At 44.0% G+C, this 71,586-nt stretch overlaps 2 protein-coding genes across 11 annotated transcripts in view; one reads left to right on the top strand and one right to left on the bottom strand.

Annotated features, from left to right (window-relative positions):
• Positions 1-15,976: 15,976 nt before the first annotated feature.
• TMLHE (trimethyllysine hydroxylase, epsilon) lies at positions 15,977-50,139 on the top strand. 2 transcript variants are annotated; one of them, XM_083596057.1, is made up of 8 exons: positions 15,977-16,318; positions 31,981-32,162; positions 32,759-32,935; positions 35,915-36,194; positions 38,041-38,160; positions 41,849-42,085; positions 43,406-43,544; positions 45,967-50,139. In XM_083596057.1, exons 2-8 carry the CDS (start codon positions 31,982-31,984, stop codon positions 46,096-46,098), a joined length of 1,266 nt encoding a protein of 421 aa, XP_083452183.1. In that variant the 5' UTR covers positions 15,977-16,318; position 31,981; the 3' UTR covers positions 46,099-50,139. The 2 variants fall into 2 exon arrangements, with proteins under 2 accessions (XP_083452183.1, XP_083452184.1); XM_083596058.1 differs by lacking the exon at positions 15,977-16,318 and adding an exon at positions 27,022-27,278.
• An 11,834-nt stretch (positions 50,140-61,973) lies between these two features.
• The window catches only part of LOC310754289 (putative G-protein coupled receptor 34), a 439,102-nt gene continuing 429,489 nt past the window's right edge, over positions 61,974-71,586 (bottom strand). For 5 of the 9 annotated variants that reach the window (XM_083596092.1, XM_083596094.1, XM_083596095.1 and 2 more), the window contains 2 exons: positions 65,329-65,444; positions 61,974-63,028 (listed from right to left, as the gene is read on the bottom strand). In XM_083596092.1, the coding sequence (XP_083452218.1) occupies positions 62,023-63,024 (1,002 nt within the window). In that variant the 5' untranslated portion in view covers positions 63,025-63,028; positions 65,329-65,444 and the 3' untranslated portion in view covers positions 61,974-62,022. Of the gene's footprint in view, positions 63,029-65,328; positions 66,461-71,586 lie in introns of those variants that run through there. The other 4 variants (XM_083596099.1, XM_083596100.1, XM_083596093.1 and 1 more) reach the window with 2 other exon arrangements.

Raw genomic sequence — 71,586 nt, 5'->3', positions numbered from 1 at the left:
ATGGATAGGTTTGATCTTCTTGCAGTCCATGGGGCTCTTAAGAGTCTCCTCCAGCACCATAATTCAAAAGCATCAATTCTTCGGCGATCAGTCTTCTTTATGGTCCAGCTCTCACTTCCATACATCACTACTGGGAAAACCGTAGCTTGAACTATACGGACCTTTGTTGGCAAGGTGATGTCTCTGCTTTTTAAGATGCTGTCTAGGTTTGTCATCGCTTTTCTCCCAAAAAGGAGGCGTCTTTTAATTTCGTGACTGCTGTCACCATCTGTAGTAATCATGGAGCCCGAGAAAGTAAAATCTTTCACTGCCTCCATTTCTTCCCCTTCTAGGTGATGGGACCAGTGGCCATGATCTTCATTTAAAAAAAAAAAAAAGCTTCAGACCATATTTTGTGCTCTCCTCTTTCACCCTCATTAAGAGGTTCTTTAATTCCTCCTCACTTTCTGCCATCAAAGTTGTATCATCTGTATATCTGAGGTTGTTGATATTTCTTCCGGCAATCTTAATTCCGATTTGGGATTCCTCCAGTCCAGCCTTTCGCATGATGAATTCTGCATATAAGTTAAATAATATACAGCCTTGCCGTACTCCTTTCCCAATTTTGAATCAATCAGTTGTTCCATATCCAGTTCTAACTGCAGCTTCTTGTCCCACATAGAGATTTCTCAGGAGACAGATAAGGTGTTCAGGCACTCCCATTTCTTTAAGAACTTGCCAGTTTGCTGTAGTTCCATGCAAATAGGAGGAAATATTGGAACTGTTCTCATTCTTTGACTTAGGAGGACCTCTAGTGGGCAGGAATAGGCTAAGCCAGGGTTGCCACTTGGATGGATGCATTCTATTTTCCATAACTGGAAATAAGGGAAATAAGTGGCCATGTGTCTTACTGCAGTGCTAGGAGGACAGTCCTCCATGTAAATGACAGCTGGAAGACAATACTTTCTTTGAAGGATTGCTGTGTTTGAAGGGCTGTCTGCTCCAAGTGCAGTTGAAACATAACCCTAAGAATGGGGGATGGGTTTTTATGTCGCTTGTTCACAATAGACACTTGGACTGCAGACTGAGCAGGCACACAGACCACCCGGCCACTGCCTTCCTAGCTAGTATGTGGACAGCATGATGCCTTCCAGTTGTTGTGAAGGTCCAACTCCCATCCAGCTCACCAACATGAGCACAAAGATTCAGGCGGGCCGCAGCTCAGAATGAACTCAGGCTTGCATGCAAAGTTAAAAATAAGACAAAGGGTTGTTTGGCTATGTTCAAAGCAGGAGGAAGAACAAGCTAGTAGGTCCTCTGCATGGAGAAGATGGGAGAAATGCTGTTGGGTGACAGAAAGAAGGCAGAACTGCTCAACACCTACTTTGCCACTATCTTCACCCTAAAGAAAAGCAGTGCCCAACCTGGTGGTTACCAAAATAAATGATGCAAGGAGGGAGCTGCAGCCCAAGATAGGAAAAGAGGTGGTAAGGGAACACCTAGCTACTTTAAATGAATTCAAAACTCCAGAGTCTAATAAGCTGCACCCAAGGGTACTAAAGGAGCTTGTGGGTGTAATCTCAGAGCCTCTGCCAATAATCTTGAGAATTATTGGAGAACAGGGGAGGTCCCTTCAGACTGAAAGCAGGCAAATGTTGTCCCCATCTTCAAAAGGAAATAAGAAGACCCAGGTAATTGCTGACTAGTGAGCTTGACATTGATACCAGAAAAGGTCCTAAACAGATTATTAAACAATTGGGCTGTGTGCGTAGATTCAGTGATTACTAAGAGGCAGTGTGGGTTTCTCAAAAACAAGTTATGACCAATACTTTTTTTAATCTAGTGGCTAAAATATCTGCATATATTTTATAATCATTATTAAGTAGGGAGATCGGTCTGTAATTGTTTATAAGTTCTCTATTTCTACCCTGTTTTAGTATCAATGCTATATGTGCTTGCTGCCATGTTTTTGGTATTTTCTCTTCCTCCAAAATTTTGTTTATCAATAGTTTCATGGGTAGCACTAGGGAGTCCTCTATTTTTTTATAATGCACTGTAGTGAGACTGTCTGGTCCTGGGGACTTTCCTATTTTAGATTTTGCTATCTCTTGTTGTATTTCCATTATAGATACCGGAGAGTTTCGATATTCAGTCTTGTCAGTTAATACCTTATGTATGTCTTTCCATTGTAAATATTTTGTTATTTCTTCTTCTGTTTCACTACCAGCCTTGTAGACACTTTTAAAGTGTCTAATAAAGCTTTCCTTCATTTCTTCTGGTTTATCTAACACCTTCCCTTTTACATTTATTTTGTCAATCATTCTGTCTTTTTGCTTATTTTTTAGTTGCCATGCTAACATTTTCCCTGGCTTATTTGCAAATTAAAATGTTATTTGCTTCATCCATTTTATATTGCTTTCTATTTCATGACTCAGCATTGATGAAATTTGGATTTGTAATACCTTTATTTTTTGTATAGCTTCCTCATTTTTTGGTTTTTTAGATAGTCATACCTCATGTTACGTTTGCTTCATGTTACGTTCTTTCAGGTTGCGTCCCGCGGCAACCCGGAAGTACCGGAAATAGTTACTTTCAGGTTTTGCCACTCATGCATGCGCAGAAGAGCTAAATCACGCTTCACATATGCACACAAGCTCCAAATCGCGACCTGCGCACCTGCGCAGATACGGCACTTCAGGTTGCAGGCTTTTCAGGTTGCGAACGGGCCTCCGGAATGGATCCCGTTCGCAACCAGAGGTACCACTGTAATAATTTTTCATTTAATGAAATTTATTTTCTTATTTGCTCTGATTTACCTTCTCATAATCTTTTCTGTCTTGCATTCTGCTGTTTGTAAAATCCCCTCATAAAAGCTTTATTTGCGTCCCATATTGTCCTAATATCAGTATCTTGTGTTTTATTTATTTCAAAGAATTCCTTCAGTGCCTTTTGTGCTCTATTTACTATGTCTTCATCATTTAATAACCTATCGTTCAATTTGCATCTTCTATGCTCTCTCCCTTTATCCCTTAGTTCTAACACTATTGCATTGTGCTCTGTTAGTGTTTTTGGTTGAATCTCAACTTTATGTACTTTTATTATTAAGTTATTTGTTGTCCAAATTCCGTCTATCATGCCAGCTAATTATTTAGCTTCTGAGTAATGTGTGTACTATTTGACATTCGGATTTTTGTATCTACATGTGTCCCTCAGATTTAAATTTTCCACCATTTGGAAAAATGATTGCAGCAATCTCCCTTTCCTAGATTTCTTAACTCTTTCTGTTCTATCTAATTCTAAAGAAGTGACCCCATTGAGGTGACTCATTAGAATAATCTCCTTGTTTATATGTTCTAGTAGCTTTTCTTCTACTTCTTTAAAATATTTTGATTTATCACCGTTCGGTGCATAGATCCCTCCGGCTACTATTTGTTCCCCTCCTCTTAAGATCTGTATCCCCAGTATTCTTCCTTCCTCGTCTTTAAAAATTTGTTCTGCCTCTAATTTATGGTTTACATATATAACAATCCCTCTTTTTTTCTTCCTAACAGAAGAAATAAATTCTTGGCCTAGTCTCTTATTTTTTAACACTATTCTCTGTCTTCTTGCTACATATGATAAAATGTACCATCTTTCTCTTTACATCTCCAACAAGTTTTTGATCCCGTCTTATACATTTTAGCAACTTTCTCTGGTGTAATGTACCATCTATACATCATTTTCATATACAGTGGTACCTCAGGTTAAGTACTTAATTCGTTCTGGAGGTCCGTTCTTAACCTGAAACTGTTCTTAACCTGAAGCACCACTTAATAATAAAAATAATAATAAATTTTATTTATATCCCGCCCTCCCCAGCCGAAGCTGGGCTCAGGGCGGCTAACAACAATCAAAATAATCCAACATTCTAAAAACATTCATTATAAAATTAATTAAAATCAAATTAAAATCAAATTGATGGCAACCATTAAGCAAAATTCTGTGCAGATTGCCAGAGGAGGGGGTCAGGCTGCACCCTGACCAAAGGCCTGGTGGAACAGCTCTGTCTTGCAGGCCCTGCGGAAAGATGTCAGGTCCCGCAGGGCCCTAGTCTCTTGTGACAGAGCGTTCCACCAGATTGGAGCCACGGCCGAGAAAGCCCTGGCTCTAGTTGAGGCCAGCCTAACCTCTCTGTGGCCTGGGACCTTCAGGATGTTTTTATTTGCAGACCGTAAATTTACACTTTAGCTAATGGGGCCTCCTGCTGCTGCTGCGCCACTGCTGTGTGATTTCTGTTCTCATCCTGAAGCAAAGTTCTTAACCTGAAGCACTATTTCTGGGTTAGCGTATGTAACCTGAAGCGTATGTAATCTGGGGTACCACTGTAATTCTCTTTCAATAAAATATAGTCTGTAATTTTAAATTCGCCCTTCACATCCTTTTCCAATCCTCAAATTGTATATACTGTAATGACCTAAATCTTGAGCCCACTTTATTTGTGCTGACTTTACCATCTCATCCAACATTTCCCCATATAGCTGGAGATTATACATCTTTTAAAGTAATTTTGTATCACTCTCGATAATTTCTTTTTGAAAATTTGAAAATATGTAACCAAAACCTTTCTTATTATCCTCTTTGAACTGTTCATTCAACTGTCTGTGATGTAGCCAACTTTGCAAAAAGACTTTCAATTCTTCACACTCTTTTAGTTTCAACCCTCCCCCCCCCCATTCAATAATTTTCTACATGTCGGCCAGCTGCCTCTCCTGTTGAGTGGTTTTAATGCAATGCCTCCACTGGTGAAAGCCACCATGGGGTTTTGGGTTCTAAAAAATATTTATATCTGTTCCAGACTCTTATAAGCATTTTTCTTATTATATGGTTATGAAAGTCTTTGCGTTTTTTTATCCTTCCCATACCATAAATATGAATGCCAACCAAATCTATTATCGTGTCCTTCCAAGTCCAGTATTTCATCTTTCTTTAATTTAATACAGTCCCGAATCCACATAATGCATGCTGCTTCATAGTAGAGTTTAAAGTCTGGGAGGGAAAAGCCTCCTCTGTCTTTTATATCTATAAGTATTTTATATTTTATTCTAGGCTTTTCCCCGTTCCAGACAAACTTAGAAATATCTTTTTGCCAGTTTCTGAAGCAGACAAGATTACTTATTATTGGTATTGACTGAAATATAAAAAAAAATCTTTGGTAGTGCATTCATCTTTATTGCTGCTATCCTTCCCATCAGGGAAGGTTCATTCTGTTCCAAGTGTCCAAATCTTTCTTGATCTCATTCCAAGCTTTCTCACAGTTGTCTTTATACAAATTCAAGTTTTTATTGATAAGCCAGATTCCTAGGTATTTAACTTTTTATGGATTTCTATCTTTGTGATCTTCTGCAACTCCTTTTTCTCCATTTTGGTCACATTTTTTGTTAATGCTTTTGTCTTTCCTTTGTTTCCATAACATCCTTCTTGACCGTCTTGAGGGGCTGGGAGCTGGGGGCACTGTTATACAGTGGTTCCGCTCCTTCCTCCTGGGCCGTGTCCAGAAAGTGGTGGTGGGGGATGAGTGTTCAGACCCCTGGGCTCTCACTTGTGGGGTGCCTCAGGGTTCCGTCCTCTCCCCCATGCTTTTTAATATCTATATGAAGCTGTGGGGAGAGCTCATCAGAGGGTTTGGGCTGGGTGTTCATCAGTATGCAGATGACACCCAGATCTACCTCTCCTTTAAATCAGAACCAATGAAGGCGGTGAAGGTCCTGTGTGAGTGCCTGGAGGTGGTTGAAGGATAGATGATGGCTAATAGATTGAGGTTGAACCCTGACAAGACAGAAATACTGTTTTTGGGGGACAGGGGGCAGGCGGGTATGGGGGACTCCCTGGTCCTGAATGGGGTAACTTTGCCCTTAAGGACCAGGTGCGCAGCCTGGGAGTCATTTTGGACTCACAGCTGTCCATGGAGGCACAGGTCAAATCTGTGTCCAGGGCAGCTGTTTACCAGCTCCATCTGGTACACAGGCTGAGACCCTACCTGCCTGCAGACTGTCTTGCCAGAGTGGTGCATGCTCTAGTCATCTCCCACTTGGACTACTGCAATGCGCTCTACGTGGGGCTACCTTTGAAGGTGACCCGGAAACTGCAATTAATCCACAATGCGGCAGCTAGACTGGTGACTGGGAGTGGCTGCCGGGACCACATAACACTGGTCCTGAGAGATCTGCATTGGCTCCCAGTACGTTTCCAAGCACAATTTAAAGTGTTGGTGCTGACCTTTAAAGCCCTAAACAGCCTCGGTCCTGTATACCTGAAGGAGCGTCTCCATCCCCATCATTCAGCCCAGACACTGAGATCCAGCGCCAAGGGCCTTCTGGCAGTTCCCTCATTGTGAGAAGTGAGGTTACAGAGAACCAGACAGAGGGCCTTCTCAGTAGTTGCGCCTGCCCTGTGGAACGCCCTCCCTTCAGATATGAAGGAAATAAGCAACTATCTTCTCTTTAAAAGACATCTGAAGGCAGCCCTGTTTAGGGAAGTTTTTAATATTTAATGCTGTATTGTTTTTAATACTCAATTGGAAGCCGCCCAGAGTGGCTGGGGAAACACAGATGGGCGGGGTATAAATAATATATTATTATTATTATTATTATTATTATTATTATTATTATTATTATTTGTTTAATTTAAACCCTGCCACTTGCCCAAACTCTTGTATTTTTCCTAAGATTTTAGGGAGACAATTTTTTGGCTCTTCTACTGTAATTACCAAGTCATCTGCGAATGCTTTCAACTTAAATTCATTTTTCCCTGCTCTTATTCCCATAATCTGTTTATCTTTTCTTATATTTCTATTCAGAACTTCCAGGACCAAAATGAATAATAAAGGTGATAGCGGACATCCTTGCCTCGTTCCTTTTTCTATTTTGAATGGGGTCATTATCACCTTATTAATAATCAATTTTGCAATACTCTGAATGTCCAAGTATCCAATAATTCCCAGTTGTAATCCTTTTAAGGTTTTGATTGACTTCCAAATATCCAAGCTTGAAACAATCTGTAACTCCAAAAAAGTCCAGTTAGTCCACCAGTGTCCATGTAGCTGTAATATATTTCCAGGCAGTAGGTCAACTTTCTAAAGATTTAAACTTTGAAGTACTTGTTCTGGTCTTTCAAAAACACAATGGATGTAATTTATTCCACTCCAGCAGTCAAGGTGCTCCACCTTCTTAGGGGTCTCCCCACCTCAGTCGGCTGAGCAGAACCCCTGCCAGGCTTTGGTAGTTGTTCGGAAAGATCCAGCATTTCATCAAAATTTTATCAGGTTGAATTTCTTCAAAATAAGTTACAATATGCAGCTCTAAATAAGATCCAATCAACACCTCTCAATCCAATAAAGGTTCTAACAATCCAATAAGTTAATTTCTGTCCATTGAGAAGGGAAGGCTCTCCAGTCTCTAAAGCTGTTATTATTCATCAAAGGCTACAAAAAAATAAAGAAAACCTCTCTCATTCACAAAGAGATCCTCGCAGCTCCAGGCCACAAAAGAGGAAGTATGACTTCCTGTTTAATACTCCACTCTTTCTCCTCTAATTTTAGCCCAATTAAGTTCTGATTTCAATTCTTCAGAGAAAGTTTATTTTTAATTACCTTATTTTGGTATATCTGTTGCTTCTGGAGGCGACCAGTGACTTTGGTCGGTGAGCATGCGTTGGAGCCTTGAATCCCCCTCAACTGCCCCCCCCTCGCTTACTGCTGAAGCAGTTGCAAGAGCCGGGTCGCGGCAGGAGGAAAAAATGGATTCTGCTGTAATTCAGTTAATGTTCTTTGAAAAATTGGGGGGGGGGAACAGTTGGGTTTTGTGACCAATATATATCTACTAATGGAGCTTTACCTGGTGCCTCAGGTTAAGTACTTAATTGGTTCTGGAAGTCCGTTCTTAACCTGAAGCGTTCGTAACCTGAAGCGGACTTTCCCATTGAAAGTAATGGAAAGTGGATTGATCCATTCCAGACGATGAAAAACACCCCCTAAAACAACAATTTAACATGAATTTCACTGTCTAACGAGACCATTGATCCATAAAATTAAGGCAATAATCAATGTACTGTAAAGGGACCCCTGACCATTAGATCCAGTCGTGGCCGACTCTGGGGTTGCGGCGCTCATCTCGCTTTGTTGGCCGAGGGAGCCGGCGTACAGCTTCCGGGTCATGTGGCCAGCATGACTAAGCCGCTTCTGGCGAACCAGAGCAGCACACGGAAATGCCGTTTACCTTCCCGTCGAAGTGGTACCTATTTATCTACTTGCACTTTGACATGCTTTCGAACTGCTAGGTTGGCAGGAGCAGGGGCCGAGCAACGGGAGCTCACCCCGTCATTGCAGGGATTTGAACTGCCGATCTTCTGATCGGCAAGTCCTAGGCTCTGTGGTTTAACCCACAGCACCACCCGCGTCCCTTAATCAATGTACTGTACTATAAAATAAATAAGACAGTATTTTAGATGAAAAAAATTAACATTTTCTTTTCTTACGTGCACTGATGATAGTCAATTTGGATGGGGGGCTTTTATCCATTTCTGAAGTCACACAATCAACCAGTAGCTGAACTGGGTTCCACACAGTCACAAAAACAAGTCACAAAAATGAAGTCACAAGCCACAGTCACAAAAGCCAAAATATGATCTCCGCAGTCTCCACTGTTCTATACAATTTCTGACTGTTTTGGAGCCTTGGTGTACTTTAAGTGTTAATTCAAAACTAATTCAAAATTATTATTATATTTTTCTTTCCCACCAGTAGGTGGCACTGTGTTCTCTCTTTTTTTGCCCTAGTCTCGCACTTGGTGTTTTATCTTAATGACCTTCTCAGACAGTTCTTTGATTGCAAATCCGGTGACCTATTTCTGTTTCTTTGGTGAAGACAAAGACGCTGACTCAGTCTTTCAATGCTACCATTTTCCTGCTTAGCCTACACTCCACTGTGCCTTCTGCTCCCCTTCTTGTTCGTTCACTGTCTTTCTTCAACTTTCTTCACCTCCTTTTCCTCCTTGCAGCATCCACATATAATATATGCATGGTTATGCAAAAGTTCATAAACAAGAAATAGTAAGCATAATAAATTGCTGTCAGGGAACACCGCGGCGAAGGCAGGATGCCTTTCAATAGTCAACGTCCAGCAATATTGTAGTGGTAGGTGCTCCAACGTAGGGAGAATATATTCAAACCACTGCTATTTCTGTTTTCATAACTGAATGTAATGTATCCAATTTTATTATCAGCTGATGAAGAATCATCCTTGAAACAGTTGACTTATCCCGGAAACACTGTTCTGTTCCTGTTTTGTTTGCTGTTTATTGCTGCATTCTACAGTGGTTTGAATATATTAGTGGTAGCAATATTCTGAGATTATTCTCTTTGTTTTACCTGGCATTCTTAATATGTAATTACCGTAATTTTCGCTCCATAAGACACACTTTTTTCTTCCTAAAAAGTAAGGGGAAATGTCTGTGTGTCTTATGGAGTGCATGTGTGGTCCCTGGAGCCGAATTGCCCAGGGGCAAAAAGCAGATCATGCTTCCCCCCCCCTTTTTTTTGAAAGAGTGAAGTGTGTGTTGAAACAAAGCCGCTGATCGGCAAGCGATCCGTAGGGAGATAAGGGAGGCTAGCAATAAAGGAGGCTGTCTGGGAGTGGGGAGGTAAAGACAGTGAACTTGCAAGGAGAGGAGACAGGAAGACTAAAGCAATGAGGAGAGAAATTAGAAGAAAAGGAGGAGAAAAAAACTGCTCCATCTAAGGAAAAGACACTAAGGCAAACAAGAGGGAAAGGAGTGTTGAAAGAAAGCAGCTGATCGGTAAGGGATCAGGAGGGAGATAAGGGACACTAGTGATAAAGGAGGCTGCCTGGGAGGGGGGAGGTAAAAGCCCATGGATCCTCAGGATTTTTACATTGGGTCACCCCAAATTCACCATCAGATCACATAGCATATCTATGGCTACAGCCTGCACCAAAAAAATGCACCCACTGTTGCGTGGGGCCACAATGGCGCAAAAACGTGGTTACAAAGAACAGATCCACATGGATCCTCAGGATTTTTGCACTGGGTCACCCCAGATTCACCATCAGAGCACATAGCATGTCCATGGCTACAGCCTGCACCAATTTTTTTTTTTAAAAATGCACCCACTGTTTCATGGGGCCACAATGGCGCAAAAACATGGTTACAAAGCACAGATCCACATGGATGCTCAGGATTTTTGCATTGGGCAACCCCAAACTCACCATCAAATCACATGACTGTGGCCACAGCATGAACCACAAAAATCATACATCCACTGTTTCATTCAAAGTACTTCTCTGTCCATTTACTTGGGAGTAAGCCCCATGGAATTCACAAGGACTTAGTTCTGAGTAGACATCATTAAGTTTATACTGTTAGTCACTTTTTTGCATTAAATAATTTATAGCAGGTGAGACAGTTAAATCAAAAGCCCATCCTCTGTTGATATGAATCCACAATTCTATACCCACTTATTTGGGAGTAACCCCCACTAAAGTCAACAGGGCTTACTTCTGAGTAGACATGCATAGGATTGTGCTGTAAATTAGCCACACTTTCATAAATCAATGGGACTTAGCTAGCTGTGACTGATTTCAACAGAACCAAAGTGTGGCTTTTAGCATATACCAATACACGGTTCCATGTGCATTCACAGAATCATAGAATTGTAGAGTTAGAAAGGACCTAAGGGTCATCTAGTTCAACCCCTAAGGCACATTCTTTCCTTAAAGAATTTTGGGCACTGCAGTTCGTTAAGTGTTGCTGGGACTGAGGAGTAAACTACAGTGCCCAGAATTCTTTGGGGGAAAGAATGTACTTTAAAGGTGTAGCATGCACATGCAAAGCCCACTGAAGTGAAGAGCATGGCACGAAAGGGGGGTTAACTCAGAAGTAAGGCCCCTTGTATGACTTGCTTTTGTTTTTATATGCTTTCCCTACCAGGACAGTCCAAACTGTAAGGTGAAGTTCACGACAGCATGCACTGCACACTGAAAAGCTGTTTCTCAGAAGGTTGCCTTACCATGAGTGCTGTATCTCAGAGCATGCTGCAGTTGGGCCAATGTGCTCTCTTGCACCCCCAAGAAAGAGACATGCTCACTGGGGAAATGGCGAGGTTCGTTCCATGGTGGAGCTCTGCCCAGCGTTGGTAGAGAGTGATGGCAAACTCTGTGCTCAGATTCTGTGGTTCATGGTGTCAGTATAGTCATACCTCGGGTTACAGGCGCTTCGGGTTGTGCGATTTTGGGTTGCGCACCGCACCAAACCCGGAAGTACCAGAACTGGTAACTTCCGGGTTTCGGCACTTGTGCATGCACAGAAGCGCCAAATTGCAACCCACGTGTGCGCAGACGTGGCGCTGCAGGTTGAGGATGCTGCGGGTTGTGGATGTGCTTCCCACACGGATCACGTTCGCAACCCGAGCATCCACTGTATAAAAGCTTTCCTGCCTTGCTCTCCCTCCAGATCTTCAAATATTATGTCATCTAATGGAAAAGAAGATAAGGCTAACAATTATAACTGTTTTAGGGACTTTCCTATATACAGTACCCTAAACATATCCTTGGACCACAGGTATGAAGTTTACGGCATGTAATGCCTTAAGAGAGAATCTAATGAAAATGATCTACAGGTGGTACATGACACCAGTCAAGCTTGCAAAAATATATCATTTGCCTGATAATAAATGCTGGAAATATAAAGAGACTGAAGGTACATTCTTTCACCTTTGGTGGACGTGCCCAAGGATTAAGGCTTTCTGGGAGATGATCTATAATGAAATGAAAAAGGTATTTAAATATACATTTTTGAAGAAACCAGAGGCTTTTCTCCTGGGCATGGTCGGCTAATCGCTGTTAAAGAAGGATAGAATTTTTTTTATGTATGCTACAGCGGCAGCAAGAATACTTATTGCAAAGTATTGGAAGACACAAGATCTACCCACCCGGGAAGAATGGCAGATGAAGGTGATGGATTACATGGAACTAGCGGAAATGACTGGCAGAATCCGAGACCAGGGAGAAGAGCCGGTAGAAGAAGGTTGGAAGAAATTTAAAGAATATCTACAGAAATATTGTAAAATTAAGGAATGTTAGAAGGATGCTGGAATGAAGTTATGTGGTTTTAGCAGTAATGTTACAAAGGAGTATGTAAAAATGGATCGTTAACAGGTGAGAATGTAAAGTTACAATATACTAAGATAAATTATTAAGATAAAAACAAAGATGGAAAGGATTTGCTTAATTAACTAATTGAACTAGAACACAAAAAAGGGAGGTGTGAGGAGGTCAAGGAAACAAGCAAATGAAAGATAAGATATGGAAAAATTGACTTGTTTTTAATTGTTTTTATTTTTCTGTATTTTTCTGTATTTTGTATTTTTGTTTTATTTTCCTTTATTTTTGTAATTCTTTGAAATTTTAATAAATATTATTTTTTTGAAAAAACATATCCTTGGAAATCGACATTACCTTCAAGTTTTCCTTGGTGTTTTTTCCTCCTGCCATCTCCCTCCAGTCTCTTCCTGCTCTTCCTCGAGGTCTTCTACAATTACCGGTAGATCTTCTGAAAGGAAAATCAGAGAAGGCTGCCAGTTAGAGAAACTTTCTTATATACAGTGGTACCTCGGGTTAAGTACTTAATTCGTTCCGGAGGTCCGTTCTTAACCTGAAACTGTTCTTAACCTGAAGCACCACTTTAGCTAATTACCGTTTTACCGTTAAATAGTCATTATTTCTTACATCAGCACAGCACATTATTTCTTACGTAGCACATCACAGTCCCAGTAAAAAGAAAGAAAAGCATTTTATTTCATTTTTGCATTTTAAAGGTAAAGGTAAAGGGACCCCTGACCATTAGGTCCAGTTGTGACTGACTTGCCAGCGCTGTATTTAAAACGCCACTGTATTGTATACAATAGCCAGAAGAAGAAGAAAAAGTTGCCACAAAATAGAGATATTCGCAGCACGTTACAGCTCCATGTAGCTGCCCATCCAGTAGCAGACCGCAGGGACAATTACAGGCGCAATGCAATGATGCCACAGATAATTCTACGATAATTTGCAGCATATTTAAATCCTTTTTCCTTCAGCAAGTTTACGCGTCAACTTCCTGCAAAGTAATGTTAATAGCACGCCAAGTATAAGAACAGAAACACCCACCCATGTTGTAATTCAGTGCACGCTTGGAAGACCATATAAATAGGCAGAGGGTTTGAACGGATGGATTTTATTTCTATGACACTTTTAATTCAAAAGATCCCAAAGCGGCTTACAAACAATAAATAACAGTAACATGGTAGAACATCTATCTTACAGTGCATTAAAATGCCCATACAAATAATGTCTGTGACATTACGTGAATTAGGAACTACCTGAGTGCACAACACTCTTAGTACTTTTTTTTTTTTTGCATTACAGCCTGACAAACAAAATCGAATATGCAGAGAGTTAGGATGTATTTAAACATCATTGCATTTTTACAAGATAGCAAACTGCAAAAACAATAATCAATAATTGCAGCAAAAGCAGGGGTGGAGGATGTCCTTAGCACTTGTGCATATAGGGCTCCTGATCTGCCCAGAGGTTTGCAGTTCTTACAGCAGAACCAGACTACCATTCAACCAACATCAGTTGCTGAAAAGGATAATTTACTATGAACGCCCCCACCCCCCGCAAAATGGGGTCCCCTCCAAACCTGTGCTAGCCTTGCTGAAAGGCAGGAAAGCTCCTTAACCCTCCCATCACCCAGGCCCGGGGGAAGGTGTTGGCTGCCAGTCCTCCCTGCAACTCTCCCTCCCTGCTGCCCCCACAACTGCCATCCCTGCTGGTGGGACAGCGGCCAAGGGTGGGAAACGGGCAAATGGGGGGGGGGCCAGCAGCCAATGCTGCTGCTGCTCCCTCCTAGTGGTGCAACTGAGTCATTTTTTACTCTGTGGCTTTTTTTCACGGATGTCCACAGGGGGGCAGTCAGCTGTGCTGTGCTTGGAGCCCCGTTTTCTCCCCTGGAGACCCCTCCCCCCCCAAAAAACCAGATGTCCCTGGAGGCCCTATTCGCCCCTGTCTCTCTCCTGCTGCTGGTCAGCAGAGCCAAGGCAGAGCCTTGAACGGGGGGGGGGGGGGGGGGATGGGGATGGCAGGCAGTCACAAAAGTTGGGGTTGTCAAAGGTGTTGCTTGGCTTTCCCAGATTAAAACATATCCCACCTTCATCTCCAAAGAGCTCAAGAGCTTCCACTGAAATGAGGCTGCATTTTAAGTTGTACTTTAATCCTGCTTTTAAGTTGTATTTTAATTAATTGTTTTTGTACTTGATGTTAGCCGCCCTGAGCCTGGTCTTGGCCAGGGAAGCGGGGTATAAATAAAACTAACTAAATAAATAAATGAAGTAAATAAGGTGGCTCCATGATCCTCTCCTCATTCAGCCCTGTGAGGTAGGCATAGGCTGAGAGGCAGCTCCCGGCCCAAGGTTACCCCTGTGAGTTTTTTTGGCCCAGAGGGGATTTGAACCCTCTCATGTCCTGGACCCACACTCTAACCACTACACCACACTGTTGCGTCTTCCCCTGGCTTGTTCAATGGTCTGGGCCCAAACCTCACCTAGAGGCAGGAGGTGATAGAGCCTCCTCCTTTCACACACCCTGGGGCAGTTGCTGCTGCCCTTCCTCCTCCCTTTTGCCGCTGGCGCAGATGCCCACAAGGAGGCAGAGGACAGTGGCACTGAGCAGAAGGGGAACAGACGGCTGACCAGCAGTAGGCGGGGAACAGGAAACAAGTGTATGGAGTGCCAGTTTTTCTGTAAGGACTGGTCAACTTCTGCCAGCTCATTGTCTCACATGGAAGTGCTCCTGTAGATGCTGAGGTTGTTCACAGAGCCTCTTTGCTGCTGTAACCACTGCTATGTAACCACCACCTTGCCCATTCCCACAGGGCTCCATCTGCACCCCTGCTCAGCTCACCCAGGATTTTGCTTGTTTGAGAGAATGAAAGTGAACAGGCAGCAACCAGGAGGAGAAGGAGGAAGAGGAGGACCTGCTCTGTGCAGGAGAATGGCAGCCTGATGATGGCATTGGCCTATGACCAGGGCAAGCCCAAGACATTTCGGCACATGAGGTGAACCACAAAATAGAGCTTCCCCTCCTTGCCAGGGAGTTTCTATGCAACACACACGTGACAGGCTGTATGTAACTATATAAATTCTTTTTTAAAATTCTTTTTCATTCTTTTAAAAATACAGTTCAACATATCATATCATTGACCAGGAGATACAATTCTTATATCAATCTTTTAAGAATTCTGGTGTTCCTTGTATGTAAGTTTCAGACAAAAGTTCTAAGTCTTTCGTCTTACACCTGCATACAAGGAATGCCAGAATTCTTAAAAGCATCTTCACATGGAACATTGCAAGATTGATATAAGAATTCCACATCGTGGATATTGCTAACGTAAGAACTAAATAGATTGTATCTCCTGGTCAATCTGCTGGACTCTAATTTCTTATAATATGTTTTTGATACGTCGGTCTACAGAACCACGTATTTTGATATATGTTGAATCGTATTTTAAAAAGAATTAAAAAGAATTTTTAAAAAGAAGTTATATAGTTACATACAGCCTGTCACGTTGTGTGTGTTGTTTAGTTTTGCATTTACGTGACAAAGTGTTTGGTAGTGTTTTGAAGGGAGTTTCTATGGCCTATGTTATTGACAACCAGTCTGGGATTGCTTTTCGGCAAAAACAGAATGCAAACACTGAAGCAAACACGAAACGAAAAAATGTCCCGGGAACACTGGAGCAACAACAACAAAAAAGTGCCTCCGATTACGACGGCTTCGCCAGATCCTTACATTTTAACGTTAACTCCTATGCCTTTCCCGCAGCTCCTGCCCCGCACATGGATGAGCCTAACAGCTGCTGTCAAGAACCGGAAACCGATACGCAGAGACTGCAGCCCCTTGAGCCGAGCGACCAACTAACTCCAAAGAGCCCTACAATCATCGATCTACATAGGGGGCGGGATTACAGCCAGGCGTTCCTTCTCCCGTGGGATGACCGCCATGTGCGGGGCACGGACAGAAATGCCACACGGTGGAACGCCCCCCACCCTCGTTCTGTCTCTGAGCCTTGGTCGCACGAACGGTTAAAATAGCAACCGGACGTGACTTAACAGTTTTATTATGACTTTCCTCTTTGCTTCTACCAAAAGAGTTATTTTCCTGAGACCACTCTGCTCCGCGCACTCTATGGTCGCTGGGTTCCTCCTCCTGCAGGGGCGGGTCGGTCTTCTAGAGGTGCGGATACCTTTGAAGGTAAGGGATGCTGAGCTGAAAGCTGGGGGGGGGGGGTGCGCGCAGCAGTAGCAGTGAAGGGGAAAGGGAAGCTGGGGTGGGGAGGAGGGTGCAGAACTTCGGAAGCATTCGTGGGGGTGCCTTTTATTGCGCTTAATTGAGACCGCTCGCCGGTAGGACATGTGAGCCCCCAGGAGAAAGTGCCCCTGAACACGCCCAGAGTGCATTTCCCACGCCGAAAAAAAGTCACAACTCATAAGGGATTGGGGGGGGGGGGAGAGACAGAAAAGGGCAGCTGGTGTAGAGAGCGCCGTGCGTGTTTTTTCAGTTTCCTCAGAAGTAAGTCCTATTGTCAGTCATTGAGGGTTACTACTGAGTAAGTGGCAGGATTGCATCCCGTAGGCAGACCTGAGCGCTCTACGCCACCCCTCCCCCCGCCACTTTTTGTTTAGATATGAAATAGTGGTATCTGTTGATGGGTTTTACAGGGGGTGGAGATTTAATTAATGTAAATTCAAAAGTACAAAGAAGAAAACATAATCATAGGAGCAGTTCAGAGATAGTATTTTCCAAATAAATAGATAGCAGATAATGAGGGGAAATAAAGGCAGAAAAACACATCATGAAAGCCAAATTTCATAACTTGGTGGCATGTTTGTATAGCTGAATCTGGCACAAAAAAATTAAATCCTACCAAACCTGTTGCTTGATTCTCGAAATGAATGCTGAGATGTCGATCCTGGGGCATATCTAGATGGAAGGGTTTGCCTGGAGAAGCTCTCCCTTGCAAATCTAATGGATGTACTCATGTTTTTATTAGCATCAAATACGTTCCCCACAATGAATCTGCTTGGGGTGAATCATGCTCCCTCTGTTCCTCCTCTGCTGCTGTCTCCAATGCAAATCAGAACTGAGAAAGGAGGGTTTTTTTTGTCATTTGTTCAGGTTGTGGGCTATATGTTTACGGTATATTGTCAGGGGCCACACAAAGAGATTGGCTGAGGTGCCTGTGCACTCATGTATGCTAACGACTTGTGTAGTCCATATTTGTTTAACGGAGTAGCCATGCTCCCCTCCTGGCTATTTTCAATGGAAATAAATATGTATAACTCTTTCTGCTATGTGCCTTGGCTCTAACAAAATGTCATTTCTACCAGCATTTTACTAGGACATTTTGTGCAAGTGGAATACAGTGGTACCTCAGGTTACAGACGCTTCAGTTTACAGACTCCGCTAACCCAGAAATAGTACCTCGGGTTAAGAGCTTTGCTTCAGGATGAGAACAGAAATCGCGTGGCCGCGGCGGGAGGCCCCATTGGCTAAAGTGGTGCCTCAGGTTAAGAACAGTTTCAGGTTAAGAACAGACCTCCAGAACAAATTAAGTTCTTAACCCGAGGTACCACTGTACTCATTTTGACTACTGCAAAAACCTGTTTGCTTCAGCCTAGCATTCCACAAGCAGCTCTTATGTCTTCCTCTCTAATACATTTGACACTATTCTTTCCCTTCCACTCTTTTCCATCTGCATATAAGGAACTGCTGGGTGCTAAGAACCACAACCTGCTAGCTTTCTACTGCGTTAAGGCAAATGGCGCAACTCTGATGAGGAGAAGAACATGACAGATGTTGGGTTATGGCTCTTTAAGATTTGAACAAAGGTCTTTCGTGGGCTTCCTTCCTAGCACCTTTTAATCTGGTAACTCAGGAATTGGACTAGAATCATTTGCGTGCAGCATGCATCTCCCATCACTGAAGTAGCCTTTGCCACATCTGAATGATGTATTCCTTGTTTTCCCTGATTTCCAAGCCATTATCCCACTCTTCATACCAGGGATAGGGTATTGGCAAAACCTATTGGTGTTTCTCAACTTTCTGACTAGTTGCAGGACCTTAGCCAGACCTAGCAGAGCACACGCAGAATCCACGGAAGCAATTGGCAACTTGCCTGCAGATAGGATAGATGAAGCAGGAACCAGGAACTTATAGTTAGGTGTTTATTATATACAGTGGACTATTTACAGGAGCAGAACACGGATCTTTAGCTAGCTCTCTCATACACGACTCACAACTCCTACACTGACTGACACACTGAACTACTGAACTCCAAAACTCTCAACTACCAGTTAGTAGGCCATTAATTATCACTCCCTTGAGAGAGCTTGACCAATCAGGGAGCGGTCTCAATGCCTCTGTTATCTCCAGGCAGACTTACTCCTTCAGATTGCCTTCTGGCTGGCTGCCAAACCTTAATTGACTCTATGTGAGTAGCTGCACGTACACAGTTTCCCAACATAGGGAACTTCCAGATCAGGGGTGGACAACCTGAGACCCTCCAGATGTTGGACTACACCTCTCATCATCCCTGATCACTGGCTACGCTGGCTGGGGCTGATGGGAGTTGTAGTCCAGAAACATCTGGAATACCACAGGTTGTGCACCCCTGATCCAGATGAGTAACTGTTGAAATAAAAATATCTGGCTTCTAGCAAGAAGGCAACTTAATGTCCTATGAACAGGAAAGGACATTAAGTTGCCTTCTTGGTAGAAGTACCCAACGTGGTGCCCTCCAGGTGTTGTTGGACTACAACTCCCATCATCCCTGATTAATGGTAATACTTGGTAGGACTGATGGGAATTGGAGTTCAACAACTTCTGAAGGGTACCATGTTGGCTACCCCAATTGGCTTTGCGGTTTTTTTTACAATTAAGCGGTATATACAGTGTTTAAAAATAAATTACAGGCAGCAACCATTTCAGGCATGCCCAATTGATGCACACTGTGCACGCAAGCATCATGCTGGCTTACACTTGCTCTGCCAATGCCTGTGGGGGTCAGGAAAGGAACCCCCGTGCAAAATGGTGGTTGCCTGTAAGCAATTGGAAAGTGTGTTTGAAGTTGCCTTTTGGCTTTCAGGCCTCCACCAGAGAAGGGATGTCAGGCAGGAACAAAGACTTGCCTGGCTTTTTTTATGTTTGTCTGGCACATAATTTTTTTGAACTGCTGAAGCACCTGGAAGTAAATCTGAGCTCTGCTGAATGTTACATGGCTTTTAGTGTCACTGTGAGTCAGTCCAGACTTACTGGCCTAATCCTAATGTAGCTTCTCTGTGCTCTGCAGGTGCCTTGCCATCTGCTAAGTTATCAATGTACCCGTCTATCATCTTAGCTGTGGCTTGCTTTAATTGCAGAGCAGAACAGAGTGTACACAGCCCTCCCCAACCCTGGAGCCATCCAAATGTCCTAGAATCCAACTCCCATTGGTCCCAGCAAACATGGTCCATTCCATGGTCAGGAATGGTGAGAGGTGTAGTCCAAAACACCTGGAAGGTCCCAGGTTGTGAAAGCTTGTGGCCGAACCACCTCATCATAGTTTACCTGCCCCTCCATTGCTATAAGAGGACTCCCCATCCTGATTACACTTTGACGATCCTTGATCATACATCCACAAGTTAGGCAGAAGGTCCCAGGTTCAAACCCTGGCATTTCCAGGTGAGTTTGGGAGCCCTTTCTGTCTGAAACCCTCTTCCAGTCAGTGTAGAGAATATTGAGCTAGATGGACAAATGGTCTGAGTATAAGACAGTTTCCTATATTCCTAAATCCTCTAGGCATTGCTAGATAACTTCTGTGTTCCATGAGGTATTTAACACACTGCTGGTACTAAATAAACTTCTTGTAATACATGATGACATGTTTATCTTCTTGGCAAGGTTTTCTTTTGCCATCAGTCCATAGCTGGGTTTTTAAATTTTGTATACGTGTAATCAGAAGTGAAGAATCTCTAGTCTTGCTGATGTTATTGGACTTCCAACTCACATCAACCTGAACCATCATGGCAAGTCAGTGATTTGAGGCAGGAAAATTCCAGTGCTTCCCTCCCCCCCTGCCGAAAATTGTGTTTCATAAGTTTATTAGTAACAATGGATAATATTAGGCAAACTTGGCAGCTCCAGAGCTGTAATTAATGTTTTTCAGGTGATTATCCCTAGCAAATTTGCGAGTCAGCACATCACACACAGTTCTTTGGGTTGCTAAAGCTTATTAGTGTGTCAACTGCTTTCAGTACTTTAGTAGTTTTTAAACAATGTAAAGGAAACCCTTGCTATTGTCATTTCATTTTCACAAACGTTCCAGTAAAACATTCTGCAAAATGTAATATTTAAACCGCATTAAGTAAGCTTTCAGTTTACCCTTCAGATATTTGAGGTCAAATGCTTTTGGTGCATCCCGACAAAAGACTGGCGCAGAGTAGTTTTTGAAATCTTTCCTTACTAAATACAATTAAAATAAACATGGTGAATTTGACTGCTTGTTGATGGCATCGGAGAATTTTCTGATACGAACCAAAAAAATATGTAAATCACTCAAATCAGTCCATGCAAATTAGCCTGATTTACATAGGTGGTTCCCCTGGCAGTTTTCCAATTGATTTTTTTTTGGGGGGGGGGGCAAAGCCACATCACTAGTTGTGTGCTGTCAGCCATCCAAACATCTGAACCCTTCATGATGGAACAGCAATTCAGCAGTAACTGGATGGTGTCACCTATGCTTGCAAACGTAATAAGAGTTTGGCTCTTCAGTTCTCTAGTAAAAGCACCCATAGGTTTTACTTGTTTATTCATTTTGATACCTATGCCTAACTTAACAACTTAAAAAACAGTTTGAAGACTCTAATAAACACAGAAAGGCAGCCAGTAAATGCTGAAAAACGAGAGAGAGAGAGAGAGCGCGCCACCAAAATAATTTAACCATAGCAGTGAAAACCACTTTGGAAAATGAGCGACCACTTATGGCTCAAAAGCTGCACTAAAAAGGAAAGTTGTGGCCTCCAGGATCTGTGAAATGTTGAGGATCAGTTTAAAGATTACATTAAAGATTACGTACTGAAGGGACAGGATACCCAAATCCTGTCTGAAATCACCCCAGGCTTCAATAATCACACCAGGCCTCAAAACTGTCCAGAATTCCTTTTGTCTTCTAAAAATCCAAAACAGCTTTTCTCTGCTCTATCACAAGATGCTGTGGCAAAAGGCAAAATGTTACTTTTAAAGGCTAATGAATAGGCTCTGTTCATAGCAGGCCTGAGACTGAATCTTATCTCATTCTAGTTGCAACTTCTTGGACATGCTTGGACATGCTGAACCACTCTCATTCCCCTGTCCTGGGAAGAGTCCCAAGATAGCTTTCTGTTCATGCTTAGAGGAACTCATGGGGCAGGACTCTGGAGAAAGGGGGAGGGAACTAGAAAGGGGTATATATGCTTGTGCACATGATTGTGAACTCGTGCATGCTTTTTGTGACTTATCACACTTGCTCCTTCTACCAGTTCATGGATGGTAGAAATAAAAGCCTTTTCTCCGAAACTATTCCTTGAGTGTTTGTTGACTCCCACTTCCCTTTCCCAGGCGCAATATTTTTCCCATACGAGGGCAAAGCCTCATAAGGCTACATTTCTTGGTGTGTTGGGCTGGGAAAAACAGATTCCCCGAGGATAAGGGATGTGGGTTCAAGGCGTCCCTGTGGTGAACAGCTCGGTTCGTGTCAGCAGTTCCAGTGCACATCCTGCCAAGTTTGTGGGAGAAATTGCCACCCGTTCCTGAGTGGACACACTGCAAGGACCGAAGAAAAAGCAACGGCCGTGCAGAAAGAAGGTACCTCGAGGAAAAAGGTAAGCTCCACATGGTTAGGTGGGAGCAAAGAGAGTTTGATCAGCTCCGCCAGCAGGGTAGAAGAAGTGCCACTGGTTTTGGTGTCGCCCAGAAAAAGCAGTAAAGGGTGCTGCTGGGCCCCGGTCGAAGTCTAAGCGCTGCCGGTTGTGGTTGGTTGTTGGTTTTGTGCCCAGAAGAAGCAGTAAAGGGTGCTGCTGGGCCCCGGTCGAAGTTGTGAAGCGCTGCCGGTTGTGGTTTTGGTTTTTGGTAAAAAAGGGGATTGGGGGAGGTGCATGGGTTTTTCTGAATGTGCGTGTGGGGACACTCCAGTGAATGTTTTGAGTGTATGAGATGTTGAAAGCAATGTCTGGTCTGTGACTGAGTGAGAGAAATGACGTTAGGAGGACGGGGTGTCCCAGTGTTCCAGGGTCCCAGGGTCATGGAGAAAAAGCAGTAAAACAACTCCCACGACCCCCCTGCGATGTTTCCTGAACAAACTGGAAAGATGCCACAAGGGGAGAAGATTGGGGATTTTAAAAACCTGAAGAAAAATAGACTCCAAACACTTATGTGAAGTTCCTGACCGTCCCCCATGGCTTAGGAAAAATAGAACTGTGATTAGCCCAAGCCAAAAACTGTGCCCAGTATGGCAGCAAGTACAAGTTAGAAAAAACAGCAGTCTTGCCAGACCCAGAAGAGGAAGGAGGAACAATTAGCCCCCCTCCACCCTATGCAGCAACTGCACCAGGGCTAAATGAGGTTCCCCCTACCCAACCCCCAAAAGCAAAGAGACTGAGGAAGGAAAGTGAGGAAGAAGGTGATATGGAGAATGAAGAATTCAGAAGGTGAAGTGGACAAGCAGTCCAAAAGAGTGTTTCAGTATGTAGAACCTTTTAAAAAGCAGAGCTGGCTAGAAGCAGCACAATGCAAGTATGTGAATTGACAGAAAGAAACAGAGCAGAAGGCTTTGAGAGCCGCATGGGACAGAACTGTTAAAAAAAAGACATTTAAGCCCAAGGGATCAAAGAGCCCTAGGATTACAATACTAACCATTGAGGAAATCCACAAGATAAATGCCCTCAGGGCAGCGGACAATACTGACGTTGCAATTGAGGCAGCTAAAAGTTGCAATTGAGGCAGCTAAAACTCCACTTTGATGGCCCCGCCCCACCAAGTGTACGACCCCCTGGAGTCATCCGACGCCCAGGACCACAGACCTCCAAGCACCCTAAATCAGAATCCTTCTTTCGAAGAGGACCCGGCCAAAATAATTAGGGGTTTGTCTTCAAACAGCCAGAGAGGAGGATGGCACTTAGAGCCGGCAAGCAGCCAGCAGCCAAAAATGTAATCCCGGAGGGTGTCCACGGGAGGGGCAGAAGACGCCTAGGGAAGAAACCAGTGCGCCATCTGCAGGCAAGAGGGTCACTGGAAAATGGAATGCCCACAGGCCCCTCGCCCGACACACCCCACCCCCACAGGCTGGGAACAATAAGATTTCTCAAAAATGATTTCTTCTCATCTCTGTTCTTGCTCAAAGACTGTTGCAGCAAAGCAAGTGAACTAACTGTTTCTAACATTCATTCATGCAATAACGGGACATCAGCTTCCCCCCCCCCCCTTGAAGCAGCTTCAGAACGTTAGCTCTTGGCTGCTATCCCAAGAGGAAAATGCTGCATTCTCCCCAGCCAGCTTCCCTGAACCCCACACTGTCTGGATTTACAGTCAAGCGACATAAACCCAGAAGGTCAAGGGTTACCCACCCCTTTGCCCCAAGCACTAACCTGGAAAAGTGACTTTCTTAAAAAAGCAAGTGAACGCTTTCTGTGAACTTTGTCAAAAGTATTTTTCTTTTTAAGGTGCAATTTTACTCTGAAAAAGGAGCCGCAGCATAACATAGGAACTGATACTTTGAGGAATTTGAAACTGCCAGAAGCAAGGAGCGCATTGTTCTTTCTACAGACACTGGCAAATGAACTGAAATTTGCAACATGGCTTAAAGCTCTGAAAAAAATAGAGCAGAGAAAAAGACTTTTAAAAATCTCAGCTGGCAAAAAACTTAACCCAAGAAAAAAAAAGGACTGTCAAAATAGGGTTGCCATGTTAACCTCCTGCACTGTTCCATGTGTGAAGTCTTCCTGCCACATACCCTAGAACTATACCTATGTGCAAAATGTTATCTATCAATGCGCAGTCGCTGCCATGTCTGTTTTTCTCTTCTCTTGACAGGTAAACAGGCCAGAGACTGTCCTGTTATCTACAGCTGTTAAGGACGCCAGCATCTGTGACACCTGATCTACACCGGCCCCTTCGACTCACCCCAGACATCGCTCCAGCACTGTTGGAAGGGACCCAAGACGCCCAACGCCCACCAGACGCCCAGACGCCCGTGAGATGACCACCCTGCCTTCCTGCATCACCCCTGGCATTTTGCACGGCTCAAGAATCCAGCATGGATTGAAAGAGGACATTTTCTCATTTTCTTTCCTTTCCTTTTGCATAGCTGAACTTTATAGAAGGTTTCAGGGGCCCTGGATAGCTTTACAACACCCCTGCAGAGGAGGGTATTTGTTTGGGTTGTTCAATCAGGGAAATTATGCCCCAGCCCGCTTCCACCTGGCAGAGCTCCACCCAGAGCCTTAACTGCAGCCCCCCTTGAACCACAGCACCAACTTGATAATAACCCTGTGCACGAATGGCACGGATAAGGCTAGGTTCACCGAATTACTGGCTGGCTTTGTGTCAATGAATCAAAGAGCGCCAGTGATGATCTGAAATGTACGTTCCCAGCCCAAACCGTTACACCTGAGTCCACGCCAGGAACTCTTTCTGGCTTGGTGTGGCCTTCAGAAGGGGAAGGTAGTGTCTCTGCTCACAGACGTGTGTCAGGCAGGCTTATGGAAGGCAAGCTTCTCATATCCACCCACAGGGATGGTATGGAGTGTGCTTCCCAGCCTACCTACTTCCCACCATGTGGATTCCTGAGCAGGTAGCCACTGCACCCCATCAAAGGAGACGCTCGGCTGACCTATCAACAGTTGCAGGAAGCAGCTCCCAAACTTGGGGCAAGCATCAGTGGCCTCAAGAAAGGATAGTGGTCCATTTGGGACAGGCCTGGCGGCTGTCCAAAAACAAACAGGGGGAATGAAGGGACAGGATACCCAAATCCTGTCTGAAATCACCCCAGGCTTCAGTAATCACACCAGGCCTCAAAACTGTCCAGAATTCCTTTTGTCTTCTAAAAATCCAAAACAGCTTTTCTCTGCTCTCCTCTGCTCTATCACAAGATGCTGTGGCAAAAGGCAAAATGTTACTTTTAAAGGCTAATGAATAGGCTCTGTTCATAGCAGGCCTGAGACTGAATCTTATCTCATTCTAGTTGCAACTTCTTGGACATGCTTGGACATGCTGAACCACTCTCATTCCCCTTTCCTGGGAAGAGTCCCAAGATAGCTTTCTGTTCATGCTCAGAGGAACTCATGGGGCAGGACTCTGGAGAAAGGGGGAGGGAACTAGAAAGGGGTATATATGCTTGTGCACATGACTGTGAACACGTGCATGCTTTTTGTGACTTATCACACTTGCTCCTTCTACCAGTTCATGGATGGTAGAAATAAAAGCCTTTTCTCCGAAACTATTCCTTGAGTGTTTGTTGACTCCCACTTCCCTTTCCCAGGCGCAATATTTTTCCCACCCGAGGGCAAAGCCTCATAAGGCTACAGTACCAGCCACACAAGAAGTCAATTCTGTTGCTGTGCCTGCTTTTGCTTCTGAACCTACCCAGCACTAGACGCCCTCAAAGGAGGGCCAGTCTTGCTCTATGGATAAAGGTTCCCCTTCCACCTACCTTAACATCTGATACAGGATGAACCAAAAGTAAGTGTACAGGTACTGCTTTGGAATCCACTTTCTTTGTTCTCATCATTCACAATATCAGTAAAGAAAAAAAATCATTCATTTTTCTTAAAAGTATACCTACTTTTGGGCTACCCTGTAGTATCTCAGAGGAAGGTATGAAGTGTGAGCTGAGTGGAACCCTGACCTAGAAAGCGTCTTTGGAGTTGGAGGTGGGTGCATGCATCTAGTACCGTATATACTGCAGTGTTGTTGTAGTTTTGCAGCAGCCCAGTTGTTATACAATATGATCGCATCTTATGCACATTTAACTTGTGCAATTTTAACCATGTACAGTTGAAATTTCACATTTTAAATGCAAGAAAATCTGAGAGCTTCAAATCTCTTTTTGTGCAGGATTTGTTTTGTTTTTTTTCGTTTTGCCTTGCTGGAGAAGCAAGGCCCTCTCTATGTGCCACGTCTAGGATGCTCTTGCAAGTGTGTGCAGGAACTTGGATTTCAGTGACAGACCTGGGGGTCTCAAATTTCAGCAGATCCTATGTGAGATGCCAAAATTTGACAAATACTCCCCCTTCCATTCTGCATCATAGTTGCAGCACCCTTGATGGTCTGCAGCCAGTGCAACTGAACTGGCCATACTACCCTAAATTTGCCTCTGCAGATAGCCTTGCGAGGACATCTTGGTAGAGAGATGGGGAAACCAGTGGGAAAGAGCTTTTAAGCTTTCTGTCTTGGTTGGGGATATAAATCTTTTGGTACACAAGCTCCAGAAGCCTCAAGTTGCTTGTGCGAGGTTAGTTGATTCCAAGTGTTTAAGTATATGCATTTTTATTTATACATGGAACTCTTGGAACCTATCATGCTGTATCTCCATTTTTCGTAGTCACAGCATCCTCTGTGCAAACAGAGCAAAAAGCCTCTCTGGAGACCTGAAGTCACCATGGCCTTCCTTTTATTTTATTTCATTTTTTCCCCTTGGAAAGCACTTAGCCCTTTGCTTTGCTTTGCTTTGCTTTGTTTTTTCAATTTTTTTTTTAAAAGCACCAATAAGCTGCCTTGACCTCTGACCAACTTCAGGGAGGGGATATACTGGTAGCTGAAGGACTGTTTCCCCCTTCTTAGATCATCACAGGGAAGCTGTTCTGTTGCTCAGCAGCTTCCCACGGGCTGCAGCTGCACTGCCTTCCTGCCTTTTCCTCAAATTCTGCTCTTGCCCCAATAATACATGCCCTAGGCATGGCTGGTCCTTTCTGCTGTTTTTGGATTTTCTGACAATTCTTGATCACTCTCCTTTATTCCATCTCACCTTTCACCTCTTGGGTCAGACCCAGCACAGTCTGGCCCCCTTGAAGCAAGAGTCTGTTGTCCCCAGAAAGGAGATGACCACTTCCTTCCCTTAAACGCTCCAGATCATCACTGAGTTTGTACTTGGTTGGAATGAGCTGCGGATTTCATCCTGCTTATGTTCAGCTGAAGCTCGGAGGTAAACTTTGCTTGACGACAAAGTAATTGCTCAGCCTTTCCCTAAAAAACAAGGAAGTGTTCAGGGATGTTGAGGATAACAGAAATTTACCCCTGAACTGTTTCTGTTACCTACTGGTCATTGTAAGAGCCATGTTGTTCCCCTTGATTTCTAATTCTAAATTTAATTTGGCAATTTTATCTGCTCAGTTGTGTATATGTTTGTACATTGTATGTAAATTGCCATGATTGGTGGCTGATGCAAATTTCCATCGTTGATCTGTGTGTGTCTGCCAGCCTTTGGCTCCTTAAACATGCCGAATTATTGTAAAGGTTAAAGGTGCATGCAAAATCTCTGGATGTGAGCCACGAGCACCTGGGATCAGTGCCAGCTGGTAATCACTGGACCTGGTGGGGGTAGCCAAGGGGTCGCCAGATGTGTGGTCATTTAGTTCTGCTTTTCTCCCCATTTTCCTCCCTTACAAAGATACTGTGGGCACTTAAGCAGTGCAGGAGCAAAAATAATGGTTGGGCTCTGCCCAATCTTCCCCTGGTAACCAGCCTCTCATGCATGGAATTGAATATACAGAATCGCCTGGACTGATTAGATCAAGGGCTGTGAGCCCTTTAGCTGTGAAATATATTCAGTCTGTCTCTGGCAACCTTTGATACTGGAACGGGAAAGGTGACAGAGACTGTGTGTGGGGAAGGAGATAACAGCTTTTAACTCCAGGCTCTTGGCAACGCAGGAGAGTCTTGTTGGCAGGTTTGTTGGAACAAGCATAGGTTTGTAACAACTTTCTGTTCAGTTTCTGCACACACAATCATGCGCGTTAGGCTCTTGGAATTATAGTCATTCAAATATCTCATTGATGCTTAGAGAAACTTCATGTTGAAATGAGCAATTCCACTCTTCAGGTTTGTTTTTCTCTCTCTTGAGCTGCTTTCTAGGAATCAAAAGTGGGGATCTAAGAGCTAATTCTGCAGTTTATGGTACTGAGTGCTCTGTCGATTGTTCCTCTCTTGATTTAACACAAGGATCATATTTTTCTCCGTGTTTTATGTTTGCATTTTATCAATGTGTGAATTAGTTTCTTCTCCCTTTGGAAAGAGTTTTGGGAGCAAATGCATTAGGAGAACATAGCAGAAGTGGTTTTTCTTGCTGTCTTTAATTAAAGGGACTTTTTTATCAGACAAGCTTAAGTTGGCATTGGAAAAAAATGCAAGCTTTTGCATTTCACAGCACTCCTGGTTAAACAAAACAAGAAAAGGCGCAGAACCTCGGCAATAGAAAGCAGGTGGTTGAAAAATACGTCTTTGCTGCCAACAGGCAATTCACCTGAAACTCGAAAGTTTGCAACTTCTTGTAGCAGCAAAAATCAGTCTGATAAAAGTATATCATGTCCCCTGCTTTATGCTTTGAGAGCAGCATCATAGCCACAGTCTAGCAGGTAACCACTCATCGATAATGTGAGAGTCTCAAAGGGTCAGCTTTGAGCAAAGGTAAGAATCATTCTTGCTAACTTATCTGTTGATGATAAATGTGAACTCTGATGTGTATGTTATGCTGTTCATGTGAATTGCTTCACGGTATCTTCTTTGTCAACTCTCTTTAAAAAGCTGTAATAGGAAACTGACTCGTATACAGTTGAACCTTTGGTCTATCTAGCTTGGTTTTGTCTGCACTAACTGGCCGCTGTTCTCCAGGGTTTCAGGCAGGAAACCTATCTGGGGATATCAGGGCTTGAACGTGAAATGCAAATGATGCCTCTACCACTGAGTTGCCTGTTACACTACAAACATAGGGAGCTTCCTTATACTATACAGTGGTACCTCGGGTTAAGTACTTAATTCGTTCCGGAGGCCCGTACTTAACCTGAAACTGTTCGTAACCTGAAGCACCACTTTGGCTAATGGGGCCTCCTGCTGCCGCCGCGCCGCCAGAACACGATTTCTGTTCTTATCCTGAAGCAAAGTTCTTAACCTGAAGCACTATTTCTGGGTTAGCGGAGTCTGTAACCTGAAGTGTATGTAACCTGAAGCGTATGTAACCCGAGGTACCACTGTACTGAGTTCATCTACTATACATTGGTTCATCTAGCTTCCTGGCAGTGTGGATCTCAGGGTTTCAGGCAGGGAATTATTCTCAGCCATACCTAGAGATGCTGGGAATTGAACCCAGTTGGTTGTTTTGGTCTGTTTAACCTGGTTCTATTGTTCTAGTGGTGCTGTACCAACAATGCATATTGTAAACTGCCCCGTGATCCTCAGATGAAGGGCGGTATAGAAATTTAATAAATAACAACAAAATTATAATACGGATAAGATTAAAATGCTGGGAATTGCAGCTGGCCAGTAAATGTACCTAGGATTGAAGTTCTTAGTAGATGAAAGGAGGGTTGGCCCACCCATGAGGCAAGATGAGGTGACCGCCTCAAGCGGCAAAATCCACAGGGGCAGCAGATCCAACCTGCAATGAATGCATTGCTCACTGTTGCTGCAGCTGCATTCCCCCCTTGTTCCCAGTGTAGATCTTTGTGGTTCATCTCAAGTGCCAAAATGTCTTGAACCAGCCTTGGATGAAATGAATGTTTAGACCCTGCCAAACCTTACATCTCATGCTAGCATGGTCACAAAATAATTGCTGTGAGAATGGTTGAATTAATGCTCTGGGTCCTGCTTTTGGAGTTTTTCTACAGTTATGAGCAACTTTCTGCAGCCCTCCTTCCCTCCTCCTCTTGTATTTTCTTTCCATCACTGCCATACCAGTTCTGTTTTTTGCCTTGAGCTGAGATATAAAGTCAGCTGCATAACTTTGTGAAATACCGCCATAAAGATTAGAATACCTACTTGACCTCTCTGTTGTGTGACCTAAACCACTAGTCAAGTAAGGATGCTGCTGGCATTGAGAAAACCCTGCTTGGTTGTCACTAGGATTTGGGAAGAGTGGGAGTGTTCTTGCAGGTAGGGACACCACATATGAGAACATGGGAAGCTGCTTTACCCCAAGCCAGACTATTGATCCATCTAACTCAGTGTTGACTGCACTGACTGGCAGTAGCTCTCAAGGGTTTCAGGCAGGAATCTTTCCCTGCCTTACTTGGAGATGATGGAGATTGACACCTTCTGTATGAAAAGCATGTGTTTAACCACTGGGCTATAATCTGTTCCTCTCTTCCTGAGACCCTGTACAGCTCTGCCAGTCAGAATAGGCAATACTGAACTATATGAGCAAGTACTCTGACTTGATAATCTGACAACCCTGTATGTTTCTAAATCCACTTCAGCAGGGGCTTATTTGTAGCCAGTCTCTACTCAATCATGTCTCCCAGCAGATCAAGTTAGCAGGACGTGTGCTTCTGTGCCACACCATGGTTCCTAGCATATAATTGCCAGGTGCAGAGGACTGATTGATGGCAGCAGGCCGTTTACGTGACTATCGCCAGCAAAAGACCCAAGAGCTACTGGCCTAATTCTCTTTCCTGCTGTCATCACACAACCTAGCAGCTGACACACTGCAAGTCCCATTACCACCCAGAACAGCAGTCTCCCAACTGTGGTCTGATTTAGCAAGTGCCTGAGATGTGGGTGTGATCAATAACCCACAACCGGGAATGGATCCTGGAGAGAGACGCTCTGTTAGATATCACAAAAATACAGAACCCAGGGTCCTCCCACTGGTTTCCCCGACTGAAATCAGTCAAAACCTGCGCCAATTATTTGGCGAATATCACCAACCCCACCCTTCGGAGAGCTTTCACCATGGCCCGTTTTCAAACCATTCCTACGGCCTATTTGTCAGGCAGATATGCAAAAATCCCAGTAGAGCAGCGTATATGTCCTTGTCATATGAGAACCAAAGAGGATCTCACACATTACATGTTGTATTGTCCCATCTATTCGGCCTTCAGGGATGCGATGTTACAAACTATTCCCAAATCAATAGCCAACCCTGAGGACCAAGTAAAGTTTTTACTGGTGGATGCTGATCCACGGATTTCTTACGTGGTAGCGGTCTTTGTGGTGAAGGCTATGAAAACTAGGGTATGGTTCCTGGAGGAAATGGTGAGGTTCCTCCCATTGCTCTCCTAACCTGTTGCTGTATCTTCTTTCCGGAATGACGAGGTTTTTTGGGTAGTTTCCTTGCTGGGACAGCATGGCATGAATTTTAGCTTATTTTTATAATTTTATTGTTTATCTTTTAATAATGTTTTATGGTATTTTGTGTAAAGGCATGGACCTCACAAATCTAATAAACTTTGACTTTGAATAACCCACAACATGGCCTTGGCCTTATCTCTTCATTGCAAATAACTCTTGATTGTTCTAAAGGTTCCCCTCCAGGTGAATGCGGATAAACCTCATACAGGGTTGGTTGGGAGGGAGGTAATGTATTTTCAGCTGCATGGAATTCTGTTGCACAACAGCCCTGCTTACCTGTTCGTATGCAAAGGACAAAACCCAGCAGTGACCCCCCCAGATCAGCATCTTGGCTGAGGATGCTGCAGGTTTCCGCCCCCCCCCCCCAAGAGACCAGCTGCATATCAGGTGGTGCAGCTGTAATCCAGGGTTTCACCCAAAGTGTCTTTCTCTTCTTATATCGTCGCACACACAGCTCCTTGCATGCAGAGCGTCAGGCATGGATTGCAGTGTGGTTTCAAAACTCTTTCTAACAATGGCGCATGTGAGTGAGGGTCTCTCCCTGTTTGGTCTCCCTTTCCCAGGATGTGGGGTCGCCAGCTGATTCACCTGCTCTCTAGCTCCCAGCGGCTACTGAAGAAAAGTCCCAGGTGCCGGGTGCCATGGCTGCTCAACTTCAGGAAAACCCTTCCAAGTCTGACCCGTTGGCATCACACAGCCCCAGAGTCGCTGAAGTGTGCCTGGCAGTTAAACGATTATCACTTGGGTAAGTAGCCTGGGGGTGAGGGGCTTTGAAGGGCTGGGAAGGATAAATGTCAGAGCATGTGAGTGGCTTCCTGGGCAAAAGCGCTTCCATTCAAGATGCCAGCCAGCCGTGCTGCTTTCTTAGGACAATCAGTTTTTCCCTCCATGCAGTTAGTCAATCAGCATTCTATGCCTGTAGAGCAAACTCAGCCTTTATTGAGCTGTGTGAGCCCTCTTTTTCTTTAGGGTCTCCCTCCCCCCAGAGTTTTTTGTACTTTTGTAAACCTCGGAATTCCGCCAAGCTTGCTTGAAGCTGACTTCTTGCGAGTCAGTTGGTGCCGTCTTGGCTGTGTTGCCATGCGCGCTTGCAGAATGTGTTCGTTATTAGAAGGTTGCATCCATATTGTACATTTGAAGCACATTCATGCCACTTTAATAGTCATGGCTGTGGGAGCTCCAGGTCCTAGGATTCTTTGGGGTTGCTTTAAATGTGTGGGATGCATGTGACCTAAATTAGCTGCTATTAAAAGTTTCTGGCAAAGAGTGGGATTTCATTTGGATGAAAATCCTCCTTATTGTTTCTTGCATTTAGCCAAGTGGTGTGTGTGTGTTTCCTAGAGCTGAAATATGGGGATGTCCTCATGCGCTTTGACTACGTCTGGCTACGTGATCACTGCCGCTCGGCTTCCTGCTACAATACCAAGACCAACCAGCGCAGCTTGGACACAGCCAGTGTGGATCTGTGCATCAGGCCAAAGAGCGTCCGTGTGGATGAAACAACACTCTTTCTTACCTGTGAGTCCATGGAGCCTTGTTTTCTGGGGTTTAGACGAGGGGGGAGCAGGGGAGGATGCAGAGAAGGATTTCTCAAGAGCACAACTTGAGTAAAGAAGAAACCAAGAGGCTTTTTCCGTTTATTTGTGGTAAAAGAAGAGGAAACTTGAAATTCTTTGAACATCTGAAGAAAAGGAACCTGTAAAAGATGGGTTCACACCCGTCTTCATTACTTCGCTAGCGATCCTGATACCAAGAATTTGCTTCTTAAGGATTCCTACAAAGTAATTTTTTTTAATAAAAAAAAATCCAACACAGAAGGAGTCCATAGGGATTCTTAAGGATTTAAAAGTAAGTCATAATAAAATAAGTTCAAATATGGTTCTGTTACGGCCACAAGACTAATAACAAGTAAATAAGACATAGCATAAAACGTAAATGGTTGTTTTCCTTGTTGCTCTTGTTGCCCTTTTGCTGAGGCAGGTCTACAAAATCAGCAAAGAAGCAAAAACAGAAAGGATATTCCTGGCAGGAATCAGGAATTAACGAAGAAGTTTTGTCAAATCATATGCAACTATGATTTTGGATTACAGTAATTAATATTTTTGAGAGACTTAATCACATTTTCCATTTTTCTGAGTTATTCTTCTTCAAAACTCAGTAATATTGTCCTGTAAATACCTTTTGTACTTTAACCATGGGAAGTAGCTAAACTAAATAAGCAACATCATTTCAGCAAACAGCTGATTCCATACTCAAAACCATTAAAATTCTCTAAGACATTTAAACAAATACTTAAGAGCATCCAGGCAGGCAGTGTTAACTATGTGCACACTTTAAAATTATTATACCTTCTTCTTCTTTGAATCCATTTAGATGTTATCTTAAATATTGATCAATTATTGAGCTTAATTTTTGGTATTGCCTTCTCATAGGAATCCATTTAGATGTTGCCTTATATAGTCATCAAGTTTCCATTCTTGTTATACACCTATCCAATTGCAACTTCACACATTCTCACATCCTCATACTGTTTCATGTGTTCTTGGATTAAAAAGCAAGCTTAATTGTCAAAAATAGGTTTAATCAAAATTTGCTATTAAATAATACAAATAGATATAAATAGATCCTAAAAATAGACCCTTTCCTGTGGACTTGAATTTTATACCCCTATATTTATTCAGTTGCTTTTATTGCTTTTTACTGTGCTGTATACTATATGTACTGGACACTTCTGAACTCCTCTTAATTTGGACTTCAGGCTTACTTCACTGAGCTGTCTTTCTGAACTGACTGAGCAATATTCTTATTCTGTCTCCTAACAATTCTTAGTACAAAATAACAGCCAAAACCATTTAAAGACTCCTTCTAGTCAATGAGTAACCATCATTCATGGGAGACTGCTGGGGTCAAAGGTTGCTGAGAACTCAGCAATTTTTCCCAAGACATAGGCTTTCGAGCTTCAGCAAATGTCACATACCATATCGCTGCAGACAAATGACCAAGAAGGATTTTTATTTAATAGCAAAATAAATAAACAAAAACAAGTAAACCAATCACACCCTTTCACAGCAAAAGCTTCTAGACTTACAAACTCAGAAGCAGTGTAAGAAAACAAATCTCCATTGATGAAGCACTACACACAGTCCAAATCATAGCAGCACAGAATTTGAGCCCCACCTTTATACTTCCTTGTCTCTCCTCCTGTGACTATTAATTTTCATTCCTAAAATGGCAAAGGGTCTTAAAATATCCAACATTATTTCCTGCTTTTGATGATTCTGCCCATGCATGAAACCTATAGCTCCTTGGGCATTCTGTTGTGCCAGGTATGATTTGCGCCTGTTTTTTAGAAAGATTAATCACCTCCTTGTTTTTAACAACATAATGTGCTATTAGCTGCTTGGTTACAGGAAACTGATATTTGGAAACTTCAACAGAGCATCAATACATCCTCTAGTCTACTTCTATTTAATATTTAGCTAGTACCTAATAACTAAAAACTAATTTCTTACTTAGGTAAGGCATAATACAGAGGTTTAATTCTTAGAGAACAGCCCTAGAAGAGACCCTGTGATTGTTATATGCGTTTTCCTGCTGATAAGAGTCCTGTTGTGTTAAGCCAAAAGCCCAACTCGTCCAGCATTCTGTTCTCATAGGGCCCAACCAAATGCCTATGGGAAGCATGCAAGCTTCTCCCTTGATTAAGTGTTGTTTTCAGAAGAAGCCCTTCTGTAAACTGAGGGCATGAGAAACAACTGCCCTCTGGCTGGCTCTGGTTTTAGATGAAAGTGAAGTTGTTACTGCTTATTTACTTGGACTTGAATATTTTCATTAAAAATATACAGAACAACAAGTTCAGCAAGTTTGGTCATTTCAGCCATATGCTAAACCTTATCAAACCAAACCACTCTTTCAGTATTTCATTCAGTTTTGTTTTATTTTTAAAACTCATGTTCTACCTTATTCTGCAAAGAAGCTCAAGGCAGCTAAAAGTAGTAAAGGCAAAACAAACATTAAGCCCCATAAAATCCCAACGTGCACTCAAAATAACCTCAGTATGCAACCAAATTCCAGTTGCATAAATCTAGGCGTAAAAGCAACCCAGCAAAATATTGCAGAGTTAATGCAGGACTGGCTCAGCTTCACATAGAAAAAGGTGAGCCTTTAGGTTTGATCAGGACTGGGGAGCCTGTGGCTTTTTCTGTTGTTTAGAGTCCAGCTTCCATCATCCCTGATCATTGGTTGTGCTGTCAGAGGCTGATGGAAGTTGGAGTCCAACAACATCTGGAATCCCAACAACAGCTTTCCCTAGCCCTGGGTTGCATTGACGCTACATAGAAGATCAAAGGGTTGCACAAAAGGCTGCTGGAAGAAACAGACTGTGGACTCTCTCTGTGTTTCTCTCTCTTTTTCTCTGATCATAAAAGACTTATCAGTTACCCAGATCTGCCTTTCGCATTTCGAAAAATGTTTGCACTAATCCTGTCTGTCTCCCAGGGCCAGATGGCCACGTGACGAGGTATGGGTTGGAATGGCTGCTGAAGAACAGCTACGAAGGGCAGAAGCAGCAGGTCATGCAGCCACGCATTCTCTGGAATGCTCAGATCTACCAGGAAGCCCAAGTGCCCTCAGTGGACTGCCAGAGCTTCCTGGAGACCAACGAGGGCCTGAAAGAGTTCCTGCAGAACTTCTTGCTCTACGGGATCGCATTTGTGGAAAACGTCCCCCCAACCAAAGAAGACACCGAGATCTTAGCAGAGAGGATCAGCTTGATCAGGTAACTGTGTGGGTGTTTTGGTAAGTGGAAATATGTCAGGGGCTTGCCTGCGTTGGGTCACAACACTGCTGTGCTTCTCCTCTGACTGAGCTGAGAAAGGAGTGTAGCATTCCAGAGTCTGCAGCCTTTCCATTCAGCATCTCCTTCTGATGCTCATAGGGCTGGAAAGAGACTCGGAAGCATTGACCTCTGACCCTGCAGATGTTGTTGGATTCCAGCTCTCATCAGACCCAGCCAGTGGCTATGGATTATTTTAGTCCGGAGACATATGAAGTGCTGCATCTTCTCCACCCCTGTGTTAAAAGAATTTAGGCAGGACGAGAGTTGCAAAGCACTTTATATATGCAACGAAGGGTACTTTTTAAAAAGCACATTTTATTTATTATCTTGCACCTTCTAAATGCAAAATCTGTGTTCTACCACTGAGATATGGTTTAATCCAGCCTTCAGCTGCCTGGTGCCATCTAGGTGTTTTAGACTGCAATGCCCATCAGCTCCTGTGCTAGATGAGGCTGATGGGAGTTGCAGTCCAAAAAATCTGGAGTGCTCCAGGTTTGTTTAGTCCTTGTCTACCTGCATCAGTTGCACCTGGGCCCTGGTGGTTGTGGCATTTCTTCTCATGCCCTAGATAATGTGCTCCATGCTGATGTCTATTGAGGATTATTGTGTTGCTGCACAGAACTGGGGTTTATTTTTCTTCCTGCTCACAATAAAGAAGGTGGGGGGAAGAGTACCATCTTTTCCTTTAGCATTTGTTCAAGAGCTGCCAGAGCTGAGCATAGAACAAGGAGCAAGTTCTTTTGGCAGGCTGGGAACATTTTAGTGTTCACGCCAATCACTGCTTCCTGTTTTCCCTGGAAAGGTTAGGAGAAACAGCCTCAGCCCCTGGAGACCCAAAGACCAAAGCAGTGCTTGGGACGTCAGAGGAAAGTACAAGGAATGTTTCTCTTCTCCGCCCCTTCCAATCTAAACTGCAGTTGTCAGGCTGACCCTGGATTGCCCTGGGGGATTAGGAAAGAAGGGATTTATACCAGCTGCCTGCCTGCTGGCTCCCTTTCTCTCCAGCCTGGAAGTGGCCTGAGCAGCCTCTTTGGCCTGGGAGCTTCTAGTCTTTCTTGCTGCTGTGTCTGATGATTGTTCCTTTCAACCCCTCCCATGCGTGGCTTGTTCTTAAGGCTGGATTCCCTTTTCATCTTCTCAAATCCACCCAGATTCGTTCTTGCTTTAGTAAATATTGTTACTCCTGAAAGATTGGCATGTGCAGACAAGATTCAGACTTGCTATCCTTAACCCCAGAAGGGAATTCAGGACTGGGTTCAGAGAGAAATAGCTGAAGTAGGAGTAGCTGATTGCGGGTGTTTAGATAAGCAGAGGGAGACCCTCTTGGCAGTTCCATCACACTCAGAGGTTCAGTGGCCCAGGAAAGGGCATTCTCTTTGACAGCCTTTTAAGTTGTAGAAATTCCTCCTCACAGAGATGTGTCTGGAACCTTCATCATATTGTTTCTGCCTTATGCTGAGGACACTCCTCTTTTCCCTGGACTTTGATACCCGAGATGTGTATTTTGAGGAACTCACCTGTTCTTGTAATTTATTTATTTATTATATTTATATATTGCCCCTTTGTCGAAAGATCTAACTTCATGCACGCTTCCAAGTCTGTGGAAATTGCGTCTGAGCAAGCATAGATAGAATTGGTCTGCACAGGTGTTGCTTCACCTGCTCATTTGCATGAATTGTCATCAAGCCCACCTGCTGTGGCCTTAGTGGTTGGTGCCAACACAGAGGCCTTTATGCGTGTGCTTCTCTCTCTCTCTCTCTCTCTCTCTCTCTCTCTCCTTTTCCAGGGAGACTATCTACGGCAGGATGTGGCACTTCACCTCTGACTTCTCCCGGGGAGACACAGCATACACCAAGCTGGCTTTGGACCGTCACACAGATACCACTTATTTCCAGGAACCCTGTGGGTATGTTCCAATGGCCTAAGAGGCAGGGACTGACACGAGTCACAAATGCACTGTTCCTTTTTGTCATGATCAGGTTTAACCACATTATTATGTTTAATACTTCTATCCTGGTTACGTCTTTAGAACAGCCTACATTGGGCTTCCGTCCAAGCGTTGTCTAGGTGATTAAGTAAGTAATGCAGATGTATTTTAAGTTATCCTGAGGCCTGAATTGTTTAACAAATTTACATGGCCCATCTAGTCCAGCATCCTTTTTCTCACAGTAGCCAACCAGATGCATGTGGTATGCCAGGGAGCAGAGCATGAGCACAAGGGCAAATCTCCCCTCCTGTGGTTTCCAACAGCTGGTATTGCTGCCTCTGACTGTGGAGCTAGAAGCCATCGATAGCTTTATGAATTTGCCTAATCTTCTTTTAAAGCCCTCCATCACTGCCTCCTGGGAGAGAGAGTTCTATAGTTTGACTCTGAGCTGCGTGAAACACTTTTAAAAATCTGTGCTAAATCTTCCAGTAACTACCCCCATTCCCACTCCACCTTACAGGGTTCAGGGAACCCACCCTGCCAGAGTAGTCAGGTTCATTTTACCTCAACAAATGCTGTAGACTTTGTGGGGCATTCACATTTTGAGTCTGCTATGACTTCAGTCATTGTCAGTAGGGCAGGCTCCCCTGAGCTTATCAACAGTGGCTGCACCTGCAATTAGGAGCCAGCCTATTAAGAATCCCAGGAAGCTGTTTTTACATCAGTTAGAGCCATAGCTCAGTGGTAGAGAATCTGCTTTGCATAAGGAAGGTCCCTGGTTCAACCCCTGACGTCTCTAGGTAAGGCTGGGGGAGAACCCTGTCTGAAACCCTAGAAGACCTGCTGCCAGTCAGAGTTGACAGTTCTGAGTTAGATGAACCAATGATCTGCCTTGGTATAAGGCAGCTTCCTATCAGATCACACTACTTTCCCATCTAGGTCAATAGTGTCAGCTCTGTGGCAGTGGTTCTCTAAAGGTCCTTCACATCACCTGCTTCCTGATTATTTTTGAAAGGAGTACAGTGAAGAATGGAGGAACACAGGTGGCGCTGTGGGTTAAACCACAGAGCCTAGGAATTGCCGATCAGAAGGTTGGCGGTTCGAATCCCCGCAACAGGGTGAGCTCCCGTTGCTCGGTCCCTGCTCCTGCCAACCTAGCAGTTTGAAAGCACCTCAAAGTGCAAGTAGATACATAGGCGGGGAAGGTAAACGGTGTTTCCGTGCGCTGCTCTGGTTCACCAGAAGTGGCTTAGTCATGCTGGCCACATGACCTGGAAGCTGTATGCTGGCTCCTTCGGCCAATAAAGCGAGATGAGCGCCGCAACCCCAGAGTCGGCCACGACTGGACCTAATGGTCAGGGGTCCCTTTACCTTTACAGTGGTGCCTCGCAAGACGAAATTAATCCGTTCCGCGAGTCTCTTCGTCTTGCGGTTTTTTCGTCTTGCAAAGCACGGCTATTAACGGCTTAGCGGCTATTAACGGCTTAGCGGCTTTAAGAAAAAGGAAACAAACTCGCAAGACGTTTCGTCTTGCGAAGCAAGCCCATAGGGAAATTCGTCTTGCGGAACGACTCAAAAAACGGAAAACTCTTTCGTCTTGCGCGTTATTCGTCTTGCGAGGCATTCATCTTGTGAGGTACCACTGTACCTTTACAGTGAAGAATGCAACAGCACAGGGCATTAAGGGACTCCCCAGCTGTGATAATCTCTTCCAGCTTCTCAGAGTGCTTCAGAAAACCAACAGGAAACTAAGCAGTCCTGCCTTTATTACCAGTGACAGCAGTTTGATGTTTTTATTACCCAGTTACGTGAATTTCAAAACCTAGCCATCACCCTAATATAGTCACATTGCAGAAAGCTCTAGTACAGAGGAATTTAAGTCCCTTTAACCTGTGGCAATTCCAAACAGCCTGCACCTGCTTGAATAGCGCTCTGAACAGGTCCTGAAAACATTGACCTTGGACAAGATTTTGGGAGAACGTATCCAGCACAGAGACTGCAAAGTTTAAAATCTCTCTAAGGGGAAAAGAAAAGAAGTTGAAAAAGCCTGAGGTTGCACCATTATATTCACCGCTATATGTAATATGTTATGATCAAAAGACAAGAAGCAGGTTTCTAGACCTCAAGATAGTAAAGGGAAACAAAAATGCTTTGTAGATTCTCAGAAGCCAGCTGAACTTCAGAGACCTAGCAATATTAGTTTTGCCCCTTCTAATAACTAACAGAAGCAATAGAGAGGGAGAGGGTTTAAACACATTTCTCTACATAAATAGACAAGTGGACAGAAACTGTAGGTAGCTGGCATAGTCTGTGTTTTATATACAGAAGGCTTAGGTCCAGGTCCATTGCAGGCCTATATTGTTTAGGCCAATTCCAAACTAGATGCAGCAGTGGAAGTTTTAGCCTTATTCCCTAACTAAATCCAGGTGACTGAACCAGGTGCATATGGGAGGCATTCAGTGGTTTGCATCCAGAAATGCAGATTCAGTAACCTTTTGGCAGCAACCTGAAGTCTGATGTTCCAGGAGCCCAAAGCAAGGAGGAACCAGGTGCTGTTCTACTTGAGATACCTTCTGTATCAGGAAATGGATGCTGTGCTTTCTACTCATTTCCTCCCAGGGACTAGACTTATTTTAATGAGCCAGGAGCCAAAGTGGTAAAGACAAGAGTAATGTCAAAAACAGCAGTGGGGAACCCCTGGCCCACAGGCCTAGTTATGCCTGTTAGGCCTCCCCATTTGGCCCACCAAGCCTTACATACCTGCTCTACACCTGATGCCACATATGACATGGCTGAGTCAAAAGAGAGGCTGTAGGCACTGCCAGTCAGCTGATCAGTGGTGCCTGAAAAGCCCTGTGCATGGGGCTTTGAAGCACAAACACGCAGCTCATTTTCCATGCTTAACAGAGCACAGGGCTTTGCTTTTCACCTGCACTCTTTGGTTTCAAACCACACAGACAAGAATGTGAAACCTGACATTGTGGCTTGGGGTGATTGGCAGGTGGCCGGCTCTGCTCATCTGTCGAATTGGGGACAAGGAGAGAGATAAGAATCCTGACTATTGGCCAGCTCTAGTGTCCCACACCTGGTTTAGAACAAGGCCACTACAAAGGACCACAAGAGAGTTTGTTGATCTGACGTGTCAGGGCCACTCTTAGAGCCACAGCAGAATCACTTTCCAGGCTACATTCAGTTTCCCTGTTAATTTCCACATTATATTTGAACTTTCGCATGACATAAAGGCCATTACTAGAAATCTAGTGAAGCATAGTGGAAGTTCGGTGCTCATTTCCATGTTAATTACTTCCAGAATAAAATCAGCATGCAACTGCATTAACCCAGAAGATCGTGGGAGTAATTGGCAAAATTTGGGGTGATAATGCCAGCCTACATTTCTTTCCTGTGGGTTCCATGGGGAAATGGAAGCACACATGCAGAAAGAGTGACTTTCTACAACAATGTCCATAGCTGGGTCACATCACACCCAGTGACATTTAGCACAACATTTAGCTGGTACAGTATATTGGTCAAAAAGCCAAAGCTCCATAATGCAACAGGTAATGATGCATTGTGAAAGGAACGATACAGGAGCATTAACAGGATACCTCCCCACATCTGAATCTACTTATTGCCACCAAGTGACTGGCTCCTTCCTTGCCCTCCACAGCATCCAGGTGTTTCACTGCCTCCGGCACGAAGGGACAGGTGGTCGTACATTGCTTGTGGATGGCTTCTACGCAGCAGAGCAGGTGCTCCAGCAAGCCCCGGATGACTTTGAGCTCCTCACCAAGGTGCCACTGAAGCACGAATATATCGAGAATGTGGGGGGCTGCCACAACCACATGATTGGGGTTGGGCCTGTCTTGAATGTCTACCCCTGGAACAACGAGATCTACTTGATCAGGTGAGATGGCCAGTGTCTGCCCTGGTCTTTGCAGCACCACAGAGCACTCCAAGTGAACAAAGCTAGAGGTGGACTGAGGCCATTTGACCCTCTGTCGCTGGTCCTAGGCTCCACCTCCTTTGTGATAGCTACAGTCCTTAAAGGGGCTACACTTGGGCCTGTGACAGGCAGTTCTTCTCAGGCCCAGGGAAAGCACCTGTGAGGGTCCTGGATCTGGCGTTGAGGAATCTGGTCCAGGGGGCTCTTGCCCACCAGACTCCAGTTTAGCAGCCCCCCTGGTCTCCAGCATCAGGCTTTGTGTCAAGAACCCATTCTGGCTCCTTAGGGGGTGACTCTGCAACCTCTTACTTGGTATGCTGGGTGCTGCTGGATTCTGGGGTTGTGACAACATCAGTTGGAGCAGTTTGTGTTCATGCAAACATGGTCAAATTGCATGTTCCACCACCAGAAGAGATACCCAAGTGATTTAACCACCAGTACCTCTTCCTGGGAAACACTGGGAATTGTAGTTCTGTGAAGGGAATAGTTGTTCTCCTAACAACTCAGCACACTTACCAAACTACAGTTCCCAGGATTCTTTGGAGGAAGCAGTGACTGTTTTAAAGTGACACAATACTGCTTTAAATGTATAGTGCAGATGAGGCCTTAAGCAGAGTTCAGCCAGAGCTGAACAGGGATGTGATCCTAGATATATCTACAGTCCTTGTTTGTTCCTCTAGCCATCCCAGCAAATAGTCCTGTACCAGAGCCCAGGCGATGCTTCATTGTGGATCTTGTGCTGATAAAATAGTTACCACTTTATTACGGAATCTGGCTGGTCAAGAAGGAAAATCAAGTTGTGCTGCAAAATTACCTTCTGCCCCCGCCCCCTGGCAAGTTCCTACTGAATGACCCCCCAAAAATTAACGTTTGCTTTTTTAAAAAAATCACAGGGGTGAAGCTACTAAAAGATGCACTATTTGGGCAAATTTACTGGCTGTGCACACCATTCCTGTCCTTCCCCGTAATTTCTGCAGAAAACCCAAGTCCAATTTATGTGTGCACAGGTATAGGGAACTTTTGGCTTCACAGATGTTCCTATACTACAGTTCCCATCATTCATGACCATTAGCCTTACTGGCTGGTGGAAACTGAAGCCTTAACAACAGGCTCCCTTCCTCTGATATACACAAAGCGTTTGCTCCCACTGATAAATAGATATCACTTCTAGCAGTCATGCCTCTGCCCATGCGGATCCTGAGAGACTTACTGGTTCCCATGTGAGGATTGCAATCCTTAAGTAGTGCACTGTGGATGTTCCCTTCTGCTGTTTTATTTTAGGTACAACAACTACGACCGAGCCGTCATTAACACGGTGCCTTACGACACTGTGCACCGCTGGTACAGCGCACACCGCACTCTCACCGCCGAGCTAAGGAGACCAGAGAATGAGCTCTGGGTGAAGCTGAAGCCAGGCAAGGTAAAGTCATGGCGAGCAGATCGGCATGTGGCTTTTGTGTGGACGCGTTTGGTACTAGCAGCTCATAGTAAAGTGCTCTTCCACTGCTAAACTACAGAATTAGCCCCCAGAAGACGTAGAGATTGCCAGCAATTTGGATGGCACTAAAAGAGGGTTAAAGGGACGCGGGTGGTGCTGTGGTCTAAACCACAGAGCCTAGGACTTGCCGATCAGAAGGTTGGCGGTTCGAATCCCCGCGACAGGGTGAGCTCCCGTTGCTCAGTCCCAGTTCCTGCCAACCTAGCAGTTTGAAAGCACGTCAAAGTGCAAGTAGATAAATAGGTACCGCTCTGGTGGGAAGGTAAACGGTGTTTCCGTGCGCTGCTCTGGTTCGCCAGAAGTGGCTTAGTCATGCTGGCCACATGACTCGGAAGCTGTCTGCGGACAAACACTGGCACCCTTGGCCTATAGAGCGAGATGAGTGAGCAACCCCAGAGTCGGTCACGACTGGACCTAATGGTCAGGGGTCCCTTTACATCTACTAAAAGAGGGTTGGACGTGTTCACAGAGGAAAGGGCTATTCATGTCTCTTAGTGACAACAATGGCTGTGTTCTACCACGACTGCCAGAGCCTCTGCCACTTGCTAGGAATCGCAGGTGGGGAGAGGGCTGCTCTGGTCTTCCCTGCAAGCTTCTCATAGGCATCTGGTTGAACACGGTGATAGCAAGATGCTGGACTTGTGGAGCCTTTTTGGCTTGATCCAGCAGGGCTGTTCTTCGCTTTGTGTCCAACCTCTTCCATGCAGGAGGGCAGAAATATATGTGTGCTACATCTGAACCATCCTTGTTATCTCTTTCAAGTATCTCAGGGGAAACATGAAGTGAACATACTGTGGCTCCCAGCACTAATTTAACACCAAACTAACATCTGCTCAAGAGTGAAGTGGGCAACAGACACTCAATTATCTGTATAAAGTAGCTTTTTATGTTCATATTGTGGGGAACTTCAAACCCACGGGCCAGTTTAGCCCATGAGGCTGTACGCCCATCTGTCCAAGGTCTGACATCATATGTGGCATAAGGTGTAGAGCAAGGCAAGATGTGGCTCAGATTGGGGTTGCTCTCAGCCCCCATCAGTTGAGGGGTGCTGAGAGGGAGACCTTCTGAAGTCATCCCCTGATGATGGTTATGGTGATAATTTATTATTTATATGCTGCCCATCTTGACTGGGTTGCCCCAGCCACTCTGGGTGTCTTCCAACAAAGTAAAAGCATTTAGCACAGTAAAACATCAAATATTTAAAAACTTCCCTATACAGGGCTGCCTTCAGATGTTTTCTAAAAGTCTGCTAGTTGTTTTTCTCTTTGACATCTGGTGGTAAGGCATTCCACAGGGCGGGTGCCACTACCGAGAAGGCCCTCTGCCTGGTTCCCTGTAACTTGGCTTCTCGCAGTGAGGGAACCGCCAGAAGGCCCTCGGTGCTGGACCTCAGTGTCCAGGCTGAATGAGGTGGTGGAGACGCTCCTTCAGGTATACTGGACCGAGGCCATTTAGGGCTTTAAAGCTCAGCACCAACACTTTGAATTGTGCTCGGAAACGTACTGGGAGCAGACACATAAACGTACACAGACAGACACATGCTCCTTCAATACATGGCCTCTCCAGTTGAAGTGGTAGGAAAGACCCATCTGCCTGTGACCCAGATAGTGATGTAGGAGAGCTGGGAGGTGGGGGAATCACATCTGTTAATCAATGCACCCTTTGGTTTTAGACTCTGGGGTTGCGGCGCTCATCACACTTTATTGGCCGAGGGAGCCGGTGTACAGCTTCCGGGTCATGTATAATACATAGGTAGATAGGTCTAAAAAGCCTGGGATGCAAATTTTCACAGTCCTCTAGTAGCTATGGTGGCTCATAGACCAGAAGTAATGTTTTTAGCATTAACTCTGGAAGTGTATTCTTGATTCTGACCAAACTCAGCGTTCTAGAGCACAATATACATCAGGAGGCTTAGTTTGGTCAGAATCAGGTATACACATCTAGTAAATACATTACTTGTGGTCAGTGAGCCACCATAGCCACTAGAGGGCTATAAAAACTTGTGTTCCAGGCTTTTTAGACTCTCATACCCATGTACTGTCTGAAACCAAAGGGGCTCATGGGTTGCCAGATGCAAAATATACTGGCATTATTTTCAGCTTTCCTACCCCCCACTAAGAGAGTTGTAATGCAAAGCTGTGCAGACAACCCTGGGTTGGGTGGACAGATCTTCTGACCCTTGTATAAAGCAGCTTCCTCACTTGTCTTCCATTTCCAAAAGAATGGGGGAGGCGAGCTACATGTCTGTTCCTGCTAAGATTACCTAACCAGACGCCAATGATGTAACAGGTATAGGAAGAGTCTTGCAGCGTGGACACAAATTTCCCATTCGTTCTTTCTGCAGGCCCTGTTTGTGGACAACTGGCGAGTTCTGCACGGTCGGGAGTCTTTCACAGGTTACCGCCAGCTCTGCGGCTGCTACCTGACGAGAGATGACGTGCTGAATACAGCCCGCTTCCTGGGGCTGCAAGCCTAGCTTGACCTGGGCTTCCGGAATTTAGGGAATTGCGGATCCAGGAATGAGAGAGCTTTTCGCAATATACCTCACAGACTTGACCTTCTGCTCGCAAGAGGAGGAGAGTTCCCCATGGGATTACTTGATTGTCAGCCAGCCCGTGCAGTTTATTTGCTTTTCCCCCCACCCCACACATACACTATCCCAGTTTTTTGGTCTTTTGTTGTCCAACTCCCTTTGGCTTTCACGGCACAATGGAATCATTTGGTGCGGGAAGGAATCAAAGTCCGCTGCAGCACTTGAGGTGCCAGATCTTGTTGTGCCTTTTTGCTGTTGTAACTGAACTATAATGCTAACTTTGGTCAGTGGGCATTTTTTACACTGGCACTCCATAGTTTTGCTGACCACAGGACAAGTGAGTGTCCTTAGAAATGTGGGGAGAGAACTCTCTCCACCTCCACCAGTCTTCAAACACCTTCAAAAATACACAAGTGCCAGGTGTTGGAAGCTTTTAGGGCTGTCCCCATTGCCTGCTGATGGCTCAAACCTGCCATATTGATAGGAAAGCAGCTACAGGAAGTTTTGTGGCGAGGGAGGAGAGCTGCATGGCTAGAGCCAGGTAATTATGCTGGGGGTCCTTCCTTACCAGATCTGCAAACGACAGTTTGTGCGCAGTGATATCTCCCCCTTCCCCATATCCTGCGTTGTTTTTCATTTGCCATGATAGCTCCTCCTAGTCCATGATAGCTGCCCTTTCTTCATTTTGGTTTTTGAATATTTTTTTTGCCTTGTGCTTTTTCTTTTCTTTTCTTTTTGCTTTGGCCTTCCAAGGATATACTCCTACTTTGTTGATAGCCTCTCACCTTGTGAGGAAAGTAATTGAATAAGGAGCCGTGGCACTGTCAGGGCAGGACTCTGGGGCAGAGGTCATGGTCCCCACAGCAAAATGAGCATGGAGGCCGACAGACATGGCAGCAGGACTGACTTTCCACATTTTTGAAGTTACTGGAACAAGATGACCATCTAAAGTGAGGAAGGGGTTCCCAGCTGTGGTTTCTTTGGTTAAAAAAAAAAATGAGGTGCTGGTACTCATATCTAGTACCAAGGATGCCAGAACAAAACAAGGCAATGTTCCTCTATACAGGTGGGAAAAAGCACTGACTTCCCATAAGACCAGTGCTGGGCCTACATTTTTGGGGCCCTGACGCTTGCTCTGTTATGGGGGCCCCTTTGCAGCCAGGTATGGGTAACCACGGTTGTCTTCCTCAATGGGTTGTTTCATGACACATCACTGCAATTAAAAAATAATTCAACTACTGCATCTCATATTTTGATTGAAATTCCTATCCCGCGACACTCCACCTTTGCAGCGTTTGTGCTACTGACTCTCAAAATTTGGGATTGTTGAAAAATTAATTGCTTTGACTTGTGCAGCTGCACTAAAGTCCCTTCTGGAGCCCCTCTGGGATTAAGGGTCCTGAAGCTTAAGCTTCATTTGTTTCATAGTAGATTGGCCCCTGCATAAGACCATTAGGTCCAGCATCTAAAATTAACCATCGGCACTGCTGTTTCGAGGGAAGGCCTGAAGCAGTTGAGCCCTGTTCCAGAAAATATCTCAAGGGGAAAAAAAGAAACAAAGCCATCTTCCTTAAATTCTGCACTCCTTGAGTTGGGAATCTCTCTGCTGGCTGAGCAACTTACCAGTTTTGTTTTTGAACTACGGGCCTTTCTCAGTAGCTGCCTTTTGTACCAGTAGGAATAGGAATAGCACATGGAGGACACTTCTGCTAGAATTCAAGTGAATGTCTTAAGTGAAGAAACTGTGCCCAACCACCTCACTGCCTGTACAAAATAGCTTTTTTTGGCCACAAACAAAGGATTCTGTGTATGTGCAGATGAGGTATGAATGTAAGCTATTCACCAGGAGTACCTTCTTATGGGTCCTACCAGCACAGTGGGACTTCTTCCTCTCATGTTGCAGTTCTTGGCCAGGACAAAGTTGGGATATCAAGGGCTGCTATTTCTGATGACACAGGAAGTCATTACCTGCCATTGCACGAGCCCCTCAAGTAGCAGCTAAAGACCCACTTTCTCTGTCCCTGAATTGAATGTAAACTTCCTGCCACCCAGCCCACATTGGATTTGCATCCATGCTTCAGTTGTTAATCATGGCTAACAATGCAACACTTATTTTCAGATGCAGACTCCTTGCCTATGTCTTCAGTTCACGCAGTTCAGTCTTTTTTTTAAAAAAAAAGTTTTGTGCATGTTTCTGTTTCTGTGAAATTAGCTTCACAATGTATTTGAGAGTAAATGCCTGAAAATATTTTATATGTTTTTAATCTCAGGCAGAGGGAGGCGTTGAAAGAGCTGAAAGAGGTAGTAGAAAGTCTGCTGTGGTTTAACACATTTCCATTGCTGAATCTGGCAAGATCTGGGCCAAATCCATTTCCTGTAGCTGGAACACCTTTTTGTCAAATAGGGGTTGGCAACCGGCTTCAGCTAGCTAGGCAGTGGACCTTTTTTTTCCTGGGAAAAGGAAAGCAGCTCCCATCTCCACATGCTCTGAGGTATGACCAGAATCAGGTGCACAGGGTCATTGCTATAACTGACCTTTGACATGCCAAACTAAAGAGAGAGAGACCCATTAAGCAGCTGTGAAAATCTGGTCTCTGTATTAGTAAACAGGAAGTGATGCTGTACTTCCCTGGTGGCATTTTTTGGTGCTTGGTGGCTTTCCCTTCATGCAGGGAAGATAATAAGATAAGCTGTTAGATTCCTCCACGAGTGCCAAAAATAGAGATCTAAAGCTGAGTTCTGCATAGAAGTGATGTATTTTGGACAGTACTGCTGCAGCAGAAAGTGAGGGAGGATGTGGAGATTTGTGTCATTTAATGCTTCTCCAGGAAAATACAAATCCAGGACAAGAGTATAGATTGTAGCCTAGCCTCCTGTGGTCTTCAAGTACCGTACAAGTTGGTCACCAGCAAAGTGTCCAGAGCTGGTTGTTTCCATTACTCTACCAACCCTTTGCTTGAGTACTTGTACCACATCATTGCTGTCTGGTAGGGCTGGGTCGACTGTGACCCTCAAAATAACTGCTGGACTCCTCACTCCAATCACCTCTGACTGTTGGTTCTGCTGGCTGGGGCTGATGGGAGTTGTAGTTCAACAACATCTAGAGGGTGCAGGTTCCTCAGCCCTTTGTGGGGCTTCCTCGGTGACCTAACATGGTTCTAATTCCTATATGAAATTTTTCTTTGACATTTGTTAGCATACAATACCATTCAGGTTTGGGGGAGTGAGCAGGGTGACACACATAATTTCCCTGCTTGTGTTAGCTTTTTTAAAAAGTGTGGAACATCATGATCAGGCTGATTGTGATGCAATAGCCCAATACGGAGGCACCTTTTCATGCAAGCACACCATCTTTCTGTGAATCTTTCTGAGTCATAAACCTCACCACCAGCCATACGTGCTCCTGAGGCCTGTTGCCTGGAAGCTGGTGACTTTCTGAAGTGGAACCTGGTTTTGCAGCAAGAAAAGAAGGTTGAAAGGCAAATGCCAAGTGTGTTTGCTCCAAGATGCAGATCTAGAGCGGTGCTTTCTGCTGTTGCCCAGGCGCTTCCCTGCACACATTTTTGCAAACAGGGAAATTATAACATCAGAAATGGCTGATGTAGTTTGTACTCTCTTTCAGCCTCAGCCCTCTGCCGATCTATGCATTTGGTGTTTTGAATAAGAATAGCTTGCCTTCACTGTGGTGTTTCTGGTCATATTTTGAAACCAGCATTTTTTGAAGTGGCATTTTTTTTCAGAGCAGCTGGCGTGTGGCTTAATATTCTATTCAACAGGTAGTTTCATGTATAATGCAACCATAGCTTTCTCAGTTCCAGCTAACTTTCTGTAGATACGATGAAAGCTCTTTCACCTTTCCCCAATGACTTTTCCCATTTCTATCTCCATCAAAGGGGGGCGGGGAATAGGGAATAAGCCTTTCCTAGGTGCTTGCTGTCTCCCTACTGAGCAGAAGCTAACTAAATAAATGTAAGTAAAATTCTACATGTGGAATTCAGTGTTCCTTTGCACTAGATCTGGGTTAATCTGTGTGCAGAATTTTGTTGGGAAACAGCATGCAGAACAAAAACTTGGATTGCTACATCAGATCAAAATCCATTTACTTCAAGGTTAGCTAACCTGTGGTCCTCCCAGATGTTGCTGGACTCCCAGTTCCCATCAGCACTAGCCAGGACAGCCAGTGCTCAGGGGTGATGGGAGTCCACCAACATGTGGAGGGCCACATGTTCCACTATTTCTGCATGGCTTAATAAGCACTTTCATAGTTGTCCTCCACGAACCTAAGAATCCTTTACAAAAGCTGTCTAAGCCTGCGACTATCACAACCTCATCTTATACTTGCAAATTCCATAATTGAAGTATTTAAATATAGAGGGTGCTGGGTTTAGATTAGGGAAATGAAGACATTTTCTTGTGAAACAAGAGGCAATGTTATATTTGGCTAGATGAGGTTTACCACAAGCTTCTATGTGGTTTCTATGCAGAATTGTTGTCATTGCAATAAAGCAAGCACTGCCTTCGTTTTCACACACTCCAAGTGTCACTTGTCTTTCATTTCTTAACTGTGCTGCAGGGAAAGGATGGGTGGGAAACAAGATCTGAGCAGTAGTCCAGATCCTCAGCTGTCCTACAGTCCAAAGGCATGCTGCTGCTCATCTTCTCTAGTCTACTTCATCTATGCTAAGAAAGACTGTGAGGGTTAAAAATAGGTGTGCATGAACTGTGTAGAACAGGGAAGGGGAATCTAGCAGGGTTGATGGACTTTGGGAGTCCAGGACCTTCCAGAGGGGATAGGTTCCCCATACCTGATGTAGAAAAGATGAAAACTTCTCTCCTGTTTCGTAACGTTTGGAATTTGAGATCATTTAACAAAGCTGATTGGCAATAGGGTTCAGTATCAACATGAGGAAAAAGTACTTTCCCGACACACTAAGCATTAAGCACTTCACAAGATCATCCAACAATGGCACCCTATTAGGACCCAAGGTTTCATAACAAAAAATGACAACTTGGGTGTTTCTGAGGTGGCAGCTTCATTCTCCCCGCATTGTGCCTCAGCGAGTAGGGCTTTTGCATTCACCCAGATAATTTTTAAAAAAATATATTCTTAATTTTAAATTTTGTGTTTGTAAACTTTTATGCTGTAGCCCTTCATAGACTTCAGTTGTTTGATTTTAGAGGAAAGCCATGCTTTTGTCCCCTTCCGTTCATTGTGAAGGCCTTTGGCTAATAATAATAATAATAATAAATGTCATTTATACCCCGCCCTCCCCAGCCAAGACTGGGCTCAGGGCAGCTAGCAACCAATAATAAAAACAAGTTGATTAAAACACAGTTTAAAAACAAGATTAAAATACAACATTAAAACATTAAGATGCAGCCTCTTCAAAGGAGGAGAAAGGAAAAAGAAAGAGGGGGAGGGAATCAAACCGATTCTAAGCCAAAGGCCAGGCGGAACAACTCTGTCTTACAGGCCCTGCGGAAAGAAAGCAGATGTTGCAGGGCCCTGGTCTCATGAGGCAAAGCGTTCCACCAGGCCGGAGCCAGTGTTGAAAAAGCCCTGGCTCTGGTTGAGGCTAATCTAACTTCCTTAGGGCCCGGGACCTATAGAGTGTTGCTATTTATGGACCTTGAGGCTCTCCGTGGGGCATACCAGGAGAGGCGGTCCCATAGGTACGAAGGTCCTAGGCTGTGAAGGGCTTTAAAGGTCAAAACCTGTGCCTTAAATCTGACCCTGTACTCCACTGGGAGCCAGTGCAGCTTGAAAAGCACTGGGTGAATATGCTCCCATGGCAGAGACCCCGTGAGGAGCCTCGCTGCAGCATTCTGCACCCGCTGGAGTTTCGGGGACAGCTTCAAGGGCAGCCCCTCATAGAGCAAATTACAGTAATCAAGCCTAGAGGTGACCATCACATGGGCCACTAGCCAGGTCAGGGAGGGAAAGGTAAGGGACCAACTGCTTGATGCGGCAAAGGTGGAAAAATGTCGCCTTGGCTGTTGCTGTAACTTGCGCCTCCATGGAAAGGGAGGTGTCAAGGATTACACCCAAACTCTTAACGGAAGGCAATGGCACTAATTGGGCTCCCACAAGAGAAGGGAGTTGGTCTCTCATCCCCATGCCATCCCGACTGAGCCATAGGACCTCTGTCTTCGAAGGATTTAGTTTCTTTTTTTTTTTCAATATACTTTTTATTAGTTTACAACAAAAATCATACATTTTTAGCCAAATTTTCACAAATTATACTTTTGAGACTTCCTTCGATTTTTCTGGTAATCATCCATATATACTCCTAACTATAACGCATTTCCTTTTTTGCATTGCCTTTTAACTTTCACCTTTACCAATATATATTTTCCCAAATAATACATCTTAACCTTTACAGTGCTTCTTGAAACCCCACTAGCGTTGTTTGTGAATCACATAGATTTTTCAGATAATCTACAAACTTCCCCCAATGTTCGATGAACTTTTGATTTTTAGAATATCTTATTTTTCCAGTCAGTTTATCTAGCTCCGCATAGTCTATTAGTTTCGTTCTCCACTCTTGAATTGTCGGTGTTTCTTCCTGTTTCCACTTCTGGGCTAGTAAAATTCTTGCTGCCACAACTGCATACTGGAATAGCTTACAGTCTTTCCTTCTTATCTCTTTTCCTGTGATTCCTAAAAGAAAAGCTTCTGGTTTCTTGACAAAAGTATATTTTAACATTTTTTTCAATTCGTTATATATCCCTTCCCAGAAGTTCTTAACTTTCTTACATTCCCACCACATGTGATAAAATGTTCCTTCCCTTTCTTTACATTTCCAACACTTATTGTCCGTTTTGTACATTTTAGCTAACTTAACAGGTGTAATATACCATCTATAGAACATTTTCATCACATTTTCCTTCAATCCCATGCATGCAGTGAATTTTAAATTTTCCTTCCATAGTTTCTCCCAATCATCAAATTGGATATTATATCCAAAATCTCTAGCCCAGTGTATCATTACTGATTTAACTTCTTCGTCCTTCGTACACCATTCCAACAGTATCTTGTACATTTTTGACAAAATCTTATTATCGCTATTAATTATATCCATTTGAAACCTAGGATTTAGTTTCAATCGGCTCCCACGAAACCATCCAGCCACAGCTTCCAAGCATCTGGTCAGTGTGTTCGGGGCCGAGTCGGTATGGCCATCCATCAGCAGATAGAGCTGAGTGTCATATTGGTGACAACCCAGCCCAAAGCTCTGCACAATCTGGGCAAGGGGGCGCATAAAGATGTTAAAAAGCATCAGGGAGAGGATAAAAATTGATTGAACTGCATTAGGCAACTAAATGCAAGCTGGCCTGGGATTGGTTTCACTTGGGAGTGCTCAAATGGAGCTGATTCTAGCAGGGATCAGCTCCACTCAGGAGCAGCAGTTGGGAGCTCCCAAGTGAAACCAACTGTAACTAGGGCTATATTTGAGGTCAATTACAAAAGCCCCACATGCCAAGGGATAATTGGCACCATGGTTTAATGTGCTTGATTGTTCATTTGCAGATGCACCTCTACCTATTCCCACATCTGATGTCATAGGGCACCCAGCAGGGGCAGGTGGGCATGACAACATTGTGTGGCTAATTAAGACTCTTGGAGGGCCTAATTTGGCTCATAGGCTAGAGGTTTCCTGTTCCTGTTTTCTTGTCGCCTGGTCATTGCTCTTCTTCTGTAAGCAATGTGCACAGATGCAAATGTGGAAGTGAAACAGTTTTTCCCAGTGTGTCTCTGCATGTATACCAAGCATGTCGTTTTAGAAATGTGTGTTTATTTCAAATCAGTTTTTAAAATACAAGTTTATTTAGGTGTGTATCATGTAAATCTCTTAAGGATTAGTGTTTACACGATAGAGTGTTTCAGTGCAAATTTAAAGTTGGGGTAATATTTACCTAAGCCCTTCTTAGAGTAAACCCACTACTCTAATGAACCTGTTTGTCATTTCCATTAACTTCGATGGATCTACTCTGAGTGTGACTAGCGTTGAACACCACCCACTGACTTCTTCTTTCTTCTTCTTCTTCTTCTTCTTCTTCTTCTTATTATTATTATTATTATTATTATTTAGAACAAAAAACCTGCCACTAAAATGGTGCTATGCACATTTAAAACCACACATCTTCCAAGTAGCTAGGGTGATCTACCCATGCAGTGTCAGTGTCAGATTTTCAGAGTTCCCCAAAGAGAAGGGAAAACCTCGGGGAAACAAGACGATGATGATTTGATGCCAATGTTGTGTAGATGCCCTGTAAACAAAGTGAAGGAGCAAAGTGTAGCAGTTCCAGAGTAAACTCCTAATGTGGAAACACCAGGAATAATCCTGGAGCTTATTATTCTTTAGAAGTCAGAGGAAGGGTACTCTTCGACAGTCCAGAGGAGAAAGGCCAACTCCACACACACATACTTTCTTTCAGGAGAAACACTGTCAGTCATCCAGAGAAGCAGAAGCTGCTGGTTGTTTTCATTCCCACCCCCCTTCCCCAGTGCTAGAACAAACAGTGCTTCACAACACCAGACCCCATAAATACAGCAACTTCCCTAATCAGAGAACTCAACACATTTGCAATGGTATCGGGCCTACAGGTAAATTTTGCAAAGTTGGAAGCTGTGTGCTTCAGCACCCCTCCTCACACTGTTGCAAGATTTTATGTATAGGTTGGGTGGGTGCCCCTCCAGCAGATATCATGCACATGCAGCCCACTACCAAAATCAGCACAATCACTTTTGTGACTTTTGTTATTTGTCCCCACAAAACGCTTCATCACAGTTTCTTCCTATTCAAAGGGCCTTTGCTGCACGATACCAAATGTAACAATTCACTGATAAATGTATCTAGACACTGGCTCACTGGGAAAACTTCAAAAATTCATATACAGTGGTACCTCGGGTTACATACGCTTCAGGTTACATGCACTTCAGGTTACAGACTCCGCTAACCCAGAAATAGTGCTTCAGGTTAAGAACTTTGTTTCAGGATGAGAACAGAAATCGTGCTCCGGCGGCGCGGCGGCAGCGGGAGGCCCCATTAGCTAAAGTGGTGCTTCAGGTTAAGAACAGTTTCAGGTTAAGTACAGACCTCCGGAACAAATTAAGTACTTAACCTGAGGTACCACTGTAGGCATGTGAGCTCAGCTACTCAGCAGCCCCTCTGCCTGAGTGATAATCCCTGGCATCCTGATACCTGAGTGCCAGACAGGTAGCCATTCCAGAAACAACAAACCCAGATGAAGACAAAAGGGTGTGATTGACTTGGCTGGGAAACAGGGAAATGTAAATATCTCTTGTTACACTTGATGGGTGTTTGGTGAAGGGCAAGGAGAACCATGGGGCAGGGTCCAGGATGCTCAGATTACTGCCGTCAGACCTCCCCTTTCATGATGTAACCATGATGTATTAGTGATGCAGTCTGGGGGGGGGGTGTAACATGGGGATTAGCAGCTAATAAAAGTTTGGAGGCTCTTTTGTTCGGGGCTTCCATCTTGTTCCACCTCGTGGCAGGTGGGAGTCCTGTCGCGACAGTCTTCAATAAAGACCAAGCCTACTGGCTGCTGTTTTGCTCCAATTTTCCTGGTTGGTGTCCTTGCTTTTTGTCCAAGGGAGCCCTTGGATTTCTCCGTTAACAACACCCAAAAAGAACTCACTAATGTCACCAAAATAAAACTTTGCCACAGCAAGTTCAGATACCATGGGGTACAAAGAACCAGAAACCTCAATAAATTATAACTCCACAACTACAACCCCTTGTTGGCAGCAAATTAACAAAGACCTAAAGAGATGGAACAACATGAACATCACTCTCTCAGACAAAATACCCATGATCAAAATGATCACCCTCCCAAAGCTAACCTACCTATTCCAAACCCTCCCAAACTGGATCCCACCCCCAACCCAACTCCGAAAATGGCAGAACAAAACTACACTTATTCATCTTCTCACACAAAAACCAAGAAAAAGCCCCAAATACCTGCACCTCCCCTCCACAGAGGGAGGATGGGGAACCCCCAACATACATTGCCAGCCAAGTATGCTACATAATCCCATATATACTAGAAGATGAAACAAAACAGTGGGTACACCTGGAGAGAGACACAATTGAAAATACCTGCACCACAGCATACCCAATTCCAAACAAACTAAGGAAAATTCCCACAATACTTAACAGCTACACACAGACCATGCTTAAAGCATGGAAAGCAGAAATAGGCAAACTGTCCCCAACCCCATCCCCACTAATTCCCCTGGCACACCACCCATTATTCCATCACACAGTACAAAACCTCCAGATAAAAACCTGGCAAACGAAAGGCCTATATCGCCTAATCAACTTCTATAAAAATAACAAACCCTTGTCAACACAAGAAATACAAGACAAACTAGAGGACACCCAATTGCCCTGGTTAACACACCACCAATTACATGCCCTCTTAAACAACCCAGTAGTAAAATCAGCAGCAACTAGGCCCCTGACAACCTTCAAAATCCTCCTCCTAACAACAAAGGGACACGGCAATGGGATGGTATCTACAATATAAAAAGTACTACTCCAAAACCCCACGAACCCCCTAGATGTAATAAAAAAAAATGGGAAGACGACATAGTCTATGAGATTAACCCCACTGAGTGGACCAGAATGTGGTCTAAACTCCCCCTTAAATCCATATCAACGAGAAGGAGAGAACTCACTCTGAAACTCACCTACAGGTGGTACCTAACACCAAGGAAACTAGTGCTAATATGCCCAGGAACCTCACCAAAATGCTGGAGAAGGTGCACCTCCACACCCATACATGTGGTGGGAATGCCTCAAAATCCAACTATTTTGCACAACAGCCATACAAGAAATATGTAAAATAACTAAGCAAGTATTAGAAATCACCCCAGAACTGGCCCTACTATACATCTTCCAAGACAATAATACCCACTTACGCCACAAAGATCTCATAACCCACCTACTCTCAGAAGCCAGAAGCATCATAACCAGACACTGGAGAGACAGGTCAGAATGGACCAATGGTACCAAATAGACCAGAATCCACCAACAGCATACGAATCAATATGACTGTCCCGATTCAAACACACACACACACACCACTCACACAGGCAAACAAAGTTCACCACAGCCAACAAGAAACAGCCAACTGCACCCTAGGCCAACCCCAACTTCTCTCATCACCAAAGGAACGCAAGCGAATAGCAAAGAGAACCCGCACAAACGACACTGACACAAAACCCCACACATACATTAAGCAAAACAGAAACATAGCCTCCTGACCCCACCTCTCTTGCCTTTCCCCCCTCCACCTCTTCCCCCCCTTTCCTTCCCAAGGTAACCCTAATGTCTCAACAAATGAAACTGACCTATGGAAAATGTAACTTGAAAGAAGAGACATTGCACATACCTTTGTAAACCAAGAAAACTTTAATAATTTTTTTTAAAAAAAAGCAGTGCTCCAACAACCAATTATGAACATAGGGAGCTGCCAAGTCCTGAGTCAAATCATTGGTCCATCTCTTTCAGTAGTGTCAGCGCTGAGTAGCAGTGTCTCACTCAGGGGGGGAGGGGCATTCCCAGCCCTACCTGTAAATGCTGGGGTTGAACAAGGAACCTTCTGTGTCCAAAGTAGATGTTCCACCTTTGACCTGCTGCCCTTTCCGCATTTGTCTTGGGGTTGTAGAAGTGAGGAGAAGGACACAGGCACCTGCCAGCAGCCACACAAACAAGAGCTTCCGGATATAGGTTTGGTTGTGTATGTTTATTTGTATTCAGTTGACAGCTGTTTTGCAGATTGCTTGATCGAAAGGCAGAGTATAAATCTACAAATTAATGATCTGGCCCATAGAAGGCCATCAGCTGGCCTGCTAGATGTGAGGGTTGCAGCTGGTTAGACTGATGAAAAGGGAAATAGGCAAAACAAGTAGGAACTGCGACAAAACATCAACAGCATTCGATGCTCCTGTTCAGGATTCCAGCTCCTCCATTGCATTCCCCCTTTCCTGCTTTCCCAGTGACTGTCACTCACCCAAAGGAGGGTAGTCCATTGGGGCAATGGGGGCGCTGCTCCAACAGCCTTAATCTGTCTCTGGGCAGGTCCCATCTGCCTACCTTCTTACTCAGAAGCAATCCAAGGAGTGGCCCTGCCTGTCAGCTTCCTCCTCCATAGCCTCAACGTTGCCCTTGTAGACTTCAGCAGGGAAGAGAAGAATAGGGACAAAAACCAGAAGGAATTGGCTCTGTCTGACATTGGCTGAGGTTGCACCTGTTAATCGACACTGGCTGTTGGGTATCTTGCCTTGCACCCTACCAGTACAATGGGTGCCAGCCACCACAGCGCTCACCATTTCAAGTCATCCAAGCATGCTCAGTCCTTGTTGGGCCACTTTTGGTTGTATACACAATCAAATTCCCAACCCGAACATCAGAAACAGAGTGGATGCTGCTGCTAAACAGGACTCAATGCTGTGCTGTTGTCATTTAATCTTGGAAACGATGTCCTTGCCAAACATACTTTTAAAGGGTGTTCGATGTCTCAGCGATTTGTATTCAGGCATTCTGACATTTATGCTCCCTAAAACTTGCGCCTTGCAATGATGTATAGGTGGTATTTAACTCCAACTCAATTAGCTAAAATGTATAGGATGAGAAACAGGAACTGTTGGAAATGTAAGGATAAAGAAGATTTTTACCATATGTGGTGGACGTGTGATAAAGTTAAAAGATTTTGGGAAAAGATTTATAATAATTTTTTTAAAAAAATGTTTAGATATACAGTGGTACCTCGGGTTAAGTACTTAATTCATTCTGGAGGTCCATTCTTAACCTGAAACTGTTCTTAACCTGAAGCACCACTTTAGCTAATGGGGCCTCCTGCTGCTGCCATGCTGCCAGAGCACAATTTCTGTTCTCATCCTGAAGCAAAGTTCTTAACCAGAGGTACTATTTCTGGGTTAGTGGAGTCTGTAACCTGAAGCGTATGTAACCTGAAGCGTATGTGTCAGGGGCTCAGGAGCAGGAGCACTGGGGAGAGAGGAAATGGAGAGCGAAGGGGAAGAATCCGAGGGCAGCGTAGGGGAGTATGACAGTGGCCCGAGAGATTCCATGAGCTTCTCCAGTGAATCAGAAGATTCCCAGAAGGGGGCGCCGATGGTCTGGGCAAGGGGGGTCCCAGGGGGGACGCACCAGAAACAAGGAGCCAGAGGGGAACCCCAAAGCAGCAGTGGGGGATCAGGACCAGTTTCCCCACCAGAGCGTAGTGGGGGGGAAGAGTCACATGTGTCAGGGCCAGCGTCTCCTCCAGCGGGGAGAGAAAGTGAGTCAGGGCTGACCACGCCTCCAAAGGAGGGGAGGTCAGTTGCAGCTAGCCACCCCAGAGGGGGAAGCAGTGACAGCAGCAGTGAAACGGTCAGGAGAAAAGTTACCGGCTGGGCGCGCGCGCCAAGTTCAAATGTACAGGCGCGGGGGACGGCAGGAGACCCGGATGGGGAACCAGCTCCTAAAGCCCGCCAGAGGGAGGGGGAAGGCTCAGGGGATTCAGCGTCAGAAGAGTCTAGAAAGGGCGAGACCCCAACGGACAGGCGGAACCAGAGGCGGAAGGAACAGAGGAAGAGGTGGAGTAAGGCGAGAGTCTTAAATTGGTGTCTGGGGGGAGGAGACTCAGACGGAGCATCAGCGGTCTGACAGTTGAGACGTAGAGCTGCGCGCTGTGGCTCTGGAAGTGAAACTGAACTTCAATAAATACTTTTGTACTTAACAACGAAGCAGCGTTGGTCCTTTGTGAGCTGGGACCTCGAGCGGCTCTGACAGTATGTAACCCGAGGTACCACTGTATCTACAGAAAGTTAGCTGGAACTGAGAAAGCTGTGGTTGCATTATACATGAAACCACCTGTTGAATAGAATATTAAGCCACAAGCCAGCTGCTCTGAAAAGAAATGCCACTTTTTTTATTAGCAGAGAGAGAGAGATGCAGAAAATGCTGGTTTCAAAATATGACCAGAAACGCCACAGTTGAAGGCAAGCTATTCTTATTCAAAACACCAAATGCATAGATCGGCAGAGGGCTGAGGCTGAAAGAGAGTACAAACCCTGAAGTGTTCTTGTTAGGTATGACAGGAGAAGAAATTTCAAAGGTAGATAAGAGACTGTTTATGTATGCCATGATGGCAGCTAGGACTTTACTGGCCCCAAAATGGAAACAACAAGAATTATCAATGATAGAAGATGATGGACTATGCAGAACTAGCAAAGTTGACGGTAAAAATCTGAAACCAGAGCAACCAAACGTTCCAGAGTGACTGGAGTAAATTTATTCAATATATAGACAATCATTGTAAACATCTAAAGACACTAGCAGGACTGAGATTAATCTTGTATCGTCAGACAGATGGACCTATCTACTGATGTTTAAAGTTTAAAATATCTAAGGAAAAAGGTAGAATGGAGACGATATAAATGTGTGTGACTATGAAATAGATGTTAAAAAACCAGACAATGGGATGGAGGGAAGTCGAGAAGCTCTGTGCAGCTATTAATATACTAAATAAATATGTTATATATCTATATATATATATATATGTTAAAAATAAATAAAAATATTTTCTTAAATAAATAAAACTTGCTCCTTGTTACTTTGAAGAATAAAAAATATGTAATCCCATATGAAGTAATTATAAAATATATAAACTGAAAGAAATGCCTGTTTAATTGCAGAAATAAGGTAAATGATCCATAAATATACATTTCTCTGATTATGCAGTCTTTTATTTATATATTTAATTAAACAATGCATATACTGCTTAATTACAATAGTCTTTCAACAGTTTGGAGGACAAAAAAACAAAAACAAAGGTCAGTTAAAACTATAAAATCAAACAAGTTAAAAGTTTGTGGGAACAAAAAAGGCACTAGAATCTCAGTGTGGGAGGGAGAGAGGCTAGTTGAATAGTAAAGCATTGGCAGAACTATAAATACTGTTGCTCTGTTAAGGCTGGAGTTCTCCAGGCCAGGCAAATTCATACGGAAACCATTGAGGAAAACAGATAAAAAGTGGTTTCCAAACTATGAACTTTTAGTTTGACCCAGTCATGCTTCCACCCTATGATACATGCAAGTGTAACTGACCATTTTATGCTTCAGCACCCGTAGCTGCTGCTTTTTCCGTATACATCCTGGCAGTGGTGGACTTTGGGCTCTCAACTTTCAGTGGCGCCCTGTGTGAGACAAACTGGGTGGGGGGGCTCTTCTTGCGCTCTATTCTGTAGCATTTTTGTGGCACCCCTTGCAATGCACCATACAGTGCATTAGCGCTACCCTAAAACTGCCTCTGGTCCTAGAATATACTGTTGAACCTGTGAGTGTGGTGTAACTAAGCATACAATTTCAGCACTGGGTCTTCGATCCTACCACCACCACCACAACGTCTTAAAGAAAAGTGCAACATTTTCATTGTAGGGCAACATTTAAAACCAATTAAATACAAGCCACCAGCCAAGGAAGGTATTACTGAATGTATATGAAAACAAAGAGGCATGGTAATAGGACTCAGTTGCTTGAATTTGGGACGGGGAGCTGTTTTTAGCCTGAGGGTTGCATTCTCTCATGGAACCACAAACCAGAGATGGCTGGGGTTATAGGCAAAAGCAGAAGGATCAATGGATGCGACTCCTACCTTTGAACAATGGGATACATTCCATACACATAGAAGAGGTTTCTGCACCCCTGTTTGGATTGTGCATATATGTCCATTCCCTAGCCTAGCGTCTGGCTTCCTTGAAAAGTGGTACATATTTGCTGCATATCTTCCATACTGCCCAACAACCAGTCGCTCATCCTGTACCTCAGCTCACCTACATTCTGGAGTCTGTGATGGATTTTCTGTTGCCTGACATGTCTGGGTTCTTCTGAAGAGCTCCTTTCAGTTTTCCATGGGTGGCTGCCAGCAGAGCCCTCTTGAAATTGCTGGACAGAAAAAAGAAAATAATGGGGTCGAAGCAGCAGTTGAGGGCTGAGATGCAAAGGACAACTTCATTGGCAAAGTGGAGGGCCTGAACACTCTCTGCAGCAGAAAAGACCCCTACCTGGGCAAAGATGTAAGGCACTCGGACCACGTGGTAGGGGGCAAAGCATATTGTGAAGACAAGCAGGACCACAGAGATCTTCAGAGTGGTTCTGCTGCTAACCCGCTTACTTTTCCTTAAGGATGCTGTGTGGAGCTTAAGAGAGATTTTGCTGTAAGAGTAAAAGAAAAACAGCAACAGGAAGAAGAAAAGGAGCACTGCTGTCATGTTGAGCACTGCTGCCAGAGCTCCTCTCTTCTTGAAGTGGAAGCATTTGTGGCTGCAGGGGTCGTTGCTGTTGCCCTTGTTGAAAAAGTATGGCAGCATTATGGCAATGCAGAGCAGCCATACCACTCTGGAGGCAGAAGTGCTGTGAGGTACTTTGTGGATCCGGAACTGCTGGAGGGGCCAGATGATCTTCAGGTAGCGGTCCAGGCAGATAAGGCTGAGGAGCAGGATGCTGATGTACATGGTGATATAGAAGACTGTGCCAACCACTTTGCACAGGATGGGAGAGCCACTCTCATTTTGATAAGCAGCCCGGAAGGGCAGGCAGAGGGCAAGCAAGAGGTCTGAGATGGCAAGGTTCTTCATGTACACCGTGATGGAGTTTGTTTTCTGTGTGCCAAACTGGAACACCCAGAGGGCCAGCATGTTGCTGAAGAAACCAAATGTGGAGATGACTGAGTACATCACAGGCAGAGTCCCTGCAAGAAAGCCATCTTGGATTTCACAAGTTGATCCATTAGAATCATTCCTTGGGAGATGGTCATTAGGGGAAAGGAAATTCATAGTTCTGCAAAAGAAAAGGGGGGTGGGACCAAGGTGCAGATGATTAGTTGATTCCACAAACGACTTGGTCCATCTTTGTTCTAGCTGCAAACATCTCTGGTAACATCAAGCATGTTGCTGATTCATATCTGCCTATTATGCAATGAAAGGCATTGCGGTAGCTTGTTGAGCCATGTTAGTTTGGCTCAACCAAATGGATCTCATATGTGGAAATTGCATATCTGATTGCTGTACTAGATGCCATTTTTGTAAAGAAACCTGACAGTGCAGTCATGTTATTTTAAATCATTTTTAGTCCACCTGACTTTTACCTAATCATTTAAATTTTGACAAAACCTCAGTATATGTTTTGTTTAAGAAGTTAAAGGAAATCTAAAATTTACAATTAAATGTTTTAAGTGCTATGTTTTAACACACCAGAACCAAAGTTGCACAGAATGAATGCATCTGTGCATAACTAGTGTTTCATGTGCACTTACTTTGTCCTGTGATTTATTCTGTTTGTCCCATGATTTCTAGTCATGCGTCCAAGAGGGGTTTTCTTTGTCCCATTGCTTTCCCCAGGAAAACTCACTGTTTTACTGCTGAATCAGAACATCAATCCACAGAAAACCCAATGGACATTTGTTCCAATTCAACAGTAAACAGCAGATCTTCCAGGGGAAAGTGACAGAACCAAAACAAAAACAAAAGGAACCTCTCAGACCAGGGGCACTGCATGAGCTGCTGGTGGGTGCATGCATGCCCTGGGGACAGGCTGCGGAGGGTGAACAGAGCCTGTGTCAAGCCCTCATCTCCAACATGCCGCTCACCTGGGCCAAGTGGGGCCACACTGCACCCCTGTGCACCAGCAGCCCTTAGCAGGCACAAAGGGAACACTCACACTGCCCTGCCAGCGCTGCACCACTTTGTGATACTGCAGCGGTATGTGGAGGAGGATGCAACAGGCATGCACCCTTCCTGTTGTGTCCTCTTCACACAGCCCTGTAGCACAGGGCTGGCAGGGCAGAAGGAGCAAGATGCACTCCCCCAATGCACCCGGGATCCACTGCCCCTCTGCCCTCCCCACGTGGCACCACTTTCTCAGAACCCCAACTATTTAATCACATTATTTAATGATGAACAGTGCCAGATTTATGTATAAGCTAAACAAGCTATAGCTTAAGGCCCCACTCTCTTGGGGGCCCCAAAAACATTTAAAGAAAAAAATTGGAGTACATTTCCAAAATATAAGATAAAGAACAAATAAAATAAAAACCTTCATACAGCAACAGTGTTTTATGTTGTGTAGACTCCCATGATGTAAGTAATGGGCCCCACCTGCTAGCCTGCTCCCTAAAATATAACTTCTTCTTAATTGTAATTTCAGTTCAACAATTACTTTGATAAAATACATATTTTGTTATGTGGAAATGGCTTTAGGTACCTACTAGGTCCATAAATTACCATATAGCATATATTCAACACAAAAAACAGCGACAATTTGTTGCTGACAAAGGACAGCTGGACTTATAAAGGGCCCCATTACCTTCAGTAGCTTAGGGCTTCATTAAACCTAAAACTGCCCCTGATGATGAACCTACTGTTTCAGAGTGTCTAATGTCTGTGGACAGAGATTTGCCAGCAAAAACTTCCAAACTGACAAGCAAACCCAGAATTGGTTCTATATTTGTATATCTCTGCCAATATATGGGAGTGGGCAAGAGCTCAGTGGTACAGCATCTGCTTTGCATGCAGAAGGCTCGTGGTTGAATGCCCTGCTTCTCCAGATAAGGCTGGAAGGGACCCCTGCTTGAAACCGTGAAGAGCCACTACTGGTTAGTTTGAACAACTTTGAGCTAGATGGAAAAATTGTCTGACTTCATATAAGGCACCTTCATGTGTTCCTATGGTAGGAGCAAAACATGCCATTACAAAGCACATTTTTATCTTAGAAGAAGGTTTTGCAATTTCCTTTAAATACCAGCATCTTTGGGTATCTTAACTATTAATGTTTGTAAGCAAATGCTATCCCCCCCATTTCTATACCATCTCTCATTTTTCAGTTTTATTTACAATCTGAAAAACAAAAATATTTGCTTTTTATTTACAAAAATCCACAAAGACAAAAACAATAAACAAGAAAACAACACTATCCAGGACAGAAGCGAAAAAATACCCAAGTTTCAGAAATCAGACATATTGAAATCATAAAGCTCCAAGTAATATGAAGGTTATCAAAAACCATACCTATGCCTGGTTTTCCAGCTTATAGCTTAAACTAACCATTCTAGGCTTAAAAACAAACCAACAACTTTTGCCTACCTTTGCAGCTTCGGCTTCTTTCACATGTCCCAGCTCTTTTAAAAAGTCCAACGAGCTCGTGACAGAATTTCATGTAGTGTCTCTGACTCTTTCACCTCTAATGTCAAGATGCTATACTGTCAGCAAAGAGATGGAAGTGGTTTGGTATGTGGGAGGGGTTTTGTTATATATAAAAGAGCAAATCTACAAAAATCAGCCCACATCTAACAGTGTCTGAGCCTGCTGCAGAAAGAGCAGAAGTGAAAGAGTGTGCTTGCTTGCTTGCTTTTCAGCAAAGGGATACAGAAGCAATCTGATGGAGAGGGGGTAGGAAGTGGACACTTGGGCTTAGGATGAGAAGTGATGGTGTTTTCCTTGTGTGCTTTGTATACAGCATGTGTGTCTTGGGGTGAGATACATATGCATCTGAGCATGCAATTTTCAGAATTCCTTCTGTTTTCAATGTTAAAAGCTGTAAGTTTCATTGCTTACATAGCCACAAACATATACAAGAGGCTTGGAGAAACCTCAATTTTTACAAAGTGCAACCCCCCCAAAAAAACCCCCACAACCTACCCATTGGGAGACCTCAAAAACATCCCAGTGAGGCTTCAGAACTCTTACTATCTGATGTGGGATTTAGGGACAGGGGGGAGTGGAATTGCTAGGGTGGATGTTGTGTTGGTTGTAGTCCAGTCTTTCCTTGGTAAAAATTGTAACTGGCCTATTTAAAGGGTAGCACATTTGGCCTTTTGAAATGATACAATGAAAACAAAATGTAATTTTAATAAAGCAACCTCTTAGCAATCACCTTAACATTAGTTGTTCATTTTAGCTGTCTCTACACTAATACACAGAATACAGGGAACAAGCAAGAGGAACTTGAGCTCTTAATACTGGGTGGCAAATATGACCTAATAGTCATTACTGAATCCTGGTGAGATGAGACTTAAGACTGGAATATAGAAACTGGTGCCTCCCCCCACCTCCAGCTGGAGCTCTCCAGAATTCAGCTCTGGCACCTCTCAGATGGGCGCCATTGCCATTCTCAGAGAACAAGGGAGTTCACGGTGAGCTCCAGCATCCCTTTTTCTAGAAAAACAGCACTGGGTACAACCTATTCAAAAGGGATAGACCAAATAGGAAAGGAGTAGGAGTAAGAAGCAACAGTGATCTTACTATGACTGTTGGCTATAGACCTCCAAGCCAGACTGAGGACATGGATGATGCCTTCCTAGAGCACCTTACCAAACATTCAGAAAGGAGAGAGGTAGTAGTCATGGAAGACTTCAGCTACCCCAATATCTGCTGGAACTCAAACTCTGCCAAGAATGCAAGGTCCAACAAATTCCTCAATTGCTTCACTAACAATTTCATTTCCCAGAAGGTGGAAGAAGCAACAAGGGGATCCTCACCAACAGGGAGGAACTGATTGACAAAGTGAAAGTACTGGGGAGCTTGGGAGGAAGTATCATTTCCTCTTGGGTTTCATTATAAGCAGGCAATTAAGAAGGCTGATTTCAAAAAGCTTAAGGAACGGCACTTCTGGGTTGGCGCCTCTGGCAATGGCGGAGCTCCTCCGATCAGGAGGAACTTGCTCCGTGGAAACCAGGGTCTGACCGCCACGGTGAAGGCGGAGACCCACTGAAATCACAGGCGGGAGAAGCTTGTGAACTTGGGATTCGGCTGGTACCTTTTGCGCCTCCCCTACTCGCGGGGAAACCCTGTTTTGGGGATCCGGAGCGACGTGGGGTGAGTGGCGCGGTGCTTCGAATCGACTGCTTTTTTCACGGAGTGAAGCCACATTGCTGTTGCCGGAGAGCGCTGACTTTTTCCTGTGGACAATTGGACTTTAAACAACTACCCGTGAGTAGAACGGAAAACTGGATCTTCAAATATCTTAATTTGGCATCGAAACGGGAAGGTTTTAAACAGGAAGTCCGCCTTCCTCTTTTGTAAATAGTTTGAAGCAAAGACGTTACAAGCTAAAGTCATGGAAAATCTTTGGTAAAGAATTAAATTTCCATCGGATAAAAACACCAAACCCCCCTTGGAAGCAGGAGAAGAGGGGGGAAATTTTGAACCTAGCGACCCTGCAGGAGAGGGCGAAAAATCAAATTACCACCGCTCTGAACCTGGAAAAGGGCTGCTAGAAAAAGTGACGATTTGGGAGAGTTCATTGACTGTGAACAGAACGTATTTGACAGCTAACTAAATAAGAGAAGTATACTGTTTCCATTGTCCTCTTCTGCGTTTAAAAAGGAGGAAAAGTAACTGAAAATTGAAACTATCTTTATTGCTTGAGTTATCTTTGAAAGGATTGATACAAGTGGAGACTGTCTCCCTCTAGAGGGAGCTTTTGAAATTGTTACAGGAGTGGAACTAGGGAATCTCCAGCTGCAAGATAAGAAATTGTGAGAACCAGGAAATGACCTTGGACCATTTAAGAATGTTGACAGAAGCCATAGTGACCGTATTATGCAAGATAAGCTATTCGCTGGAACAGCTTCACAACAAGACAGATGATATGACTATTAAAATTGATAGCTTGAGACAAAAAGTGATTAATCTGAGACAAAAAGTGAGCACCAACACAGAAATAATTCAGGACTTGGTACAGGAATCCACTTTGGCAGGACAAATTGTGGAGGAGAAGGAGAAAGCTGTTGTTGAATCTAAAGTAATACAAGAGGGATCCTTAGTTTTACAGAAGCAAATTGAGGACTATAGGTTGAGGCCTTTTATGATTGAATCTAGAAAAAGTCAGATTTTGAGGATGGGTTCCCGGCTTGGACTGAAGAAGGAAAGTTGGAAAGATCCCTCTATGCAGGGATTAACTGACTTCTGGGACATGGACTTGGGTTTGGAGGAGATTGAAGCTCTGGGGGCCTTTGGATTTGGAGGAATCTTGAAACATGTCCAGAAACACTTTATGGATCTTAGCTTCAACTATGGAAATTTGGCTGACCTGTCCAGAAGGAATTAAAGTATTGTTGGGTCGGAGTCTCCCCGAGACCTGCTCTTTAGCATTAAAGAATATGAAGAAGACCTGCAGAAGGGACCTGGAAAAGAGTTAAGAGCCTCGGATATAAGATCGCCAGGTTGATGGACTATATGGAATTGATGGAAAGGACTGGCAGAACCCGAAACCAGGGAGAGGAGATGGTGGAAGAAGATTGGAAAATTTAAAGTGTATATATAGAAATATTGTAAAATTAATGAATGATAGAAAAATGGTGGAATGAATTTTTATGGCCTTAGCAGAAATGTTATAAGGAGTTAAGCATATATAAGTATTTTATCTTTAATGGAAAATAAGGTTAAAAATATGTTAAGATATTTATATTATGATAGAAAATAGAGAAAGATGGAAAGGATTTGCTGAAACAATTAATAGAAGTGGAATACAAAAAGGGAGGTGAGAGGAGGTCGAGGAAATAAGGGAATGAAAGATATGGAAAAGGTGTGATGTATGTTTTTAAATGGTTTTTGTTTTGTTTTGTTTAGGGTTAGGGTGGGCTAGGGTTTTGTTTAGTTTAGTTTATTGTGTTTAGTTTAATGTGTTTAGGTTGTGTTTTGTATTGTTTATATATTGTATTGTATTGTTTCTTTTCTCCTTTGTTCTTTCTTTTTTGTTTTCTTCCTTTTTTCCCTTTTCTGTAATCTTTAAAAGTAATAAATATTATTTTTTTAAAAAAAAAAAAGCTTAAGGAACTACTGAGTGAAATCCCATGTATTTTTTTTGCACTTTTTTCTCCTTCTTTGTTCTTTCATCGCTTAATTTTCTATAACAAATTATTTTAATGAAATGGTGTGTGTGTGACACCTAAAGAAACCAGCGTGGCTGCATAAGTAGATCCCAGATGAGCTGAAATGTAAGAGATGGAAGCTGGGGTGACAACTTGAATAAAATATTGTTGGGCCAGGTAACCCACCTTGCACACCATTTGAATGGGAATGCCCATCGACTTTGTGGGGGCTCAGCCCCCTCAAATATTATATTGTGGGGGCCAAAGCCCCCATAGCCCCTAGGAGTTGGCTCTTATGGATGGAAGAAAAGAGAAATCATGAAAGAAAAATATACACAATCAGCCAACAGTTGCAGGGAGAAGGTTCAGGTGAGCCAAAACACAGAATGAGCTATTCAATGCTATTCAATGACAGAGAGAAGGCAGAATTGTTGGGCCCCTACTTTGCCTCTGTCTTCACCCAAAAAGAATGAGCCACAAGCTTCATGGATCAGGGGAATACTGTGGACATAGTATCATAGAGTTGTAGAGTTGGAAGGGACCCTAAGGCTCATTTAGTCCAACCCCCTGCAGTGTATCTTGTATATTTATTTCAGTAAGCCTTTTGACAAATGATATTTTTGCAGAGAAGCTGGTAAAATGTGGGCTGGCTGAGGTTAACTCCCTGACCCCCACAGTGGTTTGAAGTAGAGCTCTTGCTTATTGTTTAAAATATAATATTGGTGTGAGTGGTGCAGTGCTAGAATAATTGTCAGAATCTACTTTTGGCACAGTTTGTGGTTTGTGTTTGTTTTTAAGCTATTCTTTAATGTATTAGATGGAACTTAAATTGCTTGAATTGCATGGTATTATATGTTATATGGACATTTCAATTTGTATAAAAGTTAGAAGGGCAGGCCTACAGAAGGGCAGGGCGAGGTTGGCTGTGTACCTTCCTGGCCCGTTCTCCCATCCAGCAAGTGGGTGTGTTTTTGTATAGCTTCAGCTGTTGACTGCATATTGTTAGGCTGTAGAGAGGAATCTGATGTATCCCAAGTTAACCATTGGTTCATTTAGGCAGATTAGGGGTGACTCTCCAGGGCTGGAGGCAGGAAACCGCTTCCAGCCCCACTTGGAGATTTTGGGGATTCAACGTGATACTTCCTGCATGCAAGGTCGGAGCTCTGCTACTGAGCTACAGCCCTTCCCCCATTAAAGCACCCAGTATTCCCCCATTAAAGCACCCAGAGCCAGGGCTTTTTCGGCTGTGGCTCCGATCTGGTTGAATGCTCTGTCACAAGAGACTAGGACCCTGCGGGACTTGACATCTTTCCGCAGGGCCTGCAAGACAGAGCTGTTCCACCAGGCCTTTGGCCAAGGTACAGCCTGACACCCTCCTTTGGCAATCCTCACAGAACTCTAGCCCAATGGTTGCCATTAATTTGATTTGAACTGATTTTATAATGAAATGATTTTAGAATGTTGTATTATTTTACTGTTGTTAGCCGCTCTGAGCCCGGCTTCGGCCGGGGAGGGCGGGATATAAATAAATTTATTATTATTATTATTATTATTATTATTATTATTATTATTATTATTATTATTATTTCCAGGCTCTCCTCCCATCCAAGTACTCAGCAAGGCTGATCCTTCTAAGTTTTCAAAATCAGGTAAGTTCAAGGTGGTGTGGACATAGGCAAGGATGGGTGAGACTGAGAAATAAGCAACCAGGATGTTTTAATGGGCAATTTTATTTCTGATCATTCAACAACTGGGCGGCAGAATCCTTTCCCAATACAGCAGAATTCACCCAGAGATTTCTCAGTAAAACATGATGCAGGTGTGGGGCCAAGGGTTGAAGACCCATTACTATTTCTGCAGTAGGTTCCCTGCAAGGTCCCTGTCTCCAGCATCATGAAGCCACCTAATGAGCAGGAAAGGGGAGATTTTTTACCACTAATAAGATGTCTGACCCTTTGTGCTGATAGGAACCAATCAGAGTGAAAATAGTCAGCCATTGAGGATGGGCTGCCAGGGTCCTGTGGAGAAGTCAAGCAGGAAGATCTTCAAGGAGGTGTTGTCTCCATATGTGCCACAGCTAAGGATTTCCAGGAACTGAAAAGCAAAGGGGACTTGGCTTTCCCTTTCCAGGGAAAAGTGTGCAAGTCCTATTATGTACAACAGAAGTTCATGGGAAACACAACTTGAAGTCATTGTGGAAGAAGACATTGGAATGCACCAAATCATTTGCCCATTTACATGCACAGAAATTAGTAGATCAATCTGAAAGGCAACTCACGGAATTCTGCACTGATCACCACAATGCATCCCTTCTTCTTCTTCTTCTTCTTCTTCTTCTTCTTCTTCTTCTTCTTCTTCTTCTTCTTCTTCTTCTTCTTCCTCCTCCTCCTCCTCCTCCTCCTCCTCCTCCTCCTCCTCCTCTCCTCCTCCTCCTCCTCCTCCTCCTCCTCACATAATTATAAGATTATTGTATAATCTTAGGAGGTTATATATAGTCTTCCCACCCCTGTGGCAGTGAATGTGTTTCCAT

Source organism: Podarcis filfolensis (assembly GCF_964270895.1).
Source record: "Podarcis filfolensis genome assembly, chromosome: Z".
Taxonomy (NCBI): Eukaryota; Metazoa; Chordata; class Lepidosauria; order Squamata; family Lacertidae; genus Podarcis; species Podarcis filfolensis.
Note: the sequence above shows the minus strand (reverse complement) of the source record. Positions and strands in the feature narration are given on the sequence as shown.

Excerpts from the sequence above, each read along its gene's own strand:
- TMLHE (XM_083596057.1), top strand. The coding sequence starts at position 31,982 with ATGTGGGGTCGCCAGCTGATTCACCTGCTCTCTAGCTCCCAGCGGCTA. Across the intron at positions 38,161-41,848 it reads TATTTCCAGGAACCCTGTGG|CATCCAGGTGTTTCACTGCC; the intron begins GTATGTTCCAAT and ends TGCCCTCCACAG. Across the intron at positions 42,086-43,405 it reads AACGAGATCTACTTGATCAG|GTACAACAACTACGACCGAG; the intron begins GTGAGATGGCCA and ends GTTTTATTTTAG.